We start from the raw sequence: 72,089 nt of genomic DNA on the forward strand, positions 1-72,089 counted from the left end.
TCTCACCAGATGTCGGCAACAACCCATCCAATCCATAGACCATAGATGTCCACTAAGGTGTCACACAAGATGATGGATAAACCGCTGAGCTGTCTCAAGACCTTCACAACCTTATTGTTGCAAAACATACTGATGGCATTGGTTAGAGAAGAATTACTAAACTGCTGAAGGTTCCCCGTGAGCACTCTTGGGGCCGTAATCCAGAAATGGAAAGAACATCATTTCACCATAAACCAACCATGACCAGGTGCTCCCTGTAAGATTTCAGATAGAGGAGTGAAAAGTATTATCAGAAGACGTGTCCAAGACCCAAGGAGTGGACCTGTGGAGAGATACAGAGAGACCTGGACTCAACAGGTACAATTGTTACTAAGAAAATAATAAGTAATTCCTTCAACCTCCATAGCCTGTATGCATGCTCACCATACAAGACTTCATCGTAGGACTAAAACCATGTTCAAGTGTGTTTAACGTTTGCTCAACAACATTTGACCAACATTCAACTCTTTGGATACCGTAATACACACCATGTTTGTAGGTTTGGAGGTGGGAGCATCATAGTGTGAGGCTGGTTTTTAGTATACTGCACTGGCAAACTTCATATAATAGAAAGAAGGATGAATGGACAAATGTACCGAGACTTGATAAAAATCTGCTGCCAACTACCAGGATGATGAAGATGAAGCGAGGGTGGACAATTCAGCAAGACAATGATCCCAAACACACAGCCAGGGAGACTCTCAAGTGGTTTCAGAGAAAGAAAATAAAGCTGCTAGAATGGCCCAGCCATTAACCTGACCTGAATCCAATAGGAACTAAAGCTCAGAGTTCATAGAAGGAACCCACCAAACCTCCAGGATTTGAAGAATGTTTGTGTGAAGAATGGGCCAAAAATCACACCTGAGCAATGCATGTGACTAGTATCTCCATACAGGAGGTGTCTTGAAGCTTCATCTCCAACAAAGGCGTGTATACAAAGTATTAAGTAAATGTCAGTAAGTGTGTCCAGTACTTTTTCCCTGTGTCATTTCTCATTTACCCACAAGTTAATTTATGGATATTTATATCAATACCACCTTTAGAAAGGTTGGCACCTAAGAAATATTGGTGATGTGTTCAATGCTTGTTTCACCTTTTGTATGTCCAATGTGTTCATTTCAAGTCTATGGGAACACAAGAGACAGCCAAGGAAACCAAAAGTCCTATAGATTTGAATGGAGTGTAATGGGACAACCTTCTTAACTTTTATAAGACCCTAGGTTAAAGAACATGTTACATTCCACACTTATCTTTATGGGGTTCAATTGATATGGAATTCCATCTGGGCAGATATCTACAACTCAGACCCACTTAAAAAGGATGTTTGGGCCCAAGCTATTTATGGACTATACTTAGTAAAAGCAGTGTCAGCCCCTGGACCAATCAGTTGTACGGAGCTGCTTCCAGCACGTATACTATATAGGGCAGAAAGCTCCAACCCCATATGGCGGTCAGATGCTTCACTGCAGCTCAGCGCTCTTCGAAGATAGTAATGGTGCCCAACCACTATACAAGGGCGGAGTTTTCTGCCATGTACAGTGTATAGTAGAGGTGCTGGAATCAGCTCCATACAGGTGACTGTTCCAGGGAACTTCTCGGTCCCACACCAATCAAGTATTTATGGACTATCACATCGGAGATCAAAAATTACTGGACGAAAAAGTGCTACAAGTCGGACTTTTTCATCCAACAGTTTTAATTTAAAAGAACGGACAACCAGTATAGTTAATGGGGTCTGTCTGGCTCCATATATGACCACTGTTTCAGGGGTCCACCTCTCCGTTGTTCTGATCCTCCGATAGACCAGAACAACAAAAAGGCCGACCCTAGTGTGAACCTGACTTTTACTTAATCTCAGATGAATATGTAAAGCCAGGCTTAAGCTGTATTTACATCTAAGTTTGAGGCACCATTCGACCCCTACATTGCAGAATTCTTCATACGTGATGGGAAAAATAGCACTACAATAACAAAAGCCATGCCAGAGGGTCTGCATATCAAGGGGGGCAATGAGCACTGAGTCCAAGCCTTTTTCACATATGGGAAGAACAAGTGTATATCTAATTTTAGAGTATTATGGGATTCCATGTAGTGCATTTGGCATCAGTTTGTAGGATTGTATCACACACAATAAATAAGATCCTATAAAAAAGCAGATCATGAAGAATGGAAACTGATGGGTAATGAACGAGAAATTGAGAAACAGTAGATGTACGCATTATTATGGACATTGGCAGGATGAACATATTTATCAGCAGGAATGTTTATATGGACTGCTAAAAAATGTATCTAATGATGTCATGACGGCAGCATGTAAACATGGAGTGTCGAGAATTAGGAATTATTAGGAATAGAACTGAAACTGCTACAATCAGAAGGTTTCCCTTGGGAAAATGGTCTGTAGAATTACAGACAAACGTGCAGTACAGACGTCCCCTCAATACCAAACCTTATACAGTTTAGGTCGGGGAGGATGGTGGGCCCAAGACAAATGTTAATTGCTGTTTGTAGCTGATTTTAATTTTCCTTATATGATAGATTATTTGTTCAGAAACCGCCGTTAAACAAATTTAATTCACATCCTGAGACTATAACCTGCATTACTAGGTGACATGAGCTGATATAACTGATACACACTGCAGTCTGACCACATTGACACTACTGTGTGACCAGATCATTGTATCTCAGCACTTTGTTTCCTGTCACAGTGAATCGGCATAGTGGTTTTTGGCTGTCCTCTGAATTCACTCATCTCCTTGCTGATCTGCTGTTTTCTTCAGCAATCCTGAAGGCCATGCCACAAATTATATAATCAGCGGGTACCTCAGTCTGGTCACCATGGTGTGCCCAGCACCACAGTCCTCTGTAGCCACATAGTGCTAGTCTGGCCACCCGGCCTTCAGGCACCAACTGCTCTACCAAATTACCACATCATCCCTTTCCCATGCAGGTCACCAATCGGACTTCTTCTCAGGAATGGAGATATCAGGACCCAGTGGCATAACTAGGAATGGTGGAGCCCCAAGGTAAACATTTGACATGGGGCCCCCCAGCCCCCTACCGAAAAAAAAGACCCTTCATATCCTCAAAAATATGCGGCTTTATATACCGATAGAAAGCTGACATTGTGCTGAATCCAGAGTTCTGTCGGCTTTCTGGTGGTATATAAAACTGCACATGTCCTGGTCCCCTGAGAAACCCCTTTATTGGCATACCCCTTTAACAACTGTAATTAGTTCATTGCCTGGGGAAGAAGGGGACAAGTGCCACATTCAGTGTCAGTGACAAGTGGTCTCACAGTTCGCACTTGTAACACTTTTCACGGGCGCTGAATGTGGCACTTGTCCCCCTTCCCCGGGCAGCAAACTTATTATAATTCTTGGAAGTGACTGAGAAACCTCCCAGATGAAAGAGCAGCAGCTGCCAGCACAGTACTATGTGTTGTACAGCTTGTCTTGCTCCTCTCCACGTCTCCCCAACTGCTCAGGGTCCACTCTTTCTGCGCTACTCCACAAAATGGATCCCCCATAAGCCCTCCCTGCTTGCTGCGGTGATAGGTCTCCGCCCCCAGCGTCAGGCAGCACACTGAGGGAGGAGACATATTCAGAAAGGTCCTCTTCATCTTCAGCCTTTGTGGGGGTAAAAGGAGAACACCACTAAAACTATAAATAGGTCACCAATGGCCAGACTGTTTACTTGTCTGGGCCAAGCCCCCTCCACCCACAGTTGGGGCCTGGAACCCAAGCTCAAGACTCAAAAAGTAAAAAATTATTATAATTTTTTCTGCATGTTTTCTAAGGCAGGCGGCTGCACGGACCCCCTGATGTGACGGGCCTGTGGCAGCTGCTACCTCTGCTATCCTGGTAGTTACGCCCCTGCCTGGATCTTTTACTGTAGAGTTCTTTACTGTACTGGTAAATACAGCAGTACAGCAGCACATGTACACAGAGGTAATGAAGGGTTCCCCAGGACCTTGACAACATCTGCTGCTGCAATGGATGCGATTCCTGCCCCCTTAAATCAGTATGACCACTAGCTGGGCCTGGCTCGTGGTTCCATGCTTAGGGGTTGCCAAGATGCCTATCCTCCTCAAGCTGAGTTGTGTGTACCACCTTAAGAGCAGCTACACGGGTACCTCCTCCAGATTATCAGTAATAGAATGGGTCCTTTTTCTGACATGGGTATCTTAGGCAACTCCTGATGTCATTTGGGGACACCATGGCACAACTCTGGTATGTCTAGTAACAGCCATTGTTTGGTCCAGCCTACAGAAATTTTCTAAAGGAATGATCGCACAATGACCTGCATCAGTCTACAGCCCCGTTCCCACGTAGTAACGCACAGCTCATTCTGACAGGTAAACACAGTGAGGACTTGAAAATAAAATCCCATTGACTTCAATGGGTTCCGTTTAAAGCGCATAATACATTGAAATCAACGGGTTAAAAAGCCTCCCGTGTTCAATGTGTAGCACGCGTAAGCCAGCACCCATTGAAGTCAATGGGATTCTGTTTTGAAGCACTCATTCTGACAAGTGTTTACGTGTCAGAGTGAGCGGCGCATTACTCCGTGGGAACAGGGCCTAAGGAATCCATACCATTCCACATATTACACAGTGCAAGCCATATATCACCACAGTACAATGTGCAATAAAATCTGAGTAATAATGGCTACAGTAAGCCAAGCCATGTCATAGTGTGCTGAGGTCCCTCCCTGTCTATCTAGGGGACTATTGTGTGAACTAAAGGTAGAACAGCCAATGAGTTAAAGGGATGGTTAAAGGGATGGTTTTATTGCTTACTTTTCCCCGGGTTTCCACAGGTTTTCAGTCTAGTTCCGACCCAGGTCAGCACTTGACCCCTGAATTGTTCTGCCTCCTTCTCTACCTTGTTTATAGGTAGTTACTTGTATTATGGGGTCAGGCTTTACAATTATAATGATGTATTCAGCCATCCGCCATAATACAGATAACTAGTAGTGAACATGGAAGAGGAGGGAAGATGTGGAGTCACCTGGGCTTGGAACCAGCCTGGAAATCCATGGTGTGCCCGAAATAAAACTCAGGCAAAAGAAGTAATGAAACCCTCACTGGTAAACCCCTTGACTCTATGGTCCCACTCATTGCGATTTTTCCCCCAGCGCTTTTCATGGAAAGTCTGCAGAAGTTTCCTCTGTGGACTTTTTGCTTCCATTATACCTATAGGGAGCCTTTGGTGTTCCTGTAGGTATAACTGACATGCTGAGATTTCCAAAACTGCAGCGATTTTGGAAATCGGATCGTGTCTGCTGCACGTACTTTTCCATAATCTGCAGATGGGTTTCCCTAGACACTTTGCAGTGACTTTAAAAAGCTACGTTTTTTTCCGTGGCATTTCCGCCACGGACATACTGTGCCATTTCCACCGCATGGGGCCTCGGCCTGAAGGTGTATCTGAAGCTTGCTACTTTTAACCTTTGTAATGTACCTGCTATTGCAGTTTCTGCAGCCAAACAGTCACTGAAATGGCAATTCTGCCTAGATGTGTAGTTTTGAAGGAGTGAATCTAAGCTGAATGACAATTTATTTAGGCTAAGAACACAAGTTGCAGAAAAGTTTTGTTTTAATCTAAGCCAAGATTGGCTTCAAAAGGAATAGAAAATATAAAGGAACTAGGAACTACTTATACTTTCCCCTTCTGCTCAATACAGTCTTGGCTTTGACTCAAAAAAAAAAAAAAAACCCAGCAAAATCTGCAACAACAACAACATAAAAACTTTTTTCAGAGCGTGACCATGAAACTGGATGTTCTAGATTTACCGGCCTGAACATCATGCCAGGAGACTCCTAGGAGTATAGTTATCTATGATGCTATGAGTCCTGGTGTATACTGTCCAATACTATAATCACTGCAGGACAGTATGTCGCTAGTAGCATAGATAACCATACAAGAAGTGCGGCTCCTGGCATGATGTTCAGGCCGGTAAATCACAAAATGTTCATTATTTTTCTGGTTGTGTGAATTTTTTATGTATTGTGCCAGTTTTTTTTACTGTCAGTGAATAAAATAGGTGAACTTCGTTGGTGTTTTTTGACCCAACCCACTTACCCATTTATAACGTCAATGAAAATGATACATCACCCAAAACAGGGTTAGCTACAGGATTGTCTAGGACTTTGGGAAACAGAGCCTTAATGGGCCCCTTCGTGGCAGCAGTGACGCAAAATATACCCGAAATTGAAATTTTGTCGCGGTAGCTTACTGTAATGCTGTATGCCTTCTGTAACTTTTGATCTTGCACTGCAAAAATCGAAAGCCACGGGTGAAATTCGAAGCTATAATTAATGTTCCGCCACAAATTTAATGATCCCTTAATCCCCCATAAATGGATAATGGCACCCTTATGCCCCCCCCCAGTACAATGACCTCCTTATACCTCATATAATCCCTGCATACAGTACAATGGCCCTTTTATGCCCCCATACAGTAAAATGCCCCCTTATACTCCCACATAATTACTCCTTTATACCCAATACAATACAATTACCTCATTACCTCAGAAGCGCTCATTGCCGAACTTGAGTGGGATCCCCAGGTGCTCTGCGTTCCAGCATCTACCCAGGTTTGCTAGGTGGTGGTATCGGCCCTGACCCCAAAAATAGACATTTAAAACTGATCCCATCAGAAAAGAGACAAATATGGGACATGTCCTATATAACCGACATTATTCTCTGTTGTGTGCATGGGACCACGTGGTGCAGATGAAATGCAAAAAACTGCATTGAACAAAGTTGCATGTAGTTTAGAAGCCTTTTGGGTACCACTAGAGGGATATCAGTAAGGCTAGGGTCACACCTGTGCCTCTTTACCGTTCAGGGATTCCATCTCCAAAATGATTGGAAAATGCAGAGAGAAAAGTCCTGCAAAGTGGGACTTTTCTCTCTGCATTTTTCCGAATTTTTTGGGTGTAAACCAGACGGATACCATTATAGGGGTCCACGGGTTTCTGTGGTTAATTGTTTTTTAAGCAAATTAGGTTTCTCAAGCAGACCCAAGGAATGGAAAGCTGAACACTATTGTGAACCTAATGTAACAGCAAAACTTGACTGCCTGTAATGATATCCAGTTGAAATTCATCTGCATTTCACAAAAATAAAAGCTTTGGTGGCCATAGCTGCATCCAGGAACCCCCAGAATCTCACCACCCTTTCCCTGGTGCAGTGTAATTTCCCAGGTGAAACACATTTATATAACATGCTTCACTTGTAAAATAAATAAATTGCACCAAGAGCTGCAATAAAACCTCAGGCAGTTATTTCCTATGTAGTTCTAATGAAGTTCCTATTAATTACACTGTGTGAATACAACCTTAGGAGGCTCATACAGGTGATCCATAGACTTCTAATGTATTAACTCAGCTGCCAGGCTGTATGTGCTGTTCCAGGATTATGTCCCACAACTCTCTTTCCAGCAGGATCCGCACAGCACCTGGCAGATCCTCAGTCTACCCTATATTTATGCCATCTAGTCTGGAGTATTTCAGAGATATGAGCCTTCCTCTGCCTGCAGTGGGGAGTGACCACAATAATAGGTTATGTGAAGTCTGCTGCTCCCCTCCCTTCACTTGTACACAGTGCAGAGAGTGTCAGTGAAAGCATTGCCTCCCTGACTGTGCACTGTGAGGATGTGAATGTCAGCTCCTGCACTACCACCAGCAGCAGCACAAGGACTGAGGCACCTTGCACCTCACACCTCCTTCCAGGCTCCTTCAGCTTCTTATACTGCAATGCTAGGATGGGCTGCCTCTCTAGGCACTCTCCTGCTCCTACTTCTCTGGTCCTGTAAGAAATGCTTCACTAGTAGTTTCTCCTCAGTTGTGGATAAAGGTGAAGAAGACTATAAACTGATCTGCAAACCTTCAGCTTTGGCAAACTACCTGGTGAAGCAGTGCAGGAGCTTCGGGAGTTACTCTCGTGTCAGGTGGCTGTGGAGGACCTTCCCCACCCTGCAGACTTTGGTTGGGGTGCTGGGACCTGTGGCTAATGGGGTACACTTTGTTAGAGAGTATCTACAGCTGAGTGATGAGGGGCTGGTGGCTCTGGACTGGGCGGTGAAACCTGGACAACAACAGAGGAGAAGAAGGGCATCCAGTAACTCCTCTGTGCCCATTCTGCTGGTCATCCCAAACTCTTTTGGCAAGATCACTAGAAACACCAGTAAGGTAATAATAAGAGGGGCAGTGTAAGGTGCTCATACAGGAAGGGGTTAAAGATGATTTATATACATGTATAGTGAGACATGAGTAGTATACAATGTTCTACTAGTCCTGACGTAAGCTGCAGGTGAGATAACTGTATTGCTGGGGGTATAATTAGTTACCCAATATTGGGGCTTATACAGATGTAGCAGTTGTTGCAGCAAGAAATGTAGTTCTGGGGGGCCACACGGTGGCTCAGTGGTTAGAACTGTACCCCTGCAGCACTGGAGTCCTGGTGTTCAAATCCCGCCAAGGGCAAAAAAACCATCTGCAAGGAGTTTGTATGTTCTCCCCGTGTTTGCATGGATTTCCATCCCATATTCCAAAGACATACTGATAGGGAAAAATGTACATTGTGAGCTCTATGTGGGGCTGACAATCTACATAAAAAAAGAAATGTAGTTGTGTTTGAGTTTATCCTTATGCTATGGTCATATCTGTGCCAGTGTAGCCGGAGGACCAGAACAACGGGCACAGAGCCTGCTAACATAGTGGAGACTGATGGATCCCATTGAGTATAATATGGGATCCATTACGTGTTTGTTGTTTTTAACTGAAGGCGCAAGACGAAAAAATGTGTGCGTAGTATTTTTTCGTACGGCGCTTTAGGTGAACGCTGCAATGGAGTCTCCAGAGACTACGAAGCAGATGTGAATGTAGCCTTCGACTAAGGCCCCACGTTGCAAAAACGCTGCAGAAAAACGCTGCATTTTACAGTATCAGCAAAATGAATGAGATTCTGGCTAATCCCATCCACACATTGTGCGAAAAAACGCTCTGGCAAAATCTGTGTTTCTGAAAATCCCAGCATGTTAATTTTACCCGCAGGAACGCAAGATAGATTTAATAAGGGAGAAAAACTAGCGGAAAACGTAATAGAAATACCGTGGATAAACTGCGATGTTTTTTTTTAGCTGCAGTCAGCTATGTGAGGCCTTTGTGATTTTTCTTTTTTTTTTTTTTTCTTTTAAATTTTATAAACCACAGTGGTTACTTGATCAAAATCTACCATTTGGGGATCCGTAGTGTTCCAGTAGCTGGACCCCACTCATCAGATTCTTGTAACTTTTGCTTAATAGGGTCAGGTTTACACCGCAGATCTGTCTAAAAGTTCTGCAACCCTTACTTTTTTCTGCGGTGAAATTACTTAAAGAGAACAGACCCCCATTTTAGTCAGTGTGGTCCCTCCAGCGCCTTATGTGTAAGTCATAGAACAGATCCATATTTCCATATTTCTTTTGAGCCTGCTCTTAAAAATAAATAAATAAAATGGACACCAGACAGGTCCCATGATAGACAATAGGGCTCCCCGGGATCCATTGCTATCCATCATTTGATGGACCTTTTTTCAGTTAGAACGATGCAGGTGTGAACTGAGCAGAATATGGAAGAAAAAGGCACTGAATCTGGAACCTGGTACAAAAATATTAATTCAGCTCACCCAATTTTGACTGAAACTTTTGCACCCCAGAAGATAATCTACTGCCAAATGCTGCAGTTCTTAAAAGCACTTACCTCTCCTATGTGGAATATGAGTGCATTATTCCCGTCATCGTGAACCATGCAAGTGCCTTCTGACGTGCACCCCCTTTTTTCCCAAACTAACAGAAGTTGTCATAAATAGTGGGGAAGAAGGGTTGATAGTATAGACCCGTGATGGCGAACCTATGGCATGGGGGCACCCATCTGTGGAACAGTTTATACTGTGTGGGGATCACTGTGGAGCAGATTGTATTGTGTGGCAGCCACGATGGGGCATATCGTACTGTGTGGGGGCGCTTCACTATTTTTATCACACAGTATCTGTTTTTATAACTGACATAATATTATTACAAAATTATCAAAATTTTTGGTTGCAAGTTGCACACAACTTTGCCATCATAGACTGCAATGCAAGTCGTGTATGACTTGTGACTTGCCAGCGGCCTGTCTGTGATTTGACTAAGTACATCTTCGGCCTCTAGGACAACTAGGTCAGTATTTTCCATCAGTGTTTGAACGCCACAACCTGAAGAGTATCATGGAAAGATATGTAGTTAGTCGATATTTTGGATCCACTCCATGTTCTGTTTTACAAATGCAGATGCTAAGTATTGACCATAATTCTGCCATGTTGATGTTTTGTAATCCCAATCCTCCAGGAAGCTGTTCAGGCAAATCTGCATCGTCCATGTAGTTTAGCAGATTTTTGTTCTGGTTGTTGTTTTTTTAGGATGTCTGCCATGTAATGAATTAGAGGAGCGTTACTGCATCTAACTGACCATGGCAGTGGTTTAACCTACTGACACCACAGCCCTGGTAAATAATGTTGTGGCCTACTTGTGCTATTGGTCCTTTTCTCCCTAAGGGTAAGTTCACACAGGGTTTTTTGGTCAGGATTTTGAGGCCGTATCCGCATCAAAATCCTGACCAAAAAGACGGCTCCCATTGAAATCAATGAGAGACAGTCAGTTCTTTTTTCCGGGAGCTGTTTTGTTCTGACTCACGGAAAAAGAAGCGAAATGCTCATTGTTTCAGGCGGATTCGCCTCATGGCATCCGCCTGAAGACACTCCCTCCCAACTAGGCCCATTCATTTGGGCCTAATCCGGAGCGGAGTGCGTGACTGCATCCAGTCGCAGCTACCCGTATTTTGGACCAGAACCTGAGGCGGCCTCTGCCTCAGGTTCCAGTCCAAAATTCCCCGTGTGAACTTACCCTAAAAATGCAATCTTCTGGGAACAATACCTACTACAAGCCAGAACCCTGAAGACCACACCTATGATCCCTAAAATCAGTTTACTGCTAAGGCCTGGTTCACATCTACGTTCGGTATTCCGTTCGGGGAGTCCACATGTAGACCCCCCGAACGGAATACCTAACGGATTGGAAAGCAACGAGTTTATGAAAGCACACGGACCCCATAGACTATAATGGGGTCCTTGTGTTTTCCACACGGTGTCCGCACAAATCATGTTGAGAGAAAAGTGCTTCATGAACTACTTTCTTCTCTGCATGACTTGACAGGGTGCAGAAAACACACAGACCCCATTATAGTCTATGGAGACGATACGCTTTCAACGCTCACAGCTTGTCAATGTGTTCGGTATTCCGTTCGGGGGGTTCCCATGTGGACTCCCCGAATGGAATACCAAACGCAGATGTGAACCAGGCCTAAGGCCCCACGTTACGGAAATGCAGCTTTTTGAGCCAAAGCCAGGAGTGGATTGAGCAGAAGGTAGACGTATAAGAGCTTGCTATATATTTCCCATTCCTTTTGTAACCATTTATGGCTCTGGTTCTAAAAAAAAATTGCAGCAAAATCTGCAACAAAAATAAGCTGCGTTTCTGCTAAGTGGCGCCTTTCCCTATGTTATTCATCTTTTAGTGTTTTTGCCAGTGTATTGCATCAGTGATTGTAAGCAAAAATTACAGTTGAAGACATAAATTTTGATACACATGAGACATTAAACCTCATACTTGGTCACTCCAGTATCTTTGGAAGGAATATCACAGAGCCCTGACTAGAAAATATAAGGGCAGATCTGAAAAAGCATGTATGAGCAAGGAGGTCTACAAACCAGTTCTGCTGGAAGGAATGAGCCAAAATTCCAACTACTTACTGTGAAAAGCTTGTAGAAGACTACTGAAAGTGTTTGCACGTCTATGCGCGTGCAAAAAGACGCACGTTATACAAACATGCCATTGAACTCAATGACTAACTACATTTTACACGTGTAAAATGAACAAAAGGAGCGGAGCGTCTGCAGATTACACGGAGCGTAAACTCCGTGTGAAGGGGCCCTAATTCACACCAATGTTAGAAATGGCTGTTTTTAGAACACATTGATCAGAATTTGCATCTTCACATGTCCATTTTATTGACATCTGCTTTAATGGATTAAATGTCCTAGTTTTTCTGTTTTCATAGATTTCTCAATAGAATCACATCTATGAAGGATCTGTGAAAACCAAACCCCTACAATCTCTATTTTTCACAGCAGATTTCATCCCATTGTCTAAATCTTTCCATTGTATCTTTTCTGTTTAGAGTCTCCATTCCTGATTTTGGCGTGCAGAAACTGATTCGAAACCTGTGTGAATAATGCCTAAGGCATTGAGCAAAGATATTTATGAAGTACCCAAACATGTTCATATGCAATGGCTACTATCCCCCCAGCTCTAGAGTTATGTGAATAGGCTGGCATCCTATGTACAAAAGTCCTTTTTTTTAATTCTAGATAACCCTTTAAAACCGGGGTCCCCATGTGGCATAAACACCATGGTGTTTTACAGTCCCTGTAAAGTGGATGGGATTATAGTGAATACCAGCCACACATTGCAGAAAAATCAGCACGGCAGAAATGCTGTGATTTCCAAAACCGTTGCGGATTTGGAAACTGCAGCATGCCAATTATACCTATACGGAAACCACTGGTGTCTCCATTAGTATAATGGAAGCAGAAAGTCTGCAGAGGAAACCTCTGCAGAAACCTCTGCAGACTGTGAAAACTGCGATATGTTTCCACCATGTTTTTTCCTACTATGCTTTGTCACTGTGGCCCGCTACGTGGGGCTTTAGCTTAAAGGCTAAGGACCCACGTTGTGGAAACGCAGCATTTTTTGTTGTAGATTTTCTCATTAGCTGTGATAAGGGGAGAAAAACCGCAGAGAAAAACAAGACAAAAAGCGTTGCATTAAAAAAAAGGAATTTGTTCCACGTTTTTTTTAGCTGTGTTCCGTAGCATGGGGCCTTAACCCTATGGTTAAAATTGACAAGAGACTTATTAGAGGGAGGATTTATTATAGGGCGCTGTTCGTCACTGTATATCACGCTAATGGCCGTCATAAACCGAATTGCACCCTTGTGCCATCTAATGTGTTATTAGCAGTAGTTGCTATTTTATGGCTAGGTAATACTGTCCTATATTTAGTTGCTAATAACAGCTTACTTAGGGTTTGGCTCATAAACCTTAAAAAATCTCCCAAAAAGACAGGTTCTGTGTCCGTCAAGGAATTGACATGTCAGATTCTCAACTGAGCTGCCTGATCTTGTTATTGGTTTATGAGCTGCCTTGTTCACTGTAGTTGTTCCCTCATGACTTTGTTTATTTGCAGTAACACAAATGTATTTTTGTAGTTTTGCAGCTTTTTCCAACCTCGCCACTATATCTGTCAGCAACATACCACAGGCAAAGTAGACCTGTCATCACCATATAAACCACTCATGACTGTCAGACAGACGAACTAGCAAGGAGTTAACTAAAGTGAATTTACATTAAAGCTGTCAAGGATGGAAAAAGTTATTTTAACTGTTTGGGAACCTGGTCAGTGTCCATGACATTAACACTTTGAGGGTCAGACTTTAAGAGGGTGGGGGGAGGTTGGCAACTATTAAAAAACCTGCTATTACGTGTCCATGTACTGCACTCTCACTATTTTCATGATTTCTGTTTCCTGATAGTGATTGAAATCTATACAATCTCATTACTGAGAATTGACTATTGCAACTTGTCTAGGTTTCATCTGCGAACTAAATACATCAGCAACGCAAATCTCTTCTGTCCTGATAGTTTCCTACACTTACTGATAGACAGGTACATTTGGGCTGATGAGTGTCTGATGCTGCATGATAAATATGGTGTATCTATCAGTCCGGCGTGCACCGGCCTTAACATCATGCCGTAAGCGGGAATCCTAACATTATAGTTATCTGCTGTATTTCACTGGGAGACGAGAGCAGCATAGATGACTATTATGCTAGGAGTCTCTCTCCCGACTTGTCGTCATACCGGTGAATCTGGTGTATGCAAGGACCAACATTCACATTTGAAACCTGATAATATGAATGGAGCCTAAGTTTATACCACCTATTAGCTGGTTTGGTCAGAATTTCGCTTATAAACTTTTGGGGAAATCTGGTGCATTAATGCTAAATCACCATAAAACCATGCGCCTCTCCTGGGGAAATATTTTGTCTAAGGCTGGTTGCAGACAATCGTGCTGCAAACGGCCGGCCATGATTTAAAAGCATGGGGTGTTCAGCTGTGCGCCGTCCGTGCACGGGCCGCGCTTCCGTGACTCCTTTCATTAAATGAATAGGGGCCATGGGTCACAAGATAGGACAGGTCCTATTCCTGTCCTATCTGATGTTGCCCAGACTGTCGACCCGCGCACAGGACTGTGGTTGTGTGTATGGCCCATAGAAAAGAATGGGACCGTGTTCCACCCATGAAATACACGGACAGAACACTGATCAACACCACGGTTGTTTGCAAGGGGCTTTACACTAGATGCAAAGATGTGATAATTTGCACCAGATTTTGGTGTATTTTAAGCTAAGATCAAGTTGCAATCAGAGTATCCCCGTGTCCTGAGTTCAGATTGTTTACATCAGAGATTGGATACAATCGTTGCCAATGTTAGACCAGGGCGCTGCGTAACGTAAACGCAGGAAAAACCGCAGAGTTTTACAGTAACTGCAAAGTGCATGGGATTCTGGATGTGAGTCGGTGTCTTGTTTGCAGACCTATCACTGTTTTTGTCTATATCCATATAACCTGTTAGGAGCAAAGACAATGCCTTCATTGATCCAAAGAGCTAATGTGTATATTGCTAAAATAAATAGCAATAGCTTGCCAATGGAGGAACCAATACACAAGTGAAAAAACACAGTTTGACTTGACGGTTACGCTGGACAGCCATGCTGCAGATTTTCTGCACAGTTGCAACACAGTACATTGGAGTCAAACATGTGATATCTATACTTCACAGTTTTCACCCTTTGTAATGCTTTAAGCAATGAAAGCTGCAACAAATTCTGCATGATTTGGTGCTTTTTTTTTTTTTTTTGCCTGAAAATAATTTTTTTTTCCCCTGCATGTCCGTGCAAAAAAAAAAAAAACGGTTACCCCACGAAGAGGCCGCATATGGACATCGGCGGTTACCTTTAAAAACCCATTTAAATGACTGGGTTTTAAAGCTGACTGTCAGCAAGCCATCCCCTGTCCAGTGTCCCCAGGGTTTAGGACAGAAACCCCGGGGCGGACAGCGGCGGTAGTGTGAATGCCCCCTTAGCCTTACAAGGCGTTCACCCAATTTTAATAGTTAACTCCTATCCACAAGGTAGGGGATAACCTGCTGATTAGCAAGGATCATATGCTTGGTTCCAGTAGGCATAGAGGTCCCTTTCCTCCATCCAAAAGGGGCTGAATATGCACAATGGTGCCATAGCACTGTACTTAGCTATCTCTAGTGGTTCTATGATGAACAGGGCAGCAGTGTGAATGCTCATCCTGCTGCTTTATTTGGACTGTGGAATGGGACCACCACTTTCACGATCAGTGGTCTGACCCCCCACCAATTCTGTAGATAGGGGATAACATTACAACTAAGTCAACCCCTTTAACAATGACTTTGGAAAACCATAAAACAATCTCTTGTGTTTTGTGTCTGGATGTAAGAAGAGCATTTCAGTTCACTGACAGCAAGCAGAGATCTCGGCAGGATAGAAATATTAACGTCGACTGTATGTCAGTCTTTCAGGTGATGCCTGAAGCTCAGCAATGGTCAAAAAAAGTGAATTGCCAGTTGTATAATGTTCCATAATGTAATAAAAAGACCTGGCAGAGAGCAGCAAAAAACAAGGCTGCTCGGTCCTGGATACTACACCAGTTCAGGGCACTGTACGGCCCCAATCTCTGCAAAGAAAAGAGGAAGTGTCGGCTTCCAGAAGTGCAGCACCACAAGTCACTTTCCTCTCTGCAAACAGTTTTATTGTACTTACAAAATATCAGAGATAACAAGTATATAAAGTGACAGCATTAGGAACACCTAACTTTGCCCCATGGCGTTGCTTAACACACGTTTTGCCATCTCAGCTTCTTAGTATTCAGACACAAACCTCTTATACAACTGTCAGCATTAAAATGAATAAAGAGGGATCCTAATAAAACCAATAAATTGTGGGAGTTTGCATGAGCCCTAAAAAAAATTGCACCAAGATTGATACTAGTGCAAAAGATCTGGTGCGTAGTCCTGTTTTTGTAACCCTTGTTGTGATATAACTAATAAATTGTTCAAAAGAGGAGAAAGATATTGTGAAAAATAATCCCGCCTGCGCCTTGTGGTTTACGACATGCGGCTTTGATACCTATTGTAGATCGTCACTTCCTTTCTAAGATTATTTTCAGAGAATGGAAGACGCTTATTATTTTAAGGTGATTATTTTAAAATCGGAAATCTAGAAATATTAGTCCCATTCCAGTTGTCATCCTCAGAATTCCAAATCCATACCATAGATATGCAGGAAAGTAGAAAATGTGATTAATACCGTCATATGAATAGGAGTATCAATAAACCTAATCCCCCCCAAAAAAAACAAGGTTAAGGGTGCTATACTGATGACATGAATAATAATGACTTCTATAGCAAAATCAATAGACATAACAGAAAAAGCAGATAACTATGGTACAAAAAAAAGAAAGGAGTCTTTCTCACTGCCACAAAGCCTGGCCATGTACATTAGATAGCTGTTGGAGAGGAGCAGGCCCATCAGCAGTATATTTTTCTTAAAGCGACTTCTCACAAGGTCCAGCTAGATCTGTACAGTTGGAATTTTTTCTCTAGCCCCCACCATTCCTGAGCAATCAATGCTGTTAGTTTTGGTGCCTGATATGCTATTTATGCTCTGTACTGTCAGGAGAGCGGTGTCAGGCAGGAACAGGAAGGGGTGGGATTCTGAGCTCTGACACTGGCTACCTGGTACTCTGAATCGCACACCCCCTGCCTGACCCTGCTCTTCTGACATTACAGAACTTAAATAGCACATCAGGTATCAAAACTAACTGCACTTCTTGCTCAAGAATGGTGGAAGCAAGAGAACAAATTCCAACTGTGCTGGAATGCTAAGAACTGGAATTGGTGAAGGTGGTGAAAGATCCTTTTAAAGAACTATAGGGTAACATGTTGAAAATCCAACTGCCCAATCCTTTTTCCTCCGATATTTGCCATTGGAGACAAGAGACATGACTCGGGGAGGTGGAATGTAGTTCCACTCCGGGTAAGTTAGTAGATGACCAGCTTACCACCTGATCATATTCCCCAGCCCACCTAAATAAAGACTCACACAACTGAATGGATTTAATTTGGCCGATTTATTAACATATAAACACAAGTCTCTTTAAATACTGTACAACAAACTCCGCTATAACCAGGCGGTGTAAGTACCCACCCAAATTATACCCGTATTAACAGTACCAAAATATTAACCCCTTATAAAGTGCGTAAAACCCCCAACCTATCCCACCGAGGGGATAGGAAACAACCTCCAATCTGCCCAGGTACAAAACCCCACCTCGGGTAGGCCTTAAAACTATTTGTCATAACCTAAACCTGAGACCCCAAAGGGACCCAAGCCCAACTAGGGGACACCCCTGGCTTCAACCTCCCCCACCAGGAACCCCATACCACAGATGAGGTCCTAATAAACAGGCTTCTAACCCCACCACCCCCCAGGCAAACATCAACTCGACAAATACAAACTAAGTAAGGGAGGGTGGGCAACTTCCTCGCTGCCAACTGCCACACTGGCCACACCTTGCCCATACACCCCTAAATCACCTCTGACCCTGCCCCTATTTTTCCCACTCTTGTCACTATTTGTTAACCCCTTACATTCCCTAATCCTCCCCCCTGTCATGGCGTCCCTATTCCCCAGGGCCTAGGGCCTTGTCTAAACTGTAAGTATTAGATGGTTGTCCAGGCCTGAACACAACTTTCATCTAATACGTGTAGCCATTTAAACTGAACATGCACAGCCATTATAGTACCAGAAATTGCTCATACTGTGCAGAGAAAACAACCACATGCTTCTGGCATATAGAAGGTAAATGCTTATGTAGTAAAATTGTGGCAATAAAACCATCATTAGCAGGGACAGGTAAGACCTGCTCTTCCCCTTTTACAGTTCTGAATGTCCTTGTTGGGTCACAGGTGACCAGGATGTCCGTTGGAACCATAAACCAGGGAACTGCGACCTGACGTTGCTACAGTCCATATTGCATACCATAGTGCTGGAGTGCATGGAGCTGTGGGAGACAAACAATGAGTAATGTTTTATGTAAGAAGAGAACATGTTTTCAGTATGAGCTAGCTGCATTGTAAGAGTGTCAGAGTATTTTCTTTGTAGATTGTGAATGTTTCAGAGCAGGAAGTATGTGGTTACGCGGCTGGCTCGCCAATTGTGCATCAGCAGAGCGTTGATCGTCAACTTATTTCTGGCTGTGGCTAAGCTATGGAGGATGAAATGTAGGGTAAAAAGGCCCATAATTCTTTCATTGCATCGGTTTGTAGTCAGTAAAAAGCCATCCGTTTTGTATCTTCAATCTAACACCTATTAATCCAAAAATGTATTACCGTAGTACTGTGAAATGTAACTGTAGTATCCATTTTATTGACAGATGTGTCACTTGGCCCTCACACATGGGTACCAGGCTGTCATCTTTAATCGTCGATGTCAAAATGGCTGCCCTCTGAGCACAACAAAGCTACAATCTTATGGTGACCCTAATGATCTGCGAGAAGCCATTCGATACATCCGCCATTGTCAGCCTTCAGCTCGACTGTTTGCAGCCGGTGAGGGCACGGGAGCTGGACTTCTCCTGTCCTACCTTGGGGAGTGTGGCTCATCTAGCTACATCACCGCCGCAGGCTGCATCTCTCCTCTCTTTCGCCTTCAAGAATGGTATGAAGCTGGATGTCCATGGTTGTGGCAGGCAGCTTTACTTCTGTACCAAAAGATGTATTTGGGCAGGTAAGTGCGAGTTTGATAGGAAATCAGAAAATATTAAGACTCGTTCATGTTTTCCTAACCCAAACCTCACTGTCCTTCCAGTCTCAACACCTTTAGGCTAAGGCTCCACGTTGTGGAAGTGGTATTGTTTTTGCCTACTGCATTTTGCAGTACAGGATTTTTCCTATAGATTTAATAAGGGATTGGAAACACAGCGAAAATACAATAATAAATGCTGCAGAAAAACGCTGTGTGTTTTTTAGTTGTAAAGGCCACAGAAGTGGCTGTTCATGAACCCAAACCACTCCAAGACATATAATTGGAGTGGTTTGAAATAATAGGTAAGTAAGACATTGCACATAACCACTTTATTTTGCAGGAAGAGTCCTTGGATGTAGCCATAGACATACTATCTCCACACAGTAAATCTTCCTACTTGTCAGTGCACATAAAACCTTTTCCCTTGGCAACTTCCATCTGACGCTAAACTAGAACAACATGCACTGCCTATTGTAAGTCCAGTGGCCCACAACCACCACCAGGAGGCCCAACTCCAGCTGTTTTGTGAACCGCTAGGATTTAATATTCCTCACTCTAAAGAATGTCTGACACTAGGTTCACTCTACTGTTCGGGTTTCCGCTTAAAGTGCAGTTATTTTAAGCGGAAAAGAGGTCACAGTCTCCAAACGTAAGGGTGAACCGACCGTTATATATTTCTTCCAACTTTGTTGCCTTCAAGACCCTTGTCTTGCCAAGAACTGGAACTTGCCAACAAATGTCCTAAACCAAACCATGAATGACAACTCTTAGCACCCATAAGACCCTGGTAAACCTAACCTAGAGAGGGTGGATGGGACAAAACCTTATTGGTGCCAAAATGAACTCATGTCACTTGCTCCCCTGACTAATAAATTGGCCCCCCTCAGAACAATGAAAAACAGGGACTCCCACTGCTCCTCCATTTTCCGTGTTTCAGCCTCTGATGCAATTCGCACAGATCTTGTCTCTTGTCTTGCCATCACCCACAATAAAAATTTCCAGAGCCACAGTGGAGAGGGCAGCGTAAAAACTCCAAATTTTTATGCAAATGGCATTTAAAAAGTCATAAACCCCTGTTTCTTACACCACAAAAGTGGCATAGGAGATTGACTGACAACCGAACTGTTGCATCAAGATTTTATATGGTAAGGGAACTCTGCCAGATTTAGTATTGTTCATAAAGTACAGATACAATGTAATGAAGACATTGGCTAGTACATTCCTGAAATACACAGTAACCAAAAATTTGAGACACAAAAATTCTTAAACTTGGCATAGGGATTTTACAATGAAGACCCGAGAGGTGTTACCATTTTGGTGGAAGTGGGTGGGTGGGTGGGTGGTGGTGGTGGGGGTGACCCTACAGAGTGTATTCAGTGCTTATAGATTCACAATGAGTTGGGGCACAGCCCTTTAATAAGGCAAACGGTGACACCCAGTTGTCAGTGTATTCATATATTTCTAGGAAGAACATCACAAAAATGATCTAGAATGGTTGTTTCATGGGCAACACAAGTCAGGAGTGGTGATGGGTTCCCTTTAACATTAATTGAAAAGGTGATGTTTCCAATATCTACACCCCCTCCTCCAATGCTTAGCATAGTGTCCTTTTCAGACATGGCAGTCTTATTGAAATGTCAATTGTGAAGCAGTTAAGTGACTGACAACATCTCCGACCTAGTTTTCAGCTCTTGCACAGACCGCAGTCTCTGATCCTGTTTGCAGTTCTCCACCACAGACCAGGCCGCAGCACGTTGCTCCTTATGACAATGCAGATATAAGACAGCTGCAGTAAAATATACATAGCTCAGTCTAATAAGGATTGTGTTCTCTGCTTCAGATAAACTAGGGTTGTGTTTAAGTTTGGTCGCCATCCAGGATTTGCAAATACATTGTGACCTTGCAAACTAGATAATAAAATGTGCATAGCACAATGTCTGTTTTGTTCCAAAGAAAATGTCAAAGTCTGATGCATAGAAAAGTCAGAGATGAAGGCATGTGTATGCTGTAAGACCATGGAAATACTTGCTAGGTTCTTTACCTAGAACAGTGGTGGCTACCTGGTGGCCTTCCGACTGGAGGGACTGTCAATGGGGACCGACTGGCATCACAATCCAGCTCCGCACATTGCAGACTTGCAACCTTTACTGGAGAATTACTGTGTATGCCCTATGTACAACCTTTTCATTAAAAAAAAAAAAAAAGGATTGCCTGGGAGTGTTAATAAATCACTTTCCCTGCCAGCCAGACACTTTCTCCAAGAGACACAAAGTCAAGCCTGGGATTAAGTTGAACTAAGCAGCAGTGAACCACAAGCCAGGAAGTCCTGCGTCTGTATACGCAGCTATTAGTTACTGTCAATGCCAGGATTACACCTGCCCGGGAATGAGCAATGTTCCCAAGACAAGTTTTTTGGGTATTTTTTTGCTGGGACAATGGGGTTCTGAATACCCCAATTTTTCATAAGCTCACCGCTTGTCAATGCGTTGGGTATTCCGTTTGGGGGGTCCCTAAGCGGACTCCCGAATGCAGATGTGAACCAGGCCTTGGCATGGACAAAAGTTGTAGATTCCTGCTGCAAAATAATATGATTATTTATAGCTTTATATACAAATTATTATTGCATAATTAATTAGATGATTAGTTTACTTTCATAGGAATTCAATTGCTGGCTTTTTAGTGATTTAGAGGATTTATACTGCTACCAACTATACAGCGCCGCACCTCCCATGAGGTGACCTGAAGCGACCGCTTCAGGCGGCGCTATGCCAGGGCCCTGGGGAGGGCGGCATTTTTGCTTCCCTAAACCAGTCCAGGACAAGCTGTCCTGGACCGGCTTAGCGTCACCGAGCGGTGGATTGGGGAGGCAGCTGGAGCAGCACTGCTCCAGCGGCCTCCCCTCACGCTCAGGCAGAGAGCAGGTCCTCTCCGTGCCTGCTCTCTGCCTGCTAACGCTGCTCCGCCACGCCCCCTTCACTCCACCCCCCCCTTCGCTCGGCCCCCCTCCACTCCTCCCCCTCCTCCCAGGAAGGGGGGGGGGGCGGCTTTCTGCCGTCCGCCTTGGGTGGCGAAAAAGGCAGGTTCACCCCTGCCAACTAACCATGGCTGAAGGCAATTTTTTGGAGGAGTTGGTCTATGGGAAAGTAGAAGAGTTGGAGTCAGTGGTTTGGCCTGCAGACTCTACAGCCCTGACTAATACCACCCAGCATTGTGTCTCACAAGTCTGTGGAGTCGGTGCGTTATTTTTTCACTCTTTGACTCTCGCTCCTTCAAAAATGACGGCCATTTTGGGACAGAAACATTAAAACTCATCCAACTCATGAAAAAAATTGCGATTGAATTCCTAAGAAAGTAAATATACAACGTGCTGTATCACATTACTGATATAATGTAAAATAATGAATCATTTTATGTTGCAGTCAGAGTAACGTGTTTTTTTTCTGACTCCCAGCCCGTACCCTCACCCCTCACCTTTGCAGATCTCTGACAGTCAATGCACATACACTGCCCCTCTGCTTAATGCATCCTCAGGCATGATGAGCAGGAAATTCAGAAATCTTCAGTTTTGTCTCTCCTTGGCAGAGAAGAAACTTAGAATGCACAGCAGCCTCCTCTGCCCCCTGACAAGCGCATTCATTGCGGTATTTTGTGCTTCTCTGTAAGGATTCTGTATCTTACACATAGGGGGGGTCCCACTCTCAAGACCGTCCTTATTGAGACAGAATAGAGAGCTTCTGTGTAAAAGCAGACATTGCAAGTACAAACCATTTGTTAGATGTTGTGCTTGGTTACTTTACATAAGCTTATCAAATAAAACAATATAAAGTGACTTCTATTTGGATTACATGTGACATACATGAGCACTTGTTCAAGTGAATTTATCTGGTGCATGCAGCCTCCTGGGGGGGGGGGGGGGGGGGGTCCAGACCCAGTAGTTCTGTTCCGCTAAGGTAAGTGTAACAGCACTATGTACTTTTGCCATGAATGATATTTATCCACTAGGTTTCCTCTGCAGACTTTCTGCTTCCATTATACCTATAGGAAAACCGCCATAGGTATAATTGACATGCTATGATTTCCAAAACCACAACGTTTTTGGAAATCACAGCATTTCTGCTACGGGTGTTTTTCTGCAATGTGTGGATGGGATTCGCTAGACATTGCATGCTATAATTTAACCTATGATCTACAAGTACACCCAGGTCCTTCTCTTAGCTTTACTCCCCCATATATCCCATGCAGATTATTTTACCCAACTGCATAGCTTTGTTTAGCCACAGTGAACCTCGTTTGCCATGTGGATTCCCAAGTCGCTCTGTAACCTATGAACATTCTCCATAGACTGCATTGTACTACATAGTTTGGTACTGTGCGGTTATAAAGACACTAATATGAATTCCATCGTTTACATCATTAATAAATAAATCAAGTAATAGTGGAGCCAGCATTGAGTCTTGGGGTACACCTATTTTAACTGGAGACCAGTCTGAGCAGCCATCATTGACCACAATCCTCTAGATAAGATCCCAATTCCAATGGCTAGTATACAATACTGCATTTTCCCTGTAGCACATGCTGGTCCCAGATGCCAGAGAAGTCTTGCCAGTTCTGTTCAACAATGGATTGTCTTCAAATAAATGGTACAATAACTGGCAAGTGGCTATGGGGCAATGGGTACGGGCTTTGTCCCTAGTAAGGATAGTTGAAGATGAGCAAACGTGCGCCGACAAATCATATTGTGTCACTGGATGATGAAAATCCGGATTTTTTTTTTTTTTTTCTCTGTAATTTTTCTTATTAAGCTATTTTAATTGTACCATGGTCAATGGTAATATTGGTTGTCAGAAAATCCCTGTACCATGTCATTGCATGTTATTTTACACCCTTCTATAGATGGACTCTGATGCTTTATCTGTAGGATGTAATCCTGTGATTAGGTGACATCGGTGCCAGAGTTTTTTGACCTACCAGATAGTTATCCTAAAATGGGCTCCCACTCCAACAACCTTATGTATTGGACCATAACACCCTTTAAATTGTGGTCCCTTCTGTTGGACTATTATTGTGTTAGAGCCTAGGTCCAATGGAGAATCTTCTGGTACTCTGGTGGGCCAGTCCAATACTGGATACCATCATACATGTCCTATTCTATATTACATGCTGCTGTGCAGACATGTCCTGATATAATACAGTACATGCATCTACAGAAGGAAATGTACGCAACTAATACATGGTTTAGGCAGTCATGGAAATTAGTCGTAATCCAGAGATTTTCATATTGTGACTGGATCCTTTTCTCTCTAGTCAGAAATGCAAACTATACGCAGTGTAAAGCCGCAATGTTTGTATATTTGTAGAACGAATTCAATGGTCTGTGCAACACAAGCGCTCAACAGATAAGTGTTCTTATCCCAGACATCTCATGTTCTGTAAAAGCAGACATGTGAATAAGACCTATGTTTACACTGTCTAGCTATTCTGTAATGTGAATCAGTGTGTACATTGACCCTATACTCACAAATACTTTAAATTCTAAATCGTGGGACATGTGTAAGCCCCGACCCCATTTTAACTGGGAATGTTCCAAACCTACAAAATACATCCTCCTTTCTATTAAATGGAGATTAAACTTTTCAGACAAATTTTGTTTTTCTAGTACTATTTGTATCATTAAGAATTTTGTAATATACTTTACAGATTTTGGCTCCTTTCTGTGAAAGCCTGCATTTTTTTCACTCTTTCCCTTGTTTCTGTATTGAGAGCGCTTTCTCTCTCTCTCTCACTGAATGTTACTCGGTATTGTGTATGGACGGGGCTGTGTAACATGTAAAGGAAATGAGAGAAGGGAGAGTCACTTCAACCAGTTATAGCTGAGACATTAGAACATGTAGAAACATTTGGTGGTGTCCTATGAAGACATTCTCTTCTTTCATATGACGCTAAGGTTGCAATGCTATCTAAACTATTTCCAGTTACATCACTGGTTGAGAACACAGTCGGGATTAGGATATTTATATACAGCTGTATCAGTGGTGTAACTAGGAATGGCGGGGCCCCGTGGCGAACTTTTGACACGCCCCCCCCCCCCCCCGACCGACACCAGCGCCGAAGACCTCAACCGACCCCTCCTCTGCATTCCTGCGTGCTCTATTCTATCACTTAGTGGCCCCTGCACACAGTATTATGTCCCTCAGTGGCGCCTGCACACAGTATTATGCCCCATAGTGGCCCCTGCAAACAGTATTATCCCCCATAGTGGCCCCTGCACACAGTATTATCCCCCATAGTGGCCCCTGCACACAGTATTATCCCCCATAGTGGCCCCTGCACACAGTATTATCCCCCATAGTGACCCCTGCACACAGTATTATCCCCCATAGTGGCCCCTGCACACAGTATTATGTCCCACTGTGGACATCCATAAACAATTATACTCTGGGGTCTTTACAGACCCCAGAGTATAATAATCAGAGACCTGGGGGAATAAAAACCATTAAAAAAACCACTGTTGCTTACCTGTCCCCTGGCTCCTATGCTGTCGGCCGCCGCTCTCGTCCTTCTTTAATGACGTCGGACGTCACATGACCCAGGACGCAGGCCAGGATCATGTGACTTCAGACAACTACCATAGGCCTGAGGCCTGCACGGATCGTGGAGAGGTAAGTAACACTCTTTGTTACGTTCCCTTACCTCTCTCCAGCCGCCTATCATTATACTCGGGGGTCTGAAAAGACCCCCCAGTATAACGATAGCCTTTGCGGGGCCCGCGGTGTCACCGATCCCGGCTCAGCCAGGATTGGTAAGTAAATGGGCCCGTTACCGGCTGGAGTAACTTCAGCCGGTAACGGCCTATTAAAAAAAAAAAAAACGCAGCAGTAACGGCTGTCACTGGGCCCCTAATGTCCCGGGCCCTGTGGCAGCCGCCTCCGCTGCCTCTGCGGTAGTTACGCCTCTGAGCTGTATAATATATATGATATAAAATCCCAATCTCCTCTTTCATATGACACCAAAAGCAAGTTTGTACGTTTTATAACGTCCGAGATATAAGAGACCCTCCCCTACCTTTCTCTACATATTACACAGCCCGTACTCCGTACACAGTAACATTCAGTGAGAGGCAGGAACAGCTCTCAATACTGAAACAAGGGAAAGAGTGAAAAATAATGCAGGATTTCACAGAAAGGAGCCAAAATATGTTAATAAAGTAAATTACAGAATTTATTAATATTAACACAAATACTGCTAGAAAATTGTCCAAAAGTTTAGTTACACTTTAAACTTAAACCTCATCCTTTTTGTGGTCTAACCTTTGGGACACCTTTGTAAAAAAGGAACTATGGGAAAGTATGATAATGTATTACATTTGCCTGTCAGTGTTAAATGAAATTTAATCCGTTACCTTCCTACCTCTGTATAAGAAAGTATTTCCTTTCACCTTGGTTTTAGTTGAAGGGCCAAGGAAAGAATTAATGTACACAAATCTATATACACTCTATATGTATACAAATATCTATATGGTAGATAGGTCATTAAAATGCTAATTTGACCATATTATGAAATATTTTTTAAACTTTGTCCCCAGTATTTTCCTAATGTGTAACCTGCCAACCAATAAACCTTCATTTTTCCCATTTCGGAAGTCTGAGTGATGGCGCTGTAAACAAAGCGAGGGAAGTTATAAAATGTGCAGTTGTGTTGTAAAAGTTCACACAATTGTTTGACACCACGTGGGAAACCTGACAAAGAACTGATTATTTCAGCTCCCTATCACGGTGTGGGACTCCTGTGGTTGCTGACAGCTGGGTTCGAGGAGTAGAGTAGGTCATCATGTAAAAGTGCTCTGAAAAGAAGAACACGACTATATTTCTGTACATTACACAACGTCCACTCCATAGGTGTAATTATTTTGCTGTAATTAAATGGGAAAATATAATTTTGTATTATTTGATAGGAAAATTTATTGTTTTGAGTCATTTTGTGTTTATTGCTAACTGCAGTAAGAATGACTTTCCTCTAGCCTGTAATATGGCTGGATTTCAGATTCATTCTATGCCTGTTCATAGGTTGTATCATCTGGTATTCCAGCTCTACTCCTGCAACACTACACACAGCCTGTAGACAGGTGGGGCACTGTTTCTGGAAGACAGTAGCAAAGTTTTTTTTCTCTAATCCTGGAAACTCTTTGAATGATCTATAACATTTCCGACAACTTAATCTCATAGATCATGCGATTCTGGACCAAAATGTGATGCACTCAATTTAAAAATGTTGCTGTTTTCTGCCTGAAAAACCTCTCTATAGCTTAGGCAGTACATAGCGGGCCACAGCAAAAAAGCGATATGGAAAAAACTGCAGTGGCAACACATTGTGGTTTTTACCCCCCATCGCTTTTCCCAGAAAGTGAAAACTTTCTGCTTCCATTATACCTATAGGAAAACCTATGAGGGTGGTGTCGCCTGCGTTGGACAAGGCTGAATTTTGTTTGACTGTCGCATTCGACACCAGAGAAATTAATTACTTTTTTTGTTACTCAACTTTGCAAATTTAAATTGTGCGGTAAATATTGCCATGTAACTTTATCCTTACTATGGAAGTTCCTTATTTAGGCTCAAGACTAGAACCTAGAGTGGACAGGGAAGGGGTAGGTCTCTTCACACAGTGAATGGGCAGGGAAGGGGTAGGTCTCTTCACACAGTGAATGGACAGGGAAGGGGCAGGTCTCTCCTTACAGAATGCTTACACGCAGCTTTGCTGCTCTGTGCTTCGTGCTCGTACACCTCACAGAGAGGAGTCTGACGTTTCAAACATCTTACAGGTTGCTGTGTATTGTGCACGCCCACTGCAAACTGCGTTCCAACCATAATGGGAATATTAGCAGCAAAAAGAACTGACAAGTCACGATGTATGAAGACTTACACATAAAACAGATTGTCCATTAAGACCCCGCAGAGAGTTTAATGAAAACTCAGGTACCTTTTAAAGGGTTGTCCAGGATTAGAAAAACGTGGTTAGTGCAGGGGTGAAACTACCGGGGCTCAGTGGCAGCCGCTACCACTGCGGATTTTTTATTTTTTTTAATAGGCCGTTACCTATCGATCCCCACTCCTGCACGCGGCCACCGGCTCTTCCCCTTCTGCAGAGATGGCTGTGAACAGGAGCCAGGATCGGTAAGAAAGGCTGCGGGCCCACAAACACTATTGTTATACTCAGGGGCCCATGTCAAAAGTTCAGCAATTCCTAGTTATGCCACTGGGTTAGTGTCTGCTGCCCTTGCTTCAATAGCGCCATACTTCTCCTCCGATAGTGTGTAGTATTGCAATTGATTTCACGGAAGTGATGCTGCAATACCAATCTCCCAGCAGTCAGACACTTGTCATTTACCCTGTGGATAGATAATAAGTTGTAATTCTTGGAAAACTCCTTTAAGCTTCTAAAGCAGACAAGTGTTTTTACTTTCTTTTAAGGATTTTACAATATGCAACATATTAAGCCCTTCGGTCCTGTAAATAAATTTTGCATACAAAAATTTCTGGAGTTCTGGAATTTATAAAAGACACATCAGTTGTAGACGAAACGCCAGGTTGCACAAGCAAATGACATATATAAGAAGTTTCCAGATGTTCATATTGATTTTTGTATCTCGAAAAATCTGCTTATAATAATAAAGGAACATCAAGTGGCGGATGCAACATTTGGTATTTTCCCATGATAATGGTAATTCTCGGTATTTCTATCATTTCCACGTTCTCATTCCATTGCTTTTTCTTTGTAGATATGTCACAGCTCTGGGACAGCTTATAAATACCGAAAGACTTTTGCAGAGTCGAAATTTAAAGGAACTTGAAGAAGCTTTGTTTTGCCAGCCTAAGGTTCCTAATGGTTTGACTTGGGATACTTATTGGGAAAGGAATGACCCTTTAAGAGACGTTGATGAAGTGGCTATTCCCGTACTGTGCATCTGTAGTCAGGATGATCCCATCCGTGGGGAGGCCCAGAGCACTGTACCTGTTGAACTTTTTGAGACAAATCCCCATTTTTTCTTGTTGATGAGCCGTTATGGTGGCCACTGTGGCTTCATCAAAGATGATATGTCTGGTACAATGTGGAGTCACAGTGCGCTACTGGACTTCTTCAAGTCCACCATAGACTTCTTTGCAATGGAAGACAGGCTGAAAGGTCTTTCCAGGAGGAAAGGAACGGTCTCAAACTCCATGACCAGGACACTTCAGGACAGAATCGCCTGCAGAAAAGAACAAAGCTGTCTACACAACATCCATGAAATCTATAACTGGCAGCGCTCCTACACGAGATGACAAAAGATATAAGATGAGGACTTCAAAATGTGTGTTGTTTTTTTACATTGTGATCTAACTTATGTCTCTGTCAGATAGGGAAACTTCATAGACTGTCTAGCCATTTGGGTTTATAACATTTGGCCCTGATCTCGATCTGCAGATTTTAAGAAAATTAGTTGTGCGACTATTAAAAAATACTATAGGAAATTAAAGGCCTTGCCACAGTAAACCTGTCCATAGGATTTCTTACCTACTTTATCCACATTGTCGTAAGGTGACGCAAAGTTCTGGGAAATAAGCTGCTATATGAAGCAGTTCCATTATATAATGTAAAATACTCTGTTGGGTTTTTCCACTTACAGGGAGCCTGTCAGCAGGGAAGGTGGTATCGGACTAATAACAGTACCTTGTAGGCCGGCTTCTACACTTTCCAAAGATGTCTTTCTTATTCTGCATTGCAGCTCCATTTTCGTGAAAATCAATGTTACTTTTATGGAAATTAGCTGAAAAAAGGGTGTCTTTTTCGGCTGCGACTTCACCCTCTGCTCTAGATAACTTGCCCTGGCAGTAGAAGAAACGCCCCTCTTTTATAAATGTATGAAGGCATAAAAAGTCATATGTAAGTTACCCTAAGTAGTTATGGAGGGCGGGAAGCAGCTTCAGCCTAGTCACACTATCCCATTGCTAATCGCACCTCCTGGACATGACTGACATCTCCCTGACAGTCCTAGTCAGTGTCTAATGTCACAAGGGAGATGACAATCATGAGCAAGAAACATGATTACCAATGGGACAGTGTGACTAGGCCAAGATCCCATTAACTATAATGGGGTCCGCCAGGTTTCTGCCCAAAATCGGTGGAGAGAAAAGTCCAATGGTATCACCAACCACAATGAACTAGCATCCATCTCATAGTAATGTCATATCCTAAGGTCATTCATTGCAGGTCTTGGATAACCCCTTTAGGCTACGGCCATACTTTGAAGAAAACCTACAGAAAAAAAGCTGAGGAAAATCACTGTAGAAAAGTGGCAGAAAACACATCCTAAGATGACACTAAAAAGTGAGGACTGAAAAGCTATTAATAGTTTTTAACATGGAGGCAAAAAAACGCAATGCTATTTCCTCAGATACAATTGCCACACTGCTTTTTGTGAAAAACACCACAAAAACACCAAAGTGTATTTTCTACATGGGTGAAATTTAAACCTTTAAGGCTAAGTTGCAGAAACGCAGCTTCTTTTGTTGCAGATTTTGTTGCGTTTTTTTGAGCCAAAGCCAGGAGTGGGTTGAGCAGAGGGTAGAAATATAACAGATTCCATTCTATTTCTTATTCCTTTTGTAGCCACTCCTAGGTTTGGCTCAAAAAAATGCAGCAAAATCTGCAACAAAAGAAGCTGCGTTTCTACAACGTCGGACCTCAGCCAAAGAGCAGATTTCCCAAAAAAATAGTCCACACTTGTCAGTAAGTGAATCACTGTTTCTGAGAGAAAGTAGCTGTAGTCCTGTACATCCCCTTTAATGGAGCTCTAATTTAAGGCAACACTAAATAGTACCGCAATATAGCGCTTTATTCTTCCATAGAAGCATAATAAAACATGCTACGAATTGGAGGGACATGGAGGTATGAATGGATTACTGTACTGAAGACGTCTTACAATATACATCTATAATATGGTTTGTTGTGTATGAATTTCTTGCACAGCTCCCTTGGAATCCTCTACACTTTGTAGCACATGGCTTAGGGCCAGTTCACATGACTGCGTCTGGGCTGGGAAGCATGGTCTGTGTGACAGACACATTTCCCGACCACGACTTGTCTGAACTGAACTCAAAGCATGGTAGTGATTTATGATGCTATGAGCTCCAGAACGACCACTGCTCTACTGTCCTGTAGTCATGCGATATTATTTAGATAGGCCACACTTGGGCTCTGGAAATGCTGCCATCTCACGGATTATGTGAATTGGCCCTTAAACTTAATGCAGGATGAAATGTCAGGTTGATAAATTACTTTAATATGAAATAAAAAAAATGTACGATGATGACTAGACCAAGAGTCTTACACCATACACCCACAGCACTGACCCTATAGTGCTCCCTACTTAGCATGTGACCTTAACCGAACTTACATTGACAAGCGACATAACAGAATGTAACCACATGGAAAGCTACTGGTAAATCTCATTTATCAGCTTTGTGTTAGGATTTCATATAGTAAGATTGTCATTTCACAGTCACATGATAAAAAGCCTCCGCTACTTTACTGCAGATCCCTGGGGTCTAAATGTTATTTTCAAGCCTCTGTGCTCCAAAAATTGCTTTTATTTTAGTACACAGCTCCCCGTACACGTTTTATAAAGCAACCTAATTACTTCAGCGCCTGACTTGCATGGCTGGATTCCTCTGCTATGGCTGGCATACATAGACAACGTTATCATCTCAATAAATCACAACTAACAGCATCTCCTTACCCCCGTGGGAGGGAGCACATGGCAGACACAGTCTGTTCTGCTACATTTCGTGAACACCATGAGAAAGAGTCTAGGAGTCTAACATTACTGCCAAGGGAAACTCTGTCTGGTATTCATCCAAACTTATCTAAAGGGGCGCTCAATGTATCCGGATAGATAATGGGCGCACGACTTGGAAATCCCAAATTTGCGTCCTCAGAGCTGTCTCCGATACAAACTGCTGATGACTTTCTGCTACAAAATTGTAAGACGGAAGCAAAGTCATACAATTCCAAGGCAAGGCCAAACAGATATCAAGCAAAATGGGATCATAGAAAGAGATCAGGAGAGACAAGAATGAGAAAGTGAAGTCAGGGCTCGTTCACTTATGCGCTCGGTCTCTGTTCATACAGGTTTCCGTTTCCTGCACAAAACAGAGGCAGGAGACAGAAACCTGCAGGACTCTTTCTCACCCATTCATTTGAGTGGGTTTGAAAGATGTCCGGCCGTGAGCGCCGGTGAGCGTTTTATGCTCTCCGCCGCGAAACCGTTTCTTCAAAATCGGACACAGAGTTGGACATGCAGTACTCTGTATCTGGTTAAAAAACACGGTTTCGCGGCAGAGAGCATAAAACGCTCACCGGCGCACATGGCCGGACCTGGTCTGACAGCTTTCCATCTTCTGCATGCAAAAGACGGAAAGCTGAGAACGGACTCCGGGCGCTAGTGTGAACCTAGTGTCAGAAAACCATATTTCTCAATCCACAAAAAGAAAACAAAAACTCCTTCAGGTTACGTAGCGAGGCGGCATTGCATTTTTTTATTTGCACCTTTTTCCACTGCGTCATTGCTGTGTTTTTCTCTGCAATTTTTTTTCTTCCGTTATTAAATCTATAGAGAAAACACTCACATTTTCACAGCTCAAATATATTTGCTGCGTTTTTCAATGCAGGAGTGGATTTAGCAGAAGGGAGAAGTGTTAAGTTCTTCCTTTATACTTCCCATTTCTCTTAAACCTGCAATAAAATACATGCAGCTTTTCAGCAATGTGTGGTTTCAACCTAACCCCATGCGGACCCCCTGAACAAAAACCCAAATGCAGGTTTGAACCTAGTGTTATTCAAAGAAAAAAAAACATAGTGATGCCTTTATTTAAGATCTGGGGACTCTTTACACCTAGATTGTGCTCTAACTAAAGAGAAACAGGAACCGTACCCCCAGACCATAGGCCTCTCATCTAGCCAACCAGTACTTGCTCTACACCGATGAGGGAAAGCTTCCTGCACAGCCGTCTATAGATGAATGTCTAGCTTGGCTGACATTTTAGTTGTGTTAGAAGGATTGTCTTGGAGCTGACATTGAAAGAGGATACCATAGCCACCTAACAGGCAGTGTTACAAGCATAGCTTTCTTTTTTTTGGATATTGCATACCTGAATCCAGTATAACACACTAACAGGAACAGGCTTGACTTGCTAAGGCTAGGTTACAGTGTCAGAAGCAGGATTAAATATCAATATATACAACCTTAGGTTGAGAAGAAAGTAATTTATATGTATTAGATCTGCAAAAGAGTAGTTCATTAGTAGGTCATGGTGTATTCACTGTAATGAGAAACCACACCACTGTGATGGGTCGGGGTGAGAGGGGCTCCATATTGAACACCTTCTGCTAGTCCTAGCATTACCCTGCAGCCACCACTTAGGGCCCCTTCACACGGCGTAAGCGCTCGGCTCATTCCGAGCCGTACACGCAAGCGCTTCTAAACACTTCCCATTCACTTCAATGGGAGCGCTCGTAAAGCTGGCTTTACGCGCGCTCCCATTGAAGTGAATGGGAAGTGTTTAGAAGCGCTCGCGTGTACAGCTCGGAATGAGCCGAGCGCTTACGCCGCGTGAAGGAGCCCTTAGAGAAGCTCAGCACATAGACAGTTTTATAGCAATGTGTAAAGGGGTTGTCTGGGGAGTTTAGATTAATTTACCTGAGGCTGATTCCAACCCACAGATCCCCAGGTCCATCATCAAGAGACTGCCGGATCAGGTAAGCACTGAGCGCCCCCTAGTGCTGGCTGCAAATACATAGGGCACTTAACGCTGCGTTGTGGATTGGGGGTGGCAATATATCTATAATTGGTGAGGATTCAGAGCTGTAGAGTTCCAGGACTTGCATTTTCTAAAATTCTTCCCTTTTCTACTTCGACATCTAACCTGTAGATTTTAGCCTAAACCAGATTTATCCATGGGTCATGTCTTGTGGATAAATCTTTTACAGGCTTCACAGGGGAGATTTACCACTGCTCTGCATGCACAGTCCATCAGTATAAACCCCTGCCAGGTATCTGGAACTAGGGGAAGGGGAAGTGCTGTATGCTCCTGAGCTTGCTCCATAGATGGCGGATGGTAGCTGGGTTACACTGTTTCCATCTTGGATCTAGATCCCCAACTCCAATTAGGACTACAAGATCCCAGGTACCTTCACCTGCAGCACACCTAATGTGGTGTATTTATTATTATGTACCAAGTGTCCCACTGGGGGTCTGTATGAGGGGGAGACAGGCCAGACACTTAGGATGAGGATGAACTCGCACCGTCACACAATTTCAGAGCAAAGAATTGACCTCCTTGTGCCAAAACACTCCAGCAATCAAAATCATAATATCATCAATGACATGAAGATCCTGGTTTTAAGAGGAAATTTCAAAAGCAAAAAAGATTGACTTGTGTGTGAATATAAACTAATGAAGGCCTTTGACACACTCCAAGGGGGGTTAAACCAGTCGCCCAGTTTTATGTCGTTATACAACAACTAAACACCACGTCATTGATCAAGGGAATCATAAAACTCAGAGAGTCTTCCTGTGAACTGAATTTTTTTTTTTTGACTTATGTGTTTATTTGCTTGTATGGCTTTCCATCATTTGTGCATCAAACACTGTTTTCCTGTATAAATGGGTTTGCCTTCAGATATTGTGTTATACCAGCCTGATGAAGGAACCTTATAGCAGTTCCGGAAGCTTGCAGTATGGTCATCATTAAAAAGGTATCAAACTACTGAGGACTCTCAATCTTTACATTTCATCATGGATCTGTTAAGTTTCCAGCTGGAATATCACAGAATACAGTTTTATTTTTACCATCAAAATGAGGAAACTTAAAAGAAACCCAATCAAACCCTGTTACAAGTCAATGGGAATGGATGTACGGGATCAATGTTGCCTTTCACAATGGCCACCAGGTATCTCATTGCTGAATATTCGAAGGTGCTGAATATGCAAGAACCATTGAAATGTCGAAAGACCAATAAGTGATTAAGTGGTTGTCCCTCTGTTAGTCTTTTTTCCCCGAAAACCCTTAATCGTTATCATTCCTTTAAAGACATCCACCCATGCCAAAATAAACTTATAACTCACGTCCAGTAGATGTGGTTTCAGCCCTTATCTCCATTCCCGGACTGTGGTTTTTTGTTCGAGCATGTGACTAAGACTGGTTACTGGGAAACTAGAGTTCCTAGAAGTTACATTTGGTTGCATTGCATACACAGCTAAAATATAGTAACCCCCCCCCCCCCCCGAATAATCTGCCTAATATTAATAAAAGCTGTAATACACAACCCCGCTGTCAAGTCCATGGTAGAGATGAGCAAGTACTGTTCGGATCAGCCGATCCGAACAGCACGCTCCATAGAAATGAATGGATGCACCTGGTACTTCCGCTTTGACGGCGGCCGGCCGCTTAACCCCCCGCGTGCCGGCTACGTCCATTCATTTCTATGCGAGCGTGCTGTTCGGATCGGCTGATCCGAACAGTACTCGCTCATCTCTAGTCCATGGTTCAGACGCTCTACCATGCACAATTTTTTCATTGGTGGTTCAGCTCAGCTGTTTATTCTTCATGTTGAATGAATCAGGTGTATAAGTGTGAACAAAGCCTTACTTCAGGGGTGAGTATAAGCAAATAATTTTAGATTTTAGAATTCTGCCACCCGCTGAGACAGCCATGATATTTCGGGAATACTCCTTCAACCACTGGGAAATGTATAGTAGATTTTCAGACTACAAAGACTACGACAGATCTATTATTCAGACATCCACAAAGAATACAACGATGTCAGATGTAAATACAGGCAGCATTTGTACGATACTCTCAAGATGGATGGACCTAAGAAACCTAGCTCCAAGCTACTTGTATAATGCCTACATACCTTACGTTTCCTTGTCAACTCATTTTTTGTATGAAGTAAGCAATTCTATTTCTACCGAATGGCGTACTGACGAAGCTAATCCTAGTGTGAAATGTGCTGACTCCTCGCACTTGTGTTATTCCTCTGAATGTTTGTACGTGGCACATGCCTGGCATGATAATACAAGGATTCCTACTATTTGATTTATTATTTGTATTACTTTATTAGATGTATTATTTTCAATACTTGGAATAATCTTTTTTTTTTCCATTTATTTGCCTGTATGAGACCTTGTTTTATGCAAAAGAAATTGTATTTTTTTTCAGAGCTGTTTTTTTTTGTGGCATGAATATATAAAAAGGCGATTTTTAGAATTGTATTTTATGCTATTCATATTTCACACTAAAAAAAGACTTTTAAATTAATTCTTCAGGTTATTATATTTGCGTATTATGAAACTCAGTGGTTTCATTGGGCCGGAATGCACCATAACTCAGTTCTGGCACAATTAAAAAATGCCTGTCACCATTTTGGTATAATTTCTTAGTTTACATTGTATAATTTATATGGTACAAACTAAGAAATTGTCTGACCCACAATGCAGAATATAATAAACACAGGTACTTACCTCTCCCAGATTCGGAAGGCTTCAGGCCTAGTTGGGTGACATCCCAGACGTCACATGGGCCGGGGCTTGCGTCCTTTTGTGTCGTGACGCAAGCCCCTGCTCAGTCAAGTCCCATGAGATGGCTGACATCAGCAGGAAGTGTGCTGGAGCGAGGGAGAGGTAAGTACGTGGGGACTGGAAAGACCCCAGAATATAATAATTGTTCATGGTGGTGTCCACAATGGGGCGGCATAAATAATACTGTGTGCAAGGGCCACTATGACCCTTAATATGGTGTCATAATATGGGGCACTTATGCCCCATAGTAGCCCATGCACAAAGTGTTATGCTGCATAAATTATGCAGCATAATACTTTGCTCAGGGGCCACTATGGGTCAGGGGCAGATAATTTATGCCTCATAGTGGCCCCGCACAAAGTAGTATGCCCTATAATACTTTGTGCAGGGGCTACTATGGGGCATAAATTATCTGCCGCTGTCCCATAGTGGCCCCTGTGCAAAGTATTATGAATATGCCCCTAGTGGCCCCTGCACAAAGCAGTATGCCCTATAATACTTTGTGCTGGGGCCACTATGGGGCATATTCATAATACTTTGCACAGGGGCCTCTATGGGACAGGGACAGATAATTTATGCCCCATAGTAGCCCCTGCACAAAGTTTTATGAATATGCTCCATAGTGGCCCTTGCACAAAGTATTTCACAGGTAAGACACACCCATGCAAAGGTAAGATAAGTCTTGGGTTTTAGAAATATGGTCTTAACAGTTGGTCATTCTTTACTGAGCCATACGTAAGTTTACAGACCCTCATATTTAGGACTGGGGTAACACCAGTTGCCAGACATCCTGCTGTCCCCTCAACAATTTGTATGTGTCCTCATTGGTAGCCGAATACCTTAGCCACTAGGTTAATGAGAACTTGTTCTGATAGTTAGCTCAGTAGTGGTGCTCACCCCTCTATAAGCCAACCAGTTGATATTTGTGTTGTTGTAGACCTTGGCACCTGTCGAGTACTCTGAATGGAAGCCTACAGTACATCTGAACCAGCTAGTTACAGTACACATTATTTTGGTGGGATGCATACTACAGCTGCCACAATCTCCTATTCTATGGCATCCTATCCCTAACCCGCCCCTATCTTTACAGCTGTAACAGACATCAGGTTCTTGACCCACCGAACCACCAAACTGATTTGGCTTAGGAATTTTTCTAATGGCATTGTCCTTTTGGTCTTCTCCCTTTAACCTCCATATGGGGATCTGAACTACTTCTTGAAGTGGTAATAGTTTTGGTGACAGTGAACAAGGCAGGTCAGAAGATACAGTGCAGTGCACCAAAGTACCAGGCAAATGCAGAGTGTGAATACAGTCAAGGTAAGAACTGGCAGCAAATCATCAATAGTTGCAGGACACGCATATAGTCAAGGCAAACAGCACAAGAGTGGTGGCCTGACACTCAGGAATTCAGCAAACATAGAGTGAGGTCAGGAATACAAACCAAGGTCCTGTACACAGTAAATCAAGTAGTAGCATGCACATGCACATTTGCAGGACACTAGAGGTTTGGCTCAGGTAGGGTGGAGCAGGAGAAGCAGACTTTTATACCTGCAAACTGACAAAGACTATTAGAGCATTATTAGCATACAGGCTGACCCCTTGGTCATCGCACACCCGCCCTAGGGACAGTCCCATGAGCAGGAGCCTCAGGAAGTGTATGTGCACAGATATGTGATAGTCTGGAATAGACACCTTCAGAGGTTGTACGCAGCCCATGCCTTAACAGGTCAGAGCTGTTTTGGTGGAGACCTACACAACATTAGGCAGGTGGTTTTGTTATAGTATGGTTATATCTGATCAATGTATATGCTACACAGGCGTTATTCATCATAAGAATAAATGCGCACAATGTAGCGAGAGTTGCCATTCACTTCTATATTATGTAATCGAGCATTTTACATTTTTAAAGTTTCAGAGTAGTCTCCAGCCTAAACATCATCGTGAAACTATGCAGAGTATTTATACATTACATACACTGGACATATCACAGTGCCAAAATAATTCACAAGTGATGAAGTGAACCTAGCAAAGCTCTAACATGTAACCTACTGCGCCTACTCTGCTGTTGTTTGACGTACACAAGCATGTAAAGATTATCACCGTTGCATTAAAATTTAATAATCGTTCATTGGCTTCATAAATGCAAAATTAAACCATTTCCTAAACAGTCTTTTACGTTTCAAAACAGTCTGTATTAAAAAATGCTTCACTATTTTGCTGCTGTGGAGTCTGTGCAGGTCCTTCACATAGCTGGCTCTCCTGCTAAATATGACATAGACCCAGAAGTGAAATACTCCCAGTCCTTTAGTCCCTCTTCCCCCTCAGTTGTAACTGGTATGGGAGAGATCAGAGCACCCTAGCAGGGTCATATTAACCGTAGAGTAAATGGTTCTCATGCTTTGGGTCCTATGCTAATAGGGGACCTCTGAATCCAATATTATTATTATTAATAATAATAATAATAATAATAATTGTATTTATATGACAACAACATATTCCACAGCACTTTACAAATGAGCGGGTCCATGAGCAGACAATATTTCGCATTACAATGTGACAAAAAAAATTAATGCATCAAACAATAGGAGTGGGGCTCCTGCTCACAAGAGTTTACAACCTATGAGATTGTATCAAAACAGTCCCAAATTTCAGGGACTGTCCCGCTATTGAAACAGAGGCTGTCCTGGAGTATCTCAATGTAAATAGTCTTATAACACCCAGTCAGCATGGGTTCTATGCTACCAAGCTTCTATGAAGAGGTCAGTTCAGGACTGGACATGGGTAATGCAGTGGACGCGGTGTATCTGGACTTTTCAAAGGCTTTTGAATGATTGTGGTTGCAGGGGATGTGACCACGCCTGGAGGGGTATGGGGCCCTCGGACAGCTGGAAATGACTGGGGCCCCAGACCACCATGATAGTGATCGGGGAACCAGGCTTTCCCTGACCGCTACACATGTTAACAGAAAGGGGTCCCGTCAGGCCCCTCTCCAGTTAATGCCAGCCCAGGGTAGGTGACTAAAAATAAAAAAATATTTATACTTACCTGTCCTGGGCCAACCCTCCACTCTGGGGTTCTTCTGGCCAGTTTCTGAGGGTATGCTCTCACGTGACATCATCACGCCCGCAAGTGATCACTGAGGCCCAATCACAGGCCTCAGCAGTGACGTCTGGAGCGCAGGTCCTCAGTCAAGACAGAAGAGGAGCGAGGATACACAGGAAAGCTAAGGTAAAGTGACTATAAGTGTTTGTTATTTTTAATCAGTTCCCCTGGACCTCTACTTATTATACTCTACTAGCAATACCCACGACTTCGTCTGCGGCCCCCTTCCCCCCTGCGCAGGACACCTGCAGCACGGCCCGGGCCCCCCCCCCCCTTTGCCCTGCGGCCACCTTGTACCGAGTCCCTCCTTTTTCCCCATGAGCGACCTGGACCCCGCTCCCCCCTCTCCCCATGGCTCCCCCCGCACCTCAATCTCCACCCCGACTTCCCTTTATCCCCTGAAACGCGCCCCCGGCTTCCCAACCCCCCCTAAATGGGACTCCGCAACCCTGGCCTCCCCCCCCCCAACAATGAACTTGGCTTTCCATCCCACCCCCTCGCGAGCCCGGTACATAGGTATTATACGCTAAGCATGATGTTATAGTACAGCACAGAGCAGAAAGGGGTTAATGATCTGGTAGGGGGTTTACAGAGCAGGGTTTCCATATTTGTAGATCATACTAAAGAAGACAGCATCCGTATTATTTGCAAACACAAAAAAATGGATGACACATCGAACTCGGATTGAATACTAATCAAAAACGGAAATAAATTAGTATAAACCTCATCTGTTTATTAATAGGGCAGGGTGGATGTTATACAAGCAATGAAGGTACAAGGACTAGGTCAATAGAAGACCATCTATGAAATCTCTGCACCATGGCAGAACCCTTTCCCAGTTTCAAGGCAGGTGACAAAAAGCGTCCATATTTCGCACATGATTTTACCTATAATGCCCCATTTTGTAATAGATTGTTCTAATTAGATTTCTTTGCTAAATTGCTGGTTAGAAAATGGCAGAAAAGTTCTGTTTAATTCCAAAACATATGGTTATTGTGCCATCTAGTGGTGAACTCGGGTCATCTGTGTTTTCTTTTTGTGTGTGTGTCTATGGCAGAACACTGATCTCTTATAACTATATCTTATATCTATAGTACCTGTATACAAAGGTATAGAGAATAAATTAAAAATATTTTTTAGGTTATTATTTTGTTACTTTTTTGTTAATGCTGTTTTACAAGAAAAGGAATAGTGCAGACTAATATTTATTACCCTCCACTATTACTATGTCAGTTATAATTATTTATTATTATTATTATTATTATTATTATTATTATTATATTAGTATATTATTATATTATTATTATTATTATTATTATTATATTATTATTATTATATTAGTATTATTATTAATATTAATATTATATTAGTATTATATTATTATTATTATTATTATTATTATTATTATTATTATTATTATTATTATATTATTATATTAGTATTATTATTATTATTAATATTAATATTATATTAGTATTATATTATTATTATTATTATTATTATTATTACTGTGTTATTCTTTATTGTACACCATTTTCATATACACTAATGGAATGACAAGCAAAAATCTGAGACACAATGAAATATGGCTAAATAATAGATAGGTTTATAATGGATAGACATATGGGATATATTAGATTACAGTACATATATATGAGATATATGGCTCTAGACATTGTGTGTGCTTGAAATAGGGAAATTAGATTGCAATGTATGAATATGTAGGAGCTATAGAAGCAACGGCAAAGTGATGGTATGGTAAATAATTAAGGGGAACCTGTCACATTGAAGAGTCAGTCTAGTCCAATATACAAGCAGCAGAAGGAGCTGAGCAGATTGATATATTGTTTTATTAGAAAAATTACATTCCTTTTGTCGTTAAGGCTATGGCCCCACATTGCGGAAACACGGCTTATTTTGTTGCGTTTTTTTGAGCCAAAGCTAGAATGGCTACAAGAGGAATGGTAAATATATAAATAAAGTTCTTATACTTTTACCTTCTGCTCAATCCACTCCTGGCTTTGGCTCAAACAAAAAAAATGCAACAAATCCCATGCACACTTTGCAGTATAAACTGCAGCTCGGACACGCTGCGATTTCCAAAACCGGCACGGTTTTGGAAATTGCTGCATGTCAATTACATCTACGGAAATGCTGACGGCTTCCCTGTAGATATAATTGTAACAGAAAGTCTGCAAACTTTCTGTTTACAGCGCTGCGGAAAGAACTACGATCCGTTCCTGTCATGGTTTTTCCCGCAGCACTTTATAGCTGCGGGTTGTCCTGATGGGGCCTTAGCCTTAAAGAGTTTTGGGTTGAAGCCCCACGTTGCGAAGACACCTTGTTTTACAGTATATCCAAAGTGGATGAGATTCTGTCTAATCCCAGCCACACATTACAGAATAAAATCTGCAGCATGTGAATTATACCTGAGGAAATGCTGGTATTTTCCTTGGACACCTGCAGTAGAATAGAAAAACAACATTTATTCCATAGTTGGTAGACCCCAGCAGATGCTTCCTTACAGCTGGTATTGATCGACACAATACTCCCGGATGCCTGTTGAAACTCCTGGTGTATGTGAGCCATCGGTTGGGTGCGGTTCTTCCGAATTTCTCTGGCCAGCACCCATCAGTCTCTATCTCCCAGTTTCGGGGGTCTGCCGACTCGGGGCACATTCCAACAATCACTGTTTACTTTCAACTTCGTAATCACATAGACCACTGTCTATTTTGGGTAATTCAGTTCACTTGCTATGTCCCTTAAGGATGGACCATTTCTGTGGTACCCCACAATTACCCCTTTCTTGAAATCAGACAACTCTGCACTTTGTAGTATCTTACAAGCAACTAACGCTGATGCTGTTTCCTACACAATGTTTAACGGTGGAAGGCGTGACAGCGCAGATATCTTCATTTGCATGGGTGTCCAAATACTTATTGGTAGACAGTGCAGGTATAATAGGGACAGAAAGTTCGCAAAGAAAAATTCTGCAAAATCACAATGAAAACAAGATGCATATTCTGATGCGCTTTTATTTTGCAGCATTTTTTTTGGTGCACTAATTCCCGGTTCACATCTGCGTATGGGTTTCCATTCGGGGAATCCGCTTGGGGACCTCCTAAATTGAAACCTAATCTGCATTAAAAAGCGGTTACTTTAAGAACCCTGCAGACCCCGATAAACTATAATGGGGTCCATGTGGTTTCAACTTGGTTTCCGCCCCAGAAAAGGGCTAAAAATGTGGAGAGAAAAGCGCTACTTGCAGCGCTTTTCTCTACGCATTTTCCATGTGGAGAGGGGAACAGTGTCCCCGAATGTAATGCAAGTGTGGGTGTGAACTCCGTGTAAGGCCAGGGCCTCACGGGATGGAAATGCCGTGATTTACCCACGGCGGAAACAGTTGTGACAGTTTTAACTGCCTAGCTATTGTTATATGGCAGGTTTCACTGCTTAGGTATTATTTCTTCATCTTACAGCCAGTATATACTATATATGTATATATATATATATATATATACTAGCTGTTACCCGCGGCTTCGTCTGCGGTGATTGTAGCAGTGCGTATATACAGGCGTGGGTAAGGTTTTCGTACTGTGTATAAGGTATGGGATGTGAAATGTAACTTTGTATATTGTTTTTGCTTTAATTCAGAGAATACGTGAGACTTTTGTGTTGAAGTTAATTTGTATTTGAGCTGCTATATATACGGTGTTGGTATAAACTGTACATAGTGACTTTGGGACAGAGGTATTTGAAGTTAACCCTTTCCCGCCAATGGCATTTTTTGCTTTTCGTTTTTGACTCCCCTCCTTCTAAACCCCATAACTTTTTTATTTCTCCGCTCCCAGAGCCATATGAGGTCTTAATTTTTCCTGGGACAAATTTTTCTTCATGATGCCGCCATTATTTATTCTATATAATGTACTGGGAAGCAGGGAAAAAATTCAGAATGGGGTGGATTTGAAGAAAAAATGCATTTCTGCGACTTTCTTACGGGCTTTGGTTTTACGGCGTTCACTGTGCAACCAAATTGACATGTCCCCTGTATTCTGTGTTTCGTTACGATGCTGGGGATACCAAATTTATATGGTTTTATTTATATTTTGTCCCCTTAAAAAAAATCCAAAACTGTGTTAAAAATTATTTTTTGAAAAGTCGCCATATTCCGACGGCCGTAACTTTTTTATACGTGCGTGTACGGGGATGTAGAGGGCGTCTTTTTTTGCGGGACCGGGTGTACTTTGTAGTTCTACCATTTTCGGGAAATGTTATTGCTTTGATCACTTTTTATTCAAATTTTTAGCAGAATCAAAACAGTGAAAAAACGGTGGTTTGGCACTTTTGACCATTTTTTCCGCTACGGCGTTTACCGAACAGGAAAAATATTTGTATAGCTTTGTAGAGCGGGCGATTTCGGACACAGGGATACCTAACATGTATGTGTTGCACAGTTTTTAACTACTTTTATATGTGTTCTAGGGAAAGGGGGGTGATTTGAATTTGTAATCCTTTTTATTTATTTTTTTTATATTTTTTTTACTTTTTTTAAACTTTTTTTTTTGCATTTATTAGACCGCCTAGGGTTATTGACATGGGTGGGCGGTGTCACGGATTGTCAGAGTGGTGGGGGTCGGCAAACATGGCTGCTCTGGAGCATTAAAGAGAACCTCCTGGAGTATCGTTAAGGTGAGGGGCAAAGTGGTAAAGTATATGTGATTGTGTGGGGTTAGGGGCGAGGCTGTAGAGGGCAATATGAATTTTGTGGCTTGCTATGGTCCAAAGTGTGTGAGATTGCAGAGATGGTGGTGTGAGTTTGGGTTTTGTGGGGGTCCTGGCACAAACGTATGTGCGCTATTGTGACGAAAAGTAGCCTATTGTTTAATCGAGTGTAATGACTATGTTTGTGGAAAATTTCAGCCAAATCGGTGGAGCGGTTTTTCCGTGATTGAGGAACAAACATCCGAACATGCAAACATCCAAACACACAAACCCACAAACCCACAAACTCACAAACTTTCACATTTATAATATTAATAGGATATATATATATATATATATATATATATATATATATATATATATATATATACACTCACCAGCCACTTTATTAGGTACACCATGCTAGTAACGGGTTGGACCCCCTTTTGCCTTCAGAACTGCCTAAATTCTTCGTGGCATAGATTCAACAAGGTGCTGGAAGCATTCCTCAGAGATTTTGGTCCATATTGACATGATGGCATCACACAGTTGCCGCAGATTTGTCGGCTGCACATCCATGATGCGAATCTCCCGTTCCACCACATCCCAAAGATGCTCTATTGGATTGAGATCTGGTGACTGTGGAGGCCATTGGAGTACAGTGAACTCATTGTCATGTTCAAGAAACCAGTCTGAGATGATTCCAGCTTTATGACATGGCATTGCATTATCCTGCTGAAAGTAGCCATCAGATGTTGGGTACATTGTGGTCATAAAGGGATGGACATGGTCAGCAACAATACTCAGGTAGGCTTTGGCGTTGCAACGATGCTCAATTGGTACCAAGGGGCCCAAAGAGTGCCAAGAAAATATTCCCCACACCATGACACCACCACCACCAGCCTGAACCGTTGATACAAGGCAGGATGGATCCATGCTTTCATGTTGTTGACGCCAAATTCTGACCCTACCATCCGAATGTTGCAGCAGAAATCGAGACTCATCAGACCAGGCAACGTTTTTCCAATCTTCAATTGTCCAATTTCGATGAGCTTGTGCAAATTGTAGCCTCAGTTTCCTGTTCTTAGCTGAAAGGAGTGGCACCCGGTGTGGTCTTCTGCTGCTGTAGCCCATCTGCCTCAAAGTTCGACGTACTGTGCGTTCAGAGATGCTCTTCTGGCTACCTTGGTTGTAACGGGTGGCTATTTGAGTCACTGTTGCCTTTCTATCAGCTCGAACCAGTCTGGCCATTCTCCTCTAACCTCTGGCATCAACAACGCATTTCCGCCCACAGAACTGCCGCTCACTGGATGTTTTTTCTTTTTCGGACCATTCTCTGTAAACCCTAGAGATGGTTGTGTGTGAAAATCCCAGTAGATCAGCAGTTTCTGAAATACTCAGACCAGCCCTTCTGGCACCAACAACCATGCCACGTTCAAAGGCACTCAAATCACCTTTCTTCCCCATACTGATGCTCGGTTTGAACTGCAGGAGATTGTCTTGACCATGTCTACATGCCTAAATGCACTGAGTTGCCGCCATGTGATTGGCTGATTAGAAATTAAGTGTTAACGAGCAGTTGGACAGGTGTACCTAATAAAGTGGCCGGTGAGTGTATATTATACAAGTTTTTATAAGCTAGTGATAATGCCTATGGTTTTTAAAGTATTTCTCATTTCTGATCTCTGCCTCCATGTTTGGAATTGTAACAAGATTCTTTTCTTGGAATTCCAAGCTAACATCTTAAGAATGTTCTGTGTTTCTTTCTCTTCTAGATATGAGTCTTCCTAGTAGCTACTTCGGGTGATCATTTATAATTTCTTTTCCTGATGTCACATAATAAAACAATTCTCTTCATTGCACTTGGGAGAAAATAATCTTTGACTTTTCTTCCAATAAAACAACAAAAACATAAACAAGAGGATGAGCTGATGGGCTATATAAAGTGCACTGTTGATGCGCCCATCCTCCTAGTTTTAGCACCTTCTTGGGGATTTGTCGCAGGAATTTCTGGCAGGTCACAGACTGAATTGGTGATTGTCAAGCAGGCACTTTAAAAGGGCAGCCCCTCCTAGGCCTGGAGTGAAGTAAGGACAGTGGCATGTTAAACAGATCAGTCTGAACTGATTGACACACTTCTAGAAAAACGCCACATATTTTAGGAGTATTCACTTAAAAGCAGACTCCATGAACCACAAACTCTATGACTTTCCATCTTACTGTGTTTTATTCCTTCTTTCTTACAGTTTTCCATCAGGTCTTGCAGGAAACGTCTTATCTAAACATAAAGTGCTAATGGACATTTCCAGACGATGCCTTCAGGTTTTCTTTTAGCATTATGGTATTAGGTTTTTGTCAGACCTGACTGAAGCTACAAATAGGGGTAGAATTTTCAATAGACAATAGCCAAATAGTCATTGACGCCCCATATTTTTGGCCATTAAAATAGTAATAGTAATAATAATCATAATCCTCACCTCACCTAAACCCACGTTGGAATAGCCTTAAGAAAGGCTATTCTTCCCTTACCTTTAGATGTCTTCTCCGCGCCGCCGTTCCTTAGATATCCCGGTTTTCATCCATATACTAATTAGTTTTCTTGCAGCATTGGGGGCGGTCCCCAGTGCTCAAACAGCACTGAGGGCATCCCCTGTGCTGCAATAAAACTATCCAGCGCTGCCTTCTTCTTTTTCACTGCCTCCGCCTCTTCTTTCCTATTCGGCCACAGGAAAATGGCTGACTGCACCCACTGCGCATGTCCGTAGGCCATTTTCTTATGGCCTCTCCCATTTGGCCACAAGAAATTGGTGATGGACCTATACAATCTGTTGGTGCTTTTTGAAGAAGATGTGATGGGTCAAGAAGAGGCATTAGTGGTGAACAAGAAGAAGGTGGGGCTACATGGTGGCTCAGTGGTTAGTACTGCAGCCTTACAGCGCTGGGGTCCTGGTGTTCAAATCCTGGCAAGGGCAAAAAACCATATGCAAAGAGTTTGTATGTTCTCCCCATGTTTGCATGGATTTCCATCTCATATTCCAAAAAGACATGCTGATAGGAAAAAAAAAAGTACATTGTGAGCCCTATGTGGGGCTCACAATCGACATTTAGAAGAAAAAAAGAAGGCGGTGCTGGATAGTTTTCTCGCAGCACAGGGGACGCCCCCAGTGCTGTTTGAGTGCTGAGGATCGCCCCCAGTGCTGAGAGAAAACTAATTAGCATATGGAAGAAAACCAGGATCTCTAAGGAATGGCGGTGCGGAGAAGAATAGCCTTTCTTAAGGCCCTAGAGATGCCAGTATCATCAGAGGCTCAGTCATAGCCTAGTCTGAATGTGCTGATAATACAGCGCTAACAACGAGCTTTGTGAGTTGTACGCTCGGTCAATAAGCCATCATTTGTGCATCGGTTTAAGTCACACTTGTCTTCATACCTGTGTGCCAGCTACAAATCCAATATGATAATCATATAATCCACATTAATACTTAACCTTTAATAATATATACAGTACAGACCAAAAGTTTGGGCACACCTTCTCATTCAAAGAGTTTTCTGTATTTTCATGACTATGAAAATTGTAGATTCACACTGAAGGCATCAAAACTATGAATTATCACATGTGGAATTATATACTTAACAAAAAAGTGTGAAACATCTGAAAATCTGTCTTATATTCTTGGTTCTTCAAAGTAGCCACCTCCTGCTTTGATTACTGCTTTGCACACTCTTGGCATTCTCTTGATGATCTTCTAGAGGTAGTCACCAGAAATGGTCTTCCAACAGTCATGAAGGAGTTCCCAGAGATGCTTAGCACTTGTTGGCCCTTTTGCCTTCACTCTGCGATCCAGCTCACTCCAAACCATCTCGATTGGGTTCAGGTCTGGTGACTGTGGAGGCCAGGTCATCTGGCGTAGCATCCCATCACTCTCCTTCTTGGTCAAACAGCCCTTACACAGCCTGTAGGTGTGTTTGGGGTCATTGTCCTGTTGAAAAATAAATGATGGTCCAACTAAACGTAAACCGGATGGAATGGCATACCGCTGCAAGAAGCTGTGGTAGCCATGCTGGTTCTGTATAAATCCCCAACAGTGTCACCAGTAAAGCACCCCCATACCATCACACCTCCTCCTCCATGCCTCACGGTGGGAACCAGGCATGTACAGTCCATCCGTTCACCTTTCTGCGTCGCAGAATTAGCTGCAGCCCAGGTGTGGGTCATAGGCTGGTTACTGGGCCATAAAAGGCTGCAGAGCCTGCACTTCAAGGCAGTTCCTGAGGGAAAGTGGAGCTGAGTTCTGTCCCAACATCCAGTTATCTGGTGAGAGACCAGTGTGGATCATAGCCTCTGTTTTGTTTTGTTTTGACCGTGTGGCTGTTAGTAAGCCACACGTACAGTTAGGGCTCCTTCACACAGAGGTTTTTTTGCAGCGGATCCGCCTCAAAATCCGCTGGCAAAAATGGCTCCCATTGACTTCAATGGGAGCCGCTCGCTTCTTTTTTCCCTAGCTAGTAGCGAAAAAAAGAAGCAAGATGACTCTTCTTGCGCCAGATTCCACGACTGACTCAGCCGCGGCTAATCCAGAGTGGAATGCCGCAGTGACATCCCGTCGCAGCTAAACGTGCGGAATGTTCACATGCAGAATGCAAATTCTGCCGTGTAAAAAACATACCCAAACAGTACCTTTGTTTAGCTAGTTTCTCAGACGAGCAGGTTTTGTTTTATTTTTTGGCCTGAAGTTAAGGCTGTATTTTGTGTTGCTCATTTTGTGCCTGAAGTCAAGGTTTATTTATTTTCCTGTTTTTTTACTGCATATTTTATGTCCCTGTAATGACTGTTTGGGTCCGCACCACTGTTTCTACTGAGCTACCTTCCCCACAATATATATAAAAATTACAAGATTAAAAAAAAACACATCTAGGTACGACAAATCATTGGATTATTATCATTATTATTTTCTGCAGCATTTACATTGTTTGCTGGGTAGGATGACGGTTAGGGACCGTTCACATTAGAGTCAGATTCCGGTTGGGAGCAAACGTCATTTAGGGTGGTGGCCCTGCGATAGGGCTATAGGGTCTGTTAGGTTGTTAGACGCAACAGGGTCATATTTAGGGACATATTACAACCTTTGGTGTCTTTGATACCTTTGGTATCCGGATTTTCAATTGCCCACATTGCTTTTCCAGTGATTTGTCGTGCCTATATGTCCTTGTCACCTGAATCACCGGAAGTCCTGGTTTTTGTTGTTGGATTCCTGTATGCCAGTTGGCCACAGATACATCCATGACACTGTGTTAACCATACTGCCCCTCTAAAGTGCTGGCTACATTGTCCCATAAAGTATCAAGTTGCCCAGCTGGATGAGGGCCCTTGTGTTCCTATAAACCTTAAAGAGGGTATGGAGCCTTTTATGGTTAGGATAAGCCAATACTAGATTAGTGGAGGTCAGACTCTTGGCACCCCCGCCAATAAGCTTTTTGAAGGGTTTACAATGTTTGTGCAAGCGCTATACCTTCTTCATTGTTTACATTGAGTCTGGATACTGTTTATACTATAGATTGCCATACTGTTAGTAGCAGCGGAGCAAGTATTACAGCATTGTCCAACTTTTCTGAAATAGGAAAGACAGATGAGACCCAAAAATGCCTAATGATATAAGTTTCAATGACAATATGAATATCTGGGTGGTGAAAAACTGGCCACACATGACTCTAAATGACTAAAGGTCTCCTGACAGCAGAGCAGTCACATACTGGTATTTACAGAGTCAGACCTTCACTGTGTCTGACCTATGGAACCACCTAGGGTCTTGTCCTTATGTACCTGATTTTTTTGTTTTATAAAAATTTCATTATCTTACTTTTTATTTCCAGCAGTACAGTGCAGCCATTGGCAGAGGAGTAACTTAAAGTGCATGGGCTCCAATTCAGGATTTGTAATGGGACCCCTACCCATGTTGTGCCATTTACAGCAGTGGCAACTATCTCCAGTTCTGCAAAGGGGTGGTAAACTTTTATTTTTTCTGGAGGGGGTCTCTGTGTGCTGTATGAGACTAAAGTCCCACGTAGTGTTTCACAGCAAAAAAAAAAAAAGCGCTGCGGAAAAAACTGCACCCCCAACGCATTATGGTTTTTCCCAGATAGTTCGCACAGTTTTCCTCTGCGGACTTTCTGCTTCTATTATACTTATTTGGAAACCGAAATGGTTTTGGAAATCACAGCTTGTCTGCTACGCATATTTTGCCGCACAGTGAGGATGGTATTTGCTAGAATGCTATCCACCACACAGTGAATGTAAATGACGCGGCCTGAAATGGAGAAATTACCGCCCCATAGGAGAACAAGAGATAATTTACGTACAACCTTCCCCAGCAGGGGCGAAACTACCGAGGTACAGTGGGTCAGGGGCATTAGGGGACCTGGCGACAGACGCTACCACTGTGTTTTTGTTTTTTTAATAAGCTGTTACCGGCTGGAGTTACACCAGCCAATAATGGGCCCTACTTACTTACTGATCCTGGCAGGGGCTGGGATCAGTAAGTGACGCTGTGGGCCCCACAAGCACTATTATACTCAGGGGGTCTTTTCAGATCCCCGAGTATAATGAACAGAGGCCCAGGAGAGGTAAGGGAACATAATAAACAGTGTCATTTACCTCTCCGGGCTCAGGGCATGCTTCGGGCCAACTTGCGGCCTACTTGCGTGACGTCCCTAACGTCACATGACCGGGACCTGCATTCATATGCGTCGCAACGCAGGCCCCCCTGGTCACATGACGTCCCAGAGGTCATTGAAGATTGCTGACAGTGACGGAGAGTACAGTGGAACCAGGGATAGGTAAGTAAGTAAGTGTTTTTTTTGTTGTTTTTATCCCCCTAGGTCTCCAATACTTTTCAGACCCCAGAGTATAATGATTGTTCATGGGTACCCACAATGGAGCATAATACTGTGTGCAGGGGTCACTATGGGGCATAATACTGTGTGTAGGGGTCACTATGGAGCATAATACTGTGTGCAGGGATCACTATGGGGCATAATACTGTGTGCAGGAGCCACTATGGGGGATAATACTGTGCGCAGGGGCCACTATGGGACATAATACTGTGCGCAGGTGCCACTATGGGGGATAATACTGTGTGTAGGGGCCACTATGGGGGATAATACTGTGCGCAGGGGCCACTAAGGCACATAATACTGTGTGCAGGGGCCACTATGGGGGATAATACTGTGTGCAGGAGCCACTATGGGGGATAATACTGTGTGCAGGGGCCACTATGGGGGATAATACTGTGTGCAGGAGCCACTATGGGGGATAATACTGTGCGCAGGGGCCACTATGGGGGATAATACTGTGTGCAGGGGCCACTATGGGGGATAATACTGTGTGTAGGGGCCACTATGGGGCATAACACTGTGAAAAGGGCCACTATGGGGCATAATACTGTGTGCAGGGGCCACTATGGGGCATAACACTGTGAAAAGGGCCACTATGGGGCATAATACTGTGTGCAGGAGCCACTATGGGGCATAATACTGTGTGCAGGGGCCACTATGGGGCATAATACTGTGTGCAGTGGCCACTATGGGGCATAATACTGTGAAAAGGGCCACTATGGGGCATAATACTGTGTGCAGGGGTCATTATGGGCATAATACTGTGTGCAGGAGCCACTATGGGGCATAATACTGTGTGCAGGAGCCACTATGGGGCATAATACTGTGTGCAGTGGCCACTATGGGGCATAATACTGTGAAAAGGGCCACTATGGGGCATAATACTGTGTGCAGGGGTCATTATGGGCATAATACTGTGTGCAGGGGCCACTATGGGGCATAATACTGTGTGCAGTTGCCACTATGGGACATAATACTGTGTGTAGGGGCCACTATGGGGCATAATACTGTGTGCAGGGGTCACTATGGGGCATAATACTGTGCGCAGGGGTCACTATGGGGCATAATACTGTGCGCAGGGGTCACTATGGGGCATAATACTGTGAAAAGGGCCACTATGGGGCATAATACTGTGTGCAAGGGCCAAAATGGTGGTCGGCTGGACGAGGTGTTTGGTGTCGGTTGGGGGCCCCACGTCAAAAGTTCGCCATGGGGCCCGCCATTCCTAGTTACGCCACTGGTCTGTACTGTATATTGCGAGAAGGTGACAGGGGTGATCAGGGGCACAGCAGCAATAAAATCATATATGGTATTTAGCATTTTACATTAGTGACAGATCCTCTTTAAAAAATTTTACACCATTGTGAAATTTTCAAAATAATTTTATTGGCCAGACAACCCCATTAACCATATTCGTTAGCTGTATTCTAATTATTTTCCATATAAAGTAATATATACAGAATTGTTTTTATTGCTCATAACCTGACACTCGGATAGGCTGATTTTCCTATTAGATATGATTTTCTCGTATTTGCAGAGATTGAGGTCTCTACACTTTTTTCTCCTTAGGCGACTTTTGTCCAGTTTTTTTTTTTTTTTTTTTCTTCGATGAATGCAAGGAATTACAAAACTGTGAGTAAGTCAGTGCCTGTGACCAAAGCCTCACCCAATGTTTGTGACTGACACATGCTTCCCAACGCACTCCCCAGGCACTGTGTGCTGACTCAAGGCCTTGTCTGTTCACATCAGACATACATACATCAGCATTCTGTCTGCCTGGTAGCAGAAGAACCTCCATTTTCGGCACACGCAAGCAGCTGGAGCGGTTACACTGTGCAGAGCCTTATTATTGCACAGTACATGAGGGTCATTGAGTCTATCTGATATAATAAGTTAAATATCTGATATAATAGATATATGCTTTAGTAACTGTAGCTCTGTGTTTGGACCTATACTCTTAGTCTATGTTCATATGCTGTGCATGCCTGTGGGTAAATTGTACAAGTCATATGATTTCAGCATCATAAATCTGCATGTGGTTTTTATTTACATCCGGAGGTTCCAGCCCTGCAGGGCCATTCCCCGTCAGGCTTGTCAATGAGAAAATACACATGTGTTGTAAAAATTTCGATATATTGTGAAATCATTTTGAAAATAACCATCCAAAACTTCATTAAAAAGTGGTTTTGTAGGTGGGGTGGTCTCCCTAAAAAAAAATGGCAGTGTGCACACGACATGGCGGAGCTTAAAATCTGTCAAGGAATCTGGTTTGGATAAGTTGGGGGTCATATCAAAGAGCTATTCTTTTGAAGTGGGGGAGTTTAAAGGAAAAGGCAAAGGAAATACCCAAGCACACTATAATGCCACAATTCCACCTATATACAGTATGATGCCACCCATCTTAGACCTCATAGTGTATAATACCCCCAAACCTCCACATAGTATGATACCTCATCTATCAGAACTCCTGCTGATACTGTACTTCATGTCTGTAGGTACTTTTGGAGACGCTAACCTCCCAGGAAGCCTTGGACACCAGACAGCCACCAAAACTACCTATATTGTAATCAAACCAAATCACATTAGATTCACTGCCAGTGGAGCTGTTAGTGTTCTTCATACTACACAGTATGCTCAAATGTGGTACTTGAACTCTAAGCTAGAGGGCTACTCCTCTAGGCTCAAGCACTATTTGCTTAGGGTTAATGGTGTAACTAGGAATGGCTGGGCACCAAGGCGAACTTTTGATATGCCTCCCCCTCTCCCGCACAAACTGCATTTCGGCACACACTATTATGCCCCATAATGGCCCCTGTACACACTATTATGCACCATAGTGGCCCCTGCACACAGTATTATGTCCCATAGTGGCCCTGCACACATTAATATGCCCCATAGTGGCCCCTGCACACAGTATTATGTCCCTTAGTGGCCTCTGCACACAGTAGTATGCCCCATAGTGGCCCCTACACACACTATTATGCACCATAGTGACCCCTGCACACAGTATTATGTCCCATAGTGGCCCTGCACACATTAATATGCCCCATAGTGACCCCTGCACACAGTATTATGTCCCATAGTGGCCTCTGCACACACTATTATGCCCCATTGTGGGCCAGGGGAGGATATAAACATAAAAAAACTATGTTACTTACCTGTCCCTGGTTGTGCCGCACTCCCCACTACTTTCGTCCATCTTCAATGTTGGACCAGACGTCATGTGAGCCAGGCCTGCTTCACGATTCATTAGGACGCCGGCCTGGCCTGTGTGACATCACCGCACATATTCGAAGCCTGCTGGAGCGCAGGAGAGGTAAGTAACAGTGTTTTTTATGTTCCCTCACCTTCCCTGGCCCTCCGATCACCATACTCTGGGGTCTGAAAAGAGCCCGGAGTATAATGATAGCAGTGTTTGTGGGGTTCGCAGGCCCAAAACCTTACTAATCGATCCCCACTCCTGATTACATCTGCATCCGCAGAAGGGGAAGCACCGGTGGCCGTGAGCCGGAGAGAGGACCAGTAAGTAAATAGGGCCCATTACCTGCTGGAGTAACTCCAGCACATAATGGCATATAAAAAAAAGAAAAAACACATTAGGGTCCCGCCGGGCCCCCTATTGTCCTGGGCCTTGTGGCAGCGGCTACCACTGCTACCGCGGTATTTACAACACTGTTTAGGGTAACTGTATGCAAGGAAAAAGGAAGCATCAGATATCTTGGATTTCTACATGCCCAAATGTTTGTTCCCATGGTGAGGAATAGCTGACATCTATTTCAAATTTATAAGATAATGTCAGGGTCTGGGGTTGCTAGGTGGGGTGGCATAGACACAAAAGTCCAGTTTCTTCTGTCCAAAAACAAAGGTAGAGTTTATTTTCACTCAAAAAGGTAGTGCAGCAACACTAGGCTCTAACTAAACATAGAATAGGTTACCTCACCTAGAATTACAGAAATCAAAAAAGCCAGTTGAGTCATTCAGGACACAGCTCCAAAAATATGACCTCTCTGTTTACTCTCCTGCCAAGCTCTGCCAAAGTGTTGCTGCTGGAGCAACTTCTTAAACCTTCTTGACGAGGAGACTCTCTGCAGCTGAATCGCTGCCGGAACATCCCCAAAGTGTGGACTGGAGGGGGGTGGAATGATAGGTCCCACTACCAACCTACCTGCCATTCCTAAAAATCCAGCCCAGTAACTGGAACTCTGAAATAACCCTCAGCAGACAATAGTTATCCGCTGAGAACAAACATTCCTTCTGGAGTTTTCTCATCTCACCCACCTTAGTAGTCTGGGTGATATGTACACTCCCTCCATTACCTGACCCGCCATAGGCTTACAATAACCATACCTATAGATAAAAATAGGAAGAACCCATATATTAGTGGTATAAGCTGACACTCTCATGTCTTGTGGCCTTGTCTATATTCTAACATGACAAGAAATGTTGGGCAGTGACTCCATACTGAAGTAAACATAACCAGACTGCATGCTTAAAGGGAGTCTCTCAGTAGTAAATTAGTTATAAACCTAATCCCATTACATTGTAGAGGTGATTCTACAGTTTCCAACCAGATGTAGGGAAAGGGGGGTGATTTGGAGTTTTGTGTTTCTTATTTTTATACTTTTATAAACTTTTCTTTTACTATTATTTTCAGACCCCCTTGGGGCCTTGAACCCTAAGGGATCACACGTACAATACTCCAATACTAACGTATTGCAGTTTATAGTAAAATCCATTGAATTCTATTACACAAAGCCCCCATACATGTTGGTGATTCTGTGTGAAGGGGTGCAGTATATTTATACATAGCACATTTATTGCAGACGTTTTTGTCACTACTTCCATTCTTCTGAGTGGGGTTATTTCTGCAGCAAAAATATGGAATTCTGCAATCCCCAGTCATCTGAGTATGTCAATTGCTGGGATTTCTAAAAATAAAAATCTGCCGCATGTTAATTCACCCTTGTGAACTAGGAGATTTTGAACGCTGACGGCTACTGTATCTAAATGAGATTTACCCATGACCCTCTATGGTTATTTCTCACTAGTAAGACATCCACATGCATTCTTTAAGAATTTTAGTAAAGGTTCACAGCAGCAATCCTACCCTCCCATGTATTAGTTTGCAACTACCATTCTCATGGTGCCATATGTATGTTTTCTCATTGAATTATTTGAGTGAGTCTACCACCTCCCCTAAGCATATTGGACTGTCACCACCATATTACAGAGCACATTACAGTGATAAACAACATGCCTCTGCTATGTATGTCACTGTTGCAGATTTGGAGAAAAGGCCACTAAGTATTATGCAAATGAGGCAGTTGGTGCACTGGGGGCGGGTCTTCATCTCCCTGGACCACTGTTTTTGCTATACAGACTTCTACCATCTCCTGCTTATGTCACCCTGTGTAGTTAGAGTTTATCCCTCCATTGTTATTGCATTACCCATCCCACTTGAGATGCAAGAGCAGTGCACTAGAAGTTGAAGGCCCGCCCACAGTGCACCAATTACCTAATTTGTATCAGTGAATATGTTTGGGGAGGTAGTAGACTCACTTTAAAAAAATAGATTGAAGCCAAAGCCCCATGTGGCTTATTATAATTAGAGATGAGCGAACAGTGTTCTATCGAACTCATATTCGATCGGATATTAGGCTGTTCGGCATGTTCGAATCGAATCGAACACCGCGTGGTAAAGTGCGCCATTACTCGATTCCCCTCCCACCTTCCCTGGCGCCTTTTTTGCTCCAATAACAGCGCAGGGTAGGTGGGACAGGAACTACGACACCGGTGACGTTGAAAAAAGTAGGCAAAACCCATTGGCTGCCGAAAACATGTGACCTCTAATTTAAAAGAACAGCGCCGCCCAGGTTCGCGTCATTCTGAGCTTGCAATTCACCGAGGACGGAGGTTTCCGTCCAGCTAGCTAGGGCTTAGATTCTGGGTAGGCAGGGACAGGCTAGGATAGGAAGGAGAAGACAACCAACAGCTCTTGTAAGAGCTAAATTCCAGGGAGAAGCTTGTCAGTGTAACGTGGCACTGACGGGCTCAATCGCCGCAACCCAGCTTTCCCAGGATCCTGAATGGAATACACTGTCAGTGTATTCCCGTATACCCGATATATACCCCCGATACCCGTTCCAACGGTGTGCCCCCCAACCTTCACCCCAGAAATACCCTGCAAGTCCCCTAGCAATAGAATTGGGGCTATATACACCCACTATTTTTGCTACTGCCATATAGTGCCATTGTCTCACTGGGAATTCAAAGAATATATTGGGCTTACATATAACTTCAATTCCAGGGAGAAGCTTGTCAGTGTAACGTGGCACTGACGGGCTCAATCGCCGCAACCCAGCTTTCCCAGGATCCTGAATGGAATACACTGTCAGTGTATTCCCGTATACCCGATATATACCCCCGATACCCGTTCCAACGGTGTGCCCCCCCACCTTCACCCCAGAAATACCCTGCAAGTCCCCTAGCAATAGAATTGGGGCTATATACACCCACAATTTTTACTACTGGTATACAGTGCCATTGTCTGACTGGGAATTCAAAGAATATATTGGGAATACAAATACCCTCATTTCTTGCTACTGCCATATAGTGCCAGTTTCTGACTGGTAATTCAAAGAATATATTGGGGTTACGTGCACCCACAATTTTTACTACTGGTATACAGTGCCATTGTCTGACTGGGAATTCAAAGAATATATTGGGTTTATAAATACCCTCATTTCTTGCTACTGCCATATAGTGCCAGTTTCTGACTGGTAATTCAAAGAATATATTGGGGTTACGTGCACCCACAATTTTTACTACTGGTATACAGTGCCATTGTCTGACTGGGAATTCAAAGAATATATTGGGAATACAAATACCCTCATTTCTTGCTACTGCCATATAGTGCCAGTTTCTGACTGGTAATTCAAAGAATATATTGGGGTTACGTGCACCCACAATTTTTACTACTGGTATACAGTGCCATTGTCTGACTGGTAATTCAAAGAATATATTGGGGTTACGTGCACCCACAATTTTTACTACTGGTATACAGTGCCAATTTCTAACTAGGAATTCAAAATGCGCAAGGCTCCCGGAAAGGGACGTGGACGAGGCCGTGGGCGAGGTCGGGGGAATGGTTCTGGGGAGCAAGGTAGCAGTGAAGCCACAGGGCGTCCCGTGCCTACTCCTGTGGGGCAGCAAGCATTGCGCCACTCCACAGTGCCAGGGTTGCTTGCCACATTAACTAAACTGCAGGGTACAAACCTTAGTAGGCCCGAGAACCAGGAACAGGTCTTGCAATGGCTGTCAGAGAACGCTTACAGCACATTGTCCAGCAGCCAGTCAGACTCTGCCTCCTCTCCTCCTATTACCCAACAGTCTTGTCTTCCTTCCTCCCAAAATTCCGAAGCTTTACAGAACAATAACCCAAACTGTCCCTGCTCCCCAGAGCTGTTCTCCGCTCCTTTCATTGTCCCTCAACCTGCCTCTCCACGTCACGATTCCACGAACCTAACAGAGGAGCATCTGTGTCCAGATGCTCAAACACTAGAGTCTCCTCCATCTCCGTTCGATTTGGTGGTGGATGACCAGCAACCCACCCTCATCGACGATGATGTGACGCAGTTGCCGTCAGGGCATCCAGTTGACCGGCGCATTGTGCGGGAGGAGGAGATGAGACAGGAGTTGGAAGAGGAAGTGGTGGATGATGAGGACACTGACCCGACCTGGACAGGGGGGATGTCAAGCGGGGAAAGTAGTGTGGATGTTGAGGCAGGTGCAGCACCAAAAAGGGTAGCTAGAGGCAGAGGCAGAGGTCAGCAGCTTAGGCGAAGCCAGGCCACACCCGGAATCTCCCAAGATGTTCCAGTTCGTACCCAGCCCCGAAAAACTCCCACCTCGAGGGCACGTTTCTCGAAGGTGTGGAGTTTTTTCAAGGAATGCGCCGAGGACAGATATAGTGTTGTCTGCACAATTTGCCTCTCGAAATTGATTAGGGGCTCTGAGAAGAGCAACCTGTCCACCACTTCAATGCGCCGTCATTTGGAATCCAAGCACTGGAATCAGTGGCAGGCAGCAACGGCAGGACAAAGGCCGCCTGCCGTTCACGCCACTGCCACTGCCTCTGCCACTGCCTCTGCCTCTGCCACTGCCACTGCTGACTGTGCTGGCGATGCACTCCAGAGGACGAGCCAGGACACCACTTCATCTGCCTCCGCCACTTTGTTGACTTCTCCCTCATCCTCCCCTGTTCCTGTCTTATCTCCTTCTCCTGCACCATCAAAGGCACCATCAGGCGCTTCTTTACAACAACCCACCATCTCTCAGACATTGGAGCGGCGGCAGAAATACACTGCTAACCACCCACACGCGCAAGCCTTGAACGCCAACATCGCTAAACTGCTGGCCCAGGAGATGTTGGCGTTCCAGCTTGTTGAAACTCCCGCCTTCCTGGACCTGATGGCAACTGCGGCACCTCGCTATGCCGTCCCTAGCCGTCACTACTTCTCCCGGTGTGCCGTCCCCGCCTTGCACCAGCACGTGTCACTCAACATCAGGCGGGCCCTTAGTTCCGCGCTTTGCACAAAGGTCCACTTGACCACCGACGCGTGAACAAGTGCATGCGGACAGGGACGCTACATTTCACTGACGGCACACTGGGTGAATGTAGTTGAGGCTGGGACTGCTTCCCAAACTGGCCCGGTGTACCTCGTCTCCCCGCCTAACATTCCTGGCAGGGACACGAGAAGAACACCCCCCTCCTCCTCCTCCTCTACCGCCTCCTCCTCCGCCACCGCCTCCTCCTCCGCCACCGCCTCCTCCTCCGCTGTTAGATTGACCCCAGCTACGAGTTGGAAACGTTGCAGCACTGGCGTTGGTAGACGTCAGCAGGCTGTGCTGAAGCTGATCAGCTTGGGGGACAGACAGCACACTGCCTCCGAGGTGAGGGATGCCCTCCTCGATGAGACGGCAATATGGTTTGAGCCGCTGCACCTGGGCCCAGGCATGGTCGTTTGTGATAACGGCCGGAACCTGGTAGCAGCTCTGGAGCTTGCCAGACTCCAACATGTTCCATGCCTGGCCCACGTCTTCAACCTAGTGGTGCAACGTTTCCTAAAGAGCTACCCCAATGTTCCAGAGCTACTGGTGAAAGTGCGGCGCATGTGCGCCCACTTTCGCAAGTCGACAGTAGCCGCTGCTAGCTTAAAATCTCTCCAGCAACGCCTGCATGTGCCACAACACCGGCTTTTGTGCGACGTCCCCACACGCTGGAACTCAACGTTTCAGATGTTGAATAGAGTGGTTGAGCAGCAGAGACCTTTGATGGAATACCAGCTACAAAACCCTAGGGTGCCACAATGTCAGCTGCCTCAGTTTCACATCCATGAGTGGCCATGGATGAGAGACCTTTATGACATCCTACGGGTCTTTGAGGAGTCCACAAGGAGGGTGAGCTCTGAGGATGCGATGGTGAGCCTTACAATCCCGCTCTTGTGTGTTCTGAGAGAATCCCTGATTGACATCAGGGATAACTCAGATCACACAGAGGAGTTAGGGATAGCATCCGATCCGTCACAGCTGGAGAGTAGGTCCACACATCTGTCCGCTTCACTGCGTTTAATGGAGGAGGAGGAGGAGGAGGAAGAAGAGTTGTCCGATGATGTGATGGTGATACAGGAGGCTTCCGGGCAACTTCGAATCGTCCCATTGTTGCAGCGCGGATGGGTAGACATGGAGGATGAGGAGGAAATGGAGATTGAACTTTCCGGTGGGGCCAGAGGAGTCATGCCAACTAACACTGTGGCAGACATGGCTGAGTTCATGTTGGGGTGCTTTACAACCGACAAGCGTATTGTCAAAATCATGGAGGACAACCAGTACTGGATCTTTGCTATCCTTGACCCCCGGTATAAAAACAACATCTCGTCTTTTATTCCGGTAGAGGGGAGGGCCAATCGCATCAATGCTTGCCACAGGCAATTGGTGCAGAATATGATGGAGATGTTTCCAGCATGTGACGTTGGCGGCAGGGAGGGCAGTTCCTCCAGTAGGCAACCAAGTTCTCACCGGTCCACACAAACGAGGGGCACACTGTCTAAGGTCTGGGACACCTTGATGGCACCCCCCTCGCCAAAGTGCCGCCACGGAGGGTCCTAGTGTCACCAGGCGTGAGAAGTATAGGCGCATGTTGCGGGAATACCTTTCCGACCACAGCCCTGTCCTCTCCGACCCCTCTGCGCCCTACACGTATTGGGTGTCGAAGTTGGACCTGTGGCTTGAACTTGCCCTATATGCCTTGGAGGTGCTGTCCTGTCCTGCCGCCAGCGTCCTATCTGAGAGGGTGTTCAGTGCAGCCGGTGGCATCATCACTGACAAGCGCACCCGTCTGTCAGCTGAGAGTGCCGACCGGCTCACTTTGATAAAAATGAACCACCACTGGGTAGAGCCGTCATTTTTGTGCCCACCTGTGTAAAGCACCCCAACATGAAACTCCATGTCTGTACTCAACCTCTCCAATTCCTCCGCATCCTCATACTCATCCACCATAAGCGTTGCACAATTCTGCTAATACTAGGCTCCCTCCACCCTGATTTCCCCCAACTCTGCTGGTTAGAGGCTCCCTCCACCCTGATTTCCACCAACTCTGCTGGTTAGAGGCTCCCTCCACCATGAATTGGTCCAAACTGGGCTGTTTAGCGGCTCCCTCCACCATTAATTGGTCCAAACTGGGCTGGTTAGAGGCTCCCTCCACCATGAATTGGTCCAAACTGGGTTTTTTAGAGGCTCCCTCCACCATGAATTGGTCCAAACTTGGCTGTTTAGAGGCTCCCTCCACCATTAATTGGTCCAAACTGGGCTGGTTAGAGGCTCCTTCCACCATGAATTGGTCCAAACTGGGTTTTTTAGAGGCTCCCTCCACCATGAATTTGCCCAAACTGGGCTGGTTAGAGGCTCCCTCCACCATGAATTTGCCCAAACTGGGCTGGTTAGAGGCTCCCTCCACCATGAATTGGTCCAAGCTGGGTTTTTTAGAGGCTCCCTCCACCATTAATTGGTCCAAACTGGGCTGGTTAGAGGCTCCCTCCACCATGAATTTGCCCAAACTGGGCTGTTTAGAGGCTCCCTCCACCATGAATTTGCCCAAACTGGGCTGGTTAGAGGCTCCCTCCACCATGAATTGGTCCAAACTGGGCTGGTTAGAGGCTCCCTCCACCATTAATTGGTCCAAACTGGGCTGTTTAGAGGCTCCCTCCACCATGAATTTGCCCAAACTGGGCTGGTTAGAGGCTCCCTCCACCATGAATTGGTCCAAACTGGGCTGGTTAGAGGCTCCCTCCACCATGAATTGGTCCAAACTGGGCTGGTTAGAGGCTCCCTCCACCATTAATTGGTCCAAACTGGGCTGTTTAGAGGCTCCCTCCACCATGAATTTGCCCAAACTGGGCTGGTTAGAGGCTCCCTCCACCATGAATTGGTCCAAACTGGGCTGGTTAGAGGCTCCCTCCACCATGAATTTCCCAAAACTTGGCTGTTTAGAGGCTCCCTCCACCATTAATTGGTCCAAACTGGGCTGGTTAGAGGCTCCCTCCACCATGAATTTGCCCAAACTGGGCTGTTTAGAGGCTCCCTCCACCATGAATTGGTCCAAACTGGGCTGGTTAGAGGCTCCCTCCACCATTAATTGGTCCAAACTGGGCTGGTTAGAGGCTCCCTCCACCATGAATTGGTCCAAACTGGGCTGGTTAGAGGCTCCCTCCACCATGAATTGGTCCAAACTGGGCTGGTTAGAGGCTCCCTCCACCATGAATTTGCCCAAACTGGGCTGTTTAGAGGCTCCCTCCACCATGAATTGGTCCAAACTGGGCTGGTTAGAGGCTCCCTCCACCATTAATTGGTCCAAACTGGGCTGGTTAGAGGCTCCCTCCACCATGAATTGGTCCAAACTGGGCTGGTTAGAGGCTCCCTGCACCATGAATTGGTCCAAACTGGGCTGGTTAGAGGCTCCCTCCACCATGAATTGGTCCAAACTGGGCTGGTTAGAGGCTCCCTCCACCATTAATTGGTCCAAACTGGGCTGGTTAGAGGCTCCCTCCACCATGAATTGGTCCAAACTGGGCTGGTTAGAGGCTCCCTCCACCATGAATTGGTCCAAACTGGGCTGGTTAGAGGCTCCCTCCACCATTAATTGGTCCAAACTGGGCTGTTTAGAGGCTCCCTCCACCATGAATTTGCCCAAACTGGGCTGGTTAGAGGCTCCCTCCACCATGAATTGGTCCAAACTGGGCTGGTTAGAGGCTCCCTCCACCATGAATTGGTCCAAACTGGGCTGGTTAGAGGCTCCCTCCACCATTAATTGGTCCAAACTGGGCTGTTTAGAGGCTCCCTCCACCATGAATTTGCCCAAACTGGGCTGGTTAGAGGCTCCCTCCACCATGAATTGGTCCAAACTGGGCTGGTTAGAGGCTCCCTCCACCATGAATTTCCCAAAACTGGGCTGTTTAGAGGCTCCCTCCACCATGAATTGGTCCAAGCTGGGTTTTTTAGAGGCTCCCTCCACCATGAATTTGCCCAAACTGGGCTGGTTAGAGGCTCCCTCCAACATGAATTGGTCCAAACTGGGCTGGTTAGAGGCTCCCTCCACCATTAATTGGTCCAAACTGGGCTGTTTAGAGGCTCCCTCCACCATGAATTTGCCCAAACTGGGCTGGTTAGAGGCTCCCTCCACCATGAATTGGTCCAAACTGGGCTGGTTAGAGGCTCCCTCCACCATGAATTTCCCAAAACTTGGCTGTTTAGAGGCTCCCTCCACCATGAATTTGCCCAAACTGGGCTGTTTAGAGGCTCCCTCCACCATGAATTGGTCCAAACTGGGCTGGTTAGAGGCTCCCTCCACCATGAATTGGTCCAAACTGGGCTGGTTAGAGGCTCCCTCCACCATGAATTGGTCCAAACTGGGCTGGTTAGAGGCTCCCTCCACCATGAATTGGTCCAAACTGGGCTGGTTAGAGGCTCCCTCCACCATGAATTGGTCCAAACTGGGCTGGTTAGAGGCTCCCTCCACCATTAATTGGTCCAAACTGGGCTGTTTAGAGGCTCCCTCCACCATGAATTTGCCCAAACTGGGCTGGTTAGAGGCTCCCTCCACCATGAATTGGTCCAAACTGGGCTGGTTAGAGGCTCCCTCCACCATGAATTGGTCCAAACTGGGCTGGTTAGAGGCTCCCTCCACCATGAATTTCCCAAAACTTGGCTGTTTAGAGGCTCCCTCCACCATTAATTGGTCCAAACTGGGCTGGTTAGAGGCTCCCTCCACCATGAATTGGTCCAAACTGGGTTTTTTAGAGGCTCCCTCCACTATGAATTTGCCCAAACTGGGCTGTTTAGAGGCTCCCTCCACCATGAATTGGTCCAAACTGGGGTTTTTAGGGGCTCCCTCCACCATGAATTTCCCAAAACTTGGCTGTTTAGAGGCTCCCTCCACCATTAATTGGTCCAAACTGGGCTGGTTAGAGGCTCCCTCCACCATGAATTTGCCCAAACTGGGCTGTTTAGAGGCTCCCTCCACCGTGAATTGGTCCAAACTGGGTTTTTTAGAGGCTCCCTCCACCATGAATTGGTCCAAACTGGGCTGTTTAGAGGCTCCCTCCACCATGAATTTGCCCAAACTGGGCTGTTTAGAGGCTCCCTCCACCATGAATTTGCCCAAACTGGGCTGGTTAGAGGCTCCCTCCACCATGAATTGGTCCAAGCTGGGTTTTTTAGAGGCTCCCTCCACCATGAATTTGCCCAAACTGGGCTGGTTAGAGGCTCCCTCCACCATGAATTGGTCCAAACTGGGCTGGTTACAGGCTCCCTCCACCATGAATTGGTCCAAACTGGGCTGGTTAGAGGCTCCCTCCACCATGAATTGGTCCAAACTGGGCTGTTTAGAGGCTCCCTCCACCATGAATTTGCCCAAACTGGGCTGGTTAGAGGCTCCCTCCACCATGAATTGGTCCAAACTGGGCTGATTAGAGACTCCCTCCACCATGAATTGGTCCAAACTGGGCTGGTTAGAGGCTCCCTCCACCATGAATTGGTCCAAACTGGGCTGGTTAGAGGCTCCCTCCACCATTAATTGGTCCAAACTGGGCTGTTTAGAGGCTCCCTCCACCATGAATTTGCCCAAACTGGGCTGGTTAGAGGCTCCCTCCACCATTAATTGGTCCAAACTGGGCTGGTTAGAGGCTCCCTCCACCATGAATTTGCCCAAACTGGGCTGTTTAGAGGCTCCCTCCACCATGAATTGGTCCAAGCTGGGTTTTTTAGAGGCTCCCTCCACCATGAATTTTCCCAAACTGGGCTGGTTAGAGGCTCCCTCCACCATGAATTGGTCCAAACTGGGCTGGTTAGAGGCTCCCTCCACCATTAATTGGTCCAAACTGGGCTGTTTAGAGGCTCCCTCCACCATGAATTTGCCCAAACTGGGCTGGTTAGAGGCTCCCTCCACCATTAATTGGTCCAAACTGGGCTGGTTAGAGGCTCCCTCCACCATGAATTTGCCCAAACTGGGCTGTTTAGAGGCTCCCTCCACCATGAATTGGTCCAAACTGGGTTTTTTAGAGGCTCCCTCCACCATGAATTGGTCCAAACTGGGCTGTTTAGAGGCTCCCTCCACCATGAATTTGCCCAAACTGGGCTGTTTAGAGGCTCCCTCCACCATGAATTGGTCCAAGCTGGGTTTTTTAGAGGCTCCCTCCACCATGAATTTGCCCAAACTGGGCTGGTTAGAGGCTCCCTCCAACATGAATTGGTCCAAACTGGGCTGGTTAGAGGCTCCCTCCACCATTAATTGGTCCAAACTGGGCTGTTTAGAGGCTCCCTCCACCATGAATTTGCCCAAACTGGGCTGGTTAGAGGCTCCCTCCACCATGAATTGGTCCAAACTGGGCTGGTTAGAGGCTCCCTCCACCATGAATTTCCCAAAACTTTGCTGTTTAGAGGCTCCCTCCACCATGAATTTGCCCAAACTGGGCTGTTTAGAGGCTCCCTCCACCATGAATTGGTCCAAACTGGGCTGGTTAGAGGCTCCCTCCACCATGAATTGGTCCAAACTGGGCTGGTTAGAGGCTCCCTCCACCATGAATTGGTCCAAACTGGGCTGGTTAGAGGCTCCCTCCACCATTAATTGGTCCAAACTGGGCTGTTTAGAGGCTCCCTCCACCATGAATTTGCCCAAACTGGGCTGGTTAGAGGCTCCCTCCACCATGAATTGGTCCAAACTGGGCTGGTTAGAGGCTCCCTCCACCATGAATTGGTCCAAACTGGGCTGGTTAGAGGCTCCCTCCACCATGAATTTCCCAAAACTTGGCTGTTTAGAGGCTCCCTCCACCATTAATTGGTCCAAACTGGGCTGGTTAGAGGCTCCCTCCACCATGAATTGGTCCAAACTGGGTTTTTTAGAGGCTCCCTCCACCATGAATTTGCCCAAACTGGGCTGTTTAGAGGCTCCCTCCACCATGAATTGGTCCAAACTGGGGTTTTTAGGGGCTCCCTCCACCATGAATTTCCCAAAACTTGGCTGTTTAGAGGCTCCCTCCACCATTAATTGGTCCAAACTGGGCTGGTTAGAGGCTCCCTCCACCATGAATTTTCCCAAACTGGGCTGTTTAGAGGCTCCCTCCACCATGAATTGGTCCAAACTGGGTTTTTTAGAGGCTCCCTCCACCATGAATTGGTCCAAACTGGGCTGTTTAGAGGCTCCCTCCACCATGAATTTGCCCAAACTGGGCTGTTTAGAGGCTCCCTCCACCATGAATTTGCCCAAACTGGGCTGGTTAGAGGCTCCCTCCACCATGAATTGGTCCAAGCTGGGTTTTTTAGAGGCTCCCTCCACCATGAATTTGCCCAAACTGGGCTGGTTAGAGGCTCCCTCCACCATGAATTGGTCCAAACTGGGCTGGTTAGAGGCTCCCTCCACCATGAATTGGTCCAAACTGGGCTGGTTAGAGGCTCCCTCCACCATTAATTGGTCCAAACTGGGCTGTTTAGAGGCTCCCTCCACCATGAATTTGCCCAAACTGGGCTGGTTAGAGGCTCCCTCCACCATGAATTGGTCCAAACTGGGCTGATTAGAGGCTCCCTCCACCATGAATTGGTCCAAACTGGGCTGGTTAGAGGCTCCCTCCACCATGAATTGGTCCAAACTGGGCTGGTTAGAGGCTCCCTCCACCATTAATTGGTCCAAACTGGGCTGTTTAGAGGCTCCCTCCACCATGAATTTGCCCAAACTGGGCTGATTAGAGGCTCCCTCCACCATTAATTGGTCCAAACTGGGCTGTTTAGAGGCTCCCTCCACCATGAATTTGCCCAAACTGGGCTGGTTAGAGGCTCCCTCCACCATTAATTGGTCCAAACTGGGCTGGTTAGAGGCTCCCTCCACCATGAATTTGCCCAAACTGGGCTGTTTAGAGGCTCCCTCCACCATGAATTGGTCCAAGCTGGGTTTTTTAGAGGCTCCCTCCACCATGAATTTTCCCAAACTGGGCTGGTTAGAGGCTCCCTCCACCATGAATTGGTCCAAACTGGGCTGGTTAGAGGCTCCCTCCACCATGAATTGGTCCAAACTGGGTTTTTTAGAGGCTCCCTCCACTATGAATTTGCCCAAACTGGGCTGTTTAGAGGCTCCCTCCACCATGAATTGGTCCAAACTGGGGTTTTTAGGGGCTCCCTCCACCATGAATTTCCCAAAACTTGGCTGTTTAGAGGCTCCCTCCACCATTAATTGGTCCAAACTGGGCTGGTTAGAGGCTCCCTCCACCATGAATTTGCCCAAACTGGGCTGTTTAGAGGCTCCCTCCACCGTGAATTGGTCCAAACTGGGTTTTTTAGAGGCTCCCTCCACCATGAATTGGTCCAAACTGGGCTGTTTAGAGGCTCCCTCCACCATGAATTTGCCCAAACTGGGCTGTTTAGAGGCTCCCTCCACCATGAATTTGCCCAAACTGGGCTGGTTAGAGGCTCCCTCCACCATGAATTGGTCCAAGCTGGGTTTTTTAGAGGCTCCCTCCACCATGAATTTGCCCAAACTGGGCTGGTTAGAGGCTCCCTCCACCATGAATTGGTCCAAACTGGGCTGGTTACAGGCTCCCTCCACCATGAATTGGTCCAAACTGGGCTGGTTAGAGGCTCCCTCCACCATGAATTGGTCCAAACTGGGCTGTTTAGAGGCTCCCTCCACCATGAATTTGCCCAAACTGGGCTGGTTAGAGGCTCCCTCCACCATGAATTGGTCCAAACTGGGCTGATTAGAGACTCCCTCCACCATGAATTGGTCCAAACTGGGCTGGTTAGAGGCTCCCTCCACCATGAATTGGTCCAAACTGGGCTGGTTAGAGGCTCCCTCCACCATTAATTGGTCCAAACTGGGCTGTTTAGAGGCTCCCTCCACCATGAATTTGCCCAAACTGGGCTGGTTAGAGGCTCCCTCCACCATTAATTGGTCCAAACTGGGCTGGTTAGAGGCTCCCTCCACCATGAATTTGCCCAAACTGGGCTGTTTAGAGGCTCCCTCCACCATGAATTGGTCCAAGCTGGGTTTTTTAGAGGCTCCCTCCACCATGAATTTTCCCAAACTGGGCTGGTTAGAGGCTCCCTCCACCATGAATTGGTCCAAACTGGGCTGGTTAGAGGCTCCCTCCACCATTAATTGGTCCAAACTGGGCTGTTTAGAGGCTCCCTCCACCATGAATTTGCCCAAACTGGGCTGGTTAGAGGCTCCCTCCACCATTAATTGGTCCAAACTGGGCTGGTTAGAGGCTCCCTCCACCATGAATTTGCCCAAACTGGGCTGTTTAGAGGCTCCCTCCACCATGAATTGGTCCAAACTGGGTTTTTTAGAGGCTCCCTCCACCATGAATTGGTCCAAACTGGGCTGTTTAGAGGCTCCCTCCACCATGAATTTGCCCAAACTGGGCTGTTTAGAGGCTCCCTCCACCATGAATTGGTCCAAGCTGGGTTTTTTAGAGGCTCCCTCCACCATGAATTTGCCCAAACTGGGCTGGTTAGAGGCTCCCTCCAACATGAATTGGTCCAAACTGGGCTGGTTAGAGGCTCCCTCCACCATTAATTGGTCCAAACTGGGCTGTTTAGAGGCTCCCTCCACCATGAATTTGCCCAAACTGGGCTGGTTAGAGGCTCCCTCCACCATGAATTGGTCCAAACTGGGCTGGTTAGAGGCTCCCTCCACCATGAATTTCCCAAAACTTTGCTGTTTAGAGGCTCCCTCCACCATGAATTTGCCCAAACTGGGCTGTTTAGAGGCTCCCTCCACCATGAATTGGTCCAAACTGGGCTGGTTAGAGGCTCCCTCCACCATGAATTGGTCCAAACTGGGCTGGTTAGAGGCTCCCTCCACCATGAATTGGTCCAAACTGGGCTGGTTAGAGGCTCCCTCCACCATTAATTGGTCCAAACTGGGCTGTTTAGAGGCTCCCTCCACCATGAATTTGCCCAAACTGGGCTGGTTAGAGGCTCCCTCCACCATGAATTGGTCCAAACTGGGCTGGTTAGAGGCTCCCTCCACCATGAATTGGTCCAAACTGGGCTGGTTAGAGGCTCCCTCCACCATGAATTTCCCAAAACTTGGCTGTTTAGAGGCTCCCTCCACCATTAATTGGTCCAAACTGGGCTGGTTAGAGGCTCCCTCCACCATGAATTGGTCCAAACTGGGTTTTTTAGAGGCTCCCTCCACCATGAATTTGCCCAAACTGGGCTGTTTAGAGGCTCCCTCCACCATGAATTGGTCCAAACTGGGGTTTTTAGGGGCTCCCTCCACCATGAATTTCCCAAAACTTGGCTGTTTAGAGGCTCCCTCCACCATTAATTGGTCCAAACTGGGCTGGTTAGAGGCTCCCTCCACCATGAATTTTCCCAAACTGGGCTGTTTAGAGGCTCCCTCCACCATGAATTGGTCCAAACTGGGTTTTTTAGAGGCTCCCTCCACCATGAATTGGTCCAAACTGGGCTGTTTAGAGGCTCCCTCCACCATGAATTTGCCCAAACTGGGCTGTTTAGAGGCTCCCTCCACCATGAATTTGCCCAAACTGGGCTGGTTAGAGGCTCCCTCCACCATGAATTGGTCCAAGCTGGGTTTTTTAGAGGCTCCCTCCACCATGAATTTGCCCAAACTGGGCTGGTTAGAGGCTCCCTCCACCATGAATTGGTCCAAACTGGGCTGGTTAGAGGCTCCCTCCACCATGAATTGGTCCAAACTGGGCTGGTTAGAGGCTCCCTCCACCATTAATTGGTCCAAACTGGGCTGTTTAGAGGCTCCCTCCACCATGAATTTGCCCAAACTGGGCTGGTTAGAGGCTCCCTCCACCATGAATTGGTCCAAACTGGGCTGATTAGAGGCTCCCTCCACCATGAATTGGTCCAAACTGGGCTGGTTAGAGGCTCCCTCCACCATGAATTGGTCCAAACTGGGCTGGTTAGAGGCTCCCTCCACCATTAATTGGTCCAAACTGGGCTGTTTAGAGGCTCCCTCCACCATGAATTTGCCCAAACTGGGCTGATTAGAGGCTCCCTCCACCATTAATTGGTCCAAACTGGGCTGTTTAGAGGCTCCCTCCACCATGAATTTGCCCAAACTGGGCTGGTTAGAGGCTCCCTCCACCATTAATTGGTCCAAACTGGGCTGGTTAGAGGCTCCCTCCACCATGAATTTGCCCAAACTGGGCTGTTTAGAGGCTCCCTCCACCATGAATTGGTCCAAGCTGGGTTTTTTAGAGGCTCCCTCCACCATGAATTTTCCCAAACTGGGCTGGTTAGAGGCTCCCTCCACCATGAATTGGTCCAAACTGGGCTGGTTAGAGGCTCCCTCCACCATTAATTGGTCCAAACTGGGCTGTTTAGAGGCTCCCTCCACCATGAATTTGCCCAAACTGGGCTGGTTAGAGGCTCCCTCCACCATTAATTGGTCCAAACTGGGCTGGTTAGAGGCTCCCTCCACCATGAATTTGCCCAAACTGGGCTGTTTAGAGGCTCCCTCCACCATGAATTGGTCCAAACTGGGTTTTTTAGAGGCTCCCTCCACCATGAATTGGTCCAAACTGGGCTGTTTAGAGGCTCCCTCCACCATGAATTTGCCCAAACTGGGCTGTTTAGAGGCTCCCTCCACCATGAATTGGTCCAAGCTGGGTTTTTTAGAGGCTCCCTCCACCATGAATTTGCCCAAACTGGGCTGGTTAGAGGCTCCCTCCAACATGAATTGGTCCAAACTGGGCTGGTTAGAGGCTCCCTCCACCATTAATTGGTCCAAACTGGGCTGTTTAGAGGCTCCCTCCACCATGAATTTGCCCAAACTGGGCTGGTTAGAGGCTCCCTCCACCATGAATTGGTCCAAACTGGGCTGGTTAGAGGCTCCCTCCACCATGAATTTCCCAAAACTTGGCTGTTTAGAGGCTCCCTCCACCATGAATTTGCCCAAACTGGGCTGTTTAGAGGCTCCCTCCACCATGAATTGGTCCAAACTGGGCTGGTTAGAGGCTCCCTCCACCATGAATTGGTCCAAACTGGGCTGGTTAGAGGCAACCTCCACCATGAATTGGTCCAAACTGGGCTGGTTAGAGGCTCCCTCCACCATTAATTGGTCCAAACTGGGCTGTTTAGAGGCTCCCTCCACCATGAATTTGCCCAAACTGGGCTGGTTA

At 45.0% G+C, this 72,089-nt stretch overlaps 1 protein-coding gene across 1 annotated transcript; it reads left to right on the forward strand.

Moving 5' to 3' along the window:
* Positions 1-7,635: 7,635 nt before the first annotated feature.
* On the forward strand, positions 7,636-29,607 carry LOC142194474 (protein ABHD15-like). Its single transcript, XM_075263621.1, has 3 exons — positions 7,636-8,238; positions 18,713-19,065; positions 28,856-29,607. The coding sequence occupies exons 1-3, from the start codon at positions 7,708-7,710 to the stop codon at positions 29,394-29,396; spliced, it is 1,425 nt and encodes a 474-aa protein (XP_075119722.1). The 5' UTR covers positions 7,636-7,707; the 3' UTR covers positions 29,397-29,607.
* Positions 29,608-72,089: the final 42,482 nt, after the last annotated feature.

The sequence above is a fragment of the Leptodactylus fuscus genome, chromosome 2 (genome assembly GCF_031893055.1).
Source record: "Leptodactylus fuscus isolate aLepFus1 chromosome 2, aLepFus1.hap2, whole genome shotgun sequence".
NCBI lineage: Eukaryota > Metazoa > Chordata > Amphibia > Anura > Leptodactylidae > Leptodactylus > Leptodactylus fuscus.

Bases quoted from the DNA above. Each gene is read 5' to 3' on its own strand.
- LOC142194474 (XM_075263621.1), top strand. From the start codon at position 7,708: ATGTCAGCTCCTGCACTACCACCAGCAGCAGCACAAGGACTGAGGCAC. The intron at 8,239-18,712 runs GTAATAATAAGA...TTTTATTGACAG, and splicing joins TCACTAGAAACACCAGTAAG to ATGTGTCACTTGGCCCTCAC. The intron at 19,066-28,855 runs GTAAGTGCGAGT...TTTTCTTTGTAG, and splicing joins CAAAAGATGTATTTGGGCAG to ATATGTCACAGCTCTGGGAC.